The sequence below is a fragment of the Oncorhynchus gorbuscha genome, linkage group LG01 (assembly GCF_021184085.1).
Source record: "Oncorhynchus gorbuscha isolate QuinsamMale2020 ecotype Even-year linkage group LG01, OgorEven_v1.0, whole genome shotgun sequence".
NCBI classification, from domain to species: Eukaryota; Metazoa; Chordata; class Actinopteri; order Salmoniformes; family Salmonidae; genus Oncorhynchus; species Oncorhynchus gorbuscha.
In genome coordinates this window covers 67,634,875-67,706,963 of record NC_060173.1, presented here as the reverse complement: position 1 = coordinate 67,706,963, position 72,089 = coordinate 67,634,875, and the positions used below count along the sequence as shown (strand labels likewise).

The 72,089-nt window shown below is 43.2% G+C and overlaps 1 protein-coding gene across 2 annotated transcripts; it reads left to right on the top strand.

Moving 5' to 3' along the window:
• The first annotated feature begins 29,273 nt into the window (after nucleotides 1–29,273).
• Nucleotides 29,274–69,294, top strand: LOC124041402 (cell division cycle protein 16 homolog). Of its 2 annotated transcripts, XM_046358931.1 has the most exons (18): nucleotides 29,275–29,492; nucleotides 31,507–31,561; nucleotides 31,655–31,752; nucleotides 41,480–41,518; nucleotides 51,434–51,574; nucleotides 52,025–52,184; nucleotides 52,982–53,076; nucleotides 54,645–54,778; nucleotides 57,876–57,955; nucleotides 58,070–58,119; nucleotides 58,465–58,538; nucleotides 60,158–60,283; nucleotides 60,523–60,675; nucleotides 63,194–63,257; nucleotides 65,447–65,508; nucleotides 66,573–66,708; nucleotides 66,854–66,962; nucleotides 68,297–69,294. In XM_046358931.1, the coding sequence occupies exons 1-18, from the start codon at nucleotides 29,415–29,417 to the stop codon at nucleotides 68,554–68,556; spliced, it is 1,914 nt and encodes a 637-aa protein (XP_046214887.1). In that variant the 5' UTR covers nucleotides 29,275–29,414; the 3' UTR covers nucleotides 68,557–69,294. The 2 variants fall into 2 exon arrangements, with proteins under 2 accessions (XP_046214896.1, XP_046214887.1); XM_046358940.1 differs by lacking the exon at nucleotides 41,480–41,518 and having other exon boundaries at nucleotides 29,274–29,492.
• The last annotated feature ends 2,795 nt before the right edge of the window (nucleotides 69,295–72,089 follow it).

The following is a 72,089-nucleotide window of genomic DNA, read 5'->3' as shown; positions in this document are numbered from 1 at the left end:
TCTGTTTGGTTCAAGTGCCTTCCCGAGGCAACCTGCTGTTCACCTGCTGTTCAAGATCGAGTCTCCAGTTTGTCCTCGTCATTTCGAGTGAAAGTTGTGTTTTTTTGATTGTATTTACTTTACTGGATTAAAGACTCTGTTTTCGCCAAGTCGCTTTTGGGTCCTCTTTCACCTGCATGACAGGTTTGCCATTGTTTGTTACAATCTTGAGCCAGGTTGTAACAAAGGCCCAGTGACTTATACATGAATATTGCATGGCCCACAGTGACGTTCTGTGCAAGAATATTTTTGTTCAACTGTCCTTTGTTCTTAAAAAAATAAAATAATTCAAGGCCCATGTACAATCGTTCACAGTGCCCATGTTGCATAGACAATTATGCAACCATTTTTGTTCTTCAGCAATGTTGATGCAATTTGAAATATGTAATTAATTCACATTTCTGGTCTCATTTAATGTACATTTTTATATAACGTTTCCCAAGTCATAGATGACTATGTTTGTTATTGCGCTGTACCACAGCGCTGATGAAGGACGATAATCTATCCGGACCTTTGCCACCTAGGAAATTTGTGTCGCTGGACCTTTGCAAATAGTAGTTGAGTACTCCTGGGCTAGATATTGTTCGAAATGTAATATCTGTGCCTTTACACATGTGTGCATGCACAACTATTCTACCCTAATGTTGATGTTACAATAGTACAGTTCAACTGTAGTTCAAACTGTACAATAGAGTATAATTTATTATTTTGTCTTATAGACAATACTGTGTGATGCCTGGGCTTCTTCCTGAAGTGGATTCTATGCTGAATAAAAATATAAACGCAACATGCAACAATTTGAATGGTTTTACTGAGTTACAGTTCATATAAGTAAATCAGTCAATTTAAATAAACTCATTAGGCCCTAATCTAGGGGTGTCACATGACTGGGCAGGGCTCTGGAGCAGTGGAAACGAGTTCCCTAGAGTGATGAATCATGCTTCATCATCTGGCATTCCGACGGACAAATCTGGGTTTGGCGGATGCCAGGAGAACGCTACTTGCCCCAATCATAGTGCCAACTGTAAAGTTTGGTGGAGGAGGAACAATGTTCTGGAGCTGCTTTTCATAGTTTGGGCTAGGCCCCATAGTTCCAGTAAAGCAGAATCTTAACACTACAGCATACATTCTAAACGATTCTGTGCTTCCAACTTTATGGCAACAGTTTGCGGAAGGCCCTTTCCTGTTTAAGCATGCACAAAGCAAGGTATATACAGAAATGGTTTGTCAAGATCAGTGTGAAAGAACTTGAATTGCCTGCACAGAGCCCTGACCTCAACCCCATAGAACACCTTTAGGATGAATTGGAACACTGACTGCAAGCCAGGCCTAATCTCCCAACATCAGTTCCCAACCTCACAAATGCTCTTGTGGCTGAATGGAAGCAAGTCCTCTCAGCAATGTTCCAACATCTAGTAGAAAGCCTTCCCAGAAGAGTGGAAGCTGTTATAGCAGCAAAGGGGGGGACCAACTCCATATTAATGCCCACGATTTTGGAATGAAAAGTATGTGGAAACATATGACATTTGGTCATATGTTTGATGCTACGAAGCCCTGTACAACTTATATTTAATATATTCTGTGAATGCATTGTCTTGTTTAGCACGCTTTGTACAAAATAATCAAATGCAGTACTACAGGATATTTCTTAACGTAGCTCTTTATTACGTAGCTACAACTTGCAAGTTCACGTATCTCCAACCATGATCAACTGACCATGTGTCATGTTTTGTCTTATATTGTCTTGTCATTTTGCTTTTCCCTCTGTTCGTTTTCCCCCTGCTGGTCTTTTTAGGTTCGTTCCCCTTTTTCTCTCTCCCTTCCTCTCTCTCTTCTCTCTATCGTTCCGTTCCGAGTGTACTAACAATTCTATCGTTCCGAGTGTACTAACAATTATCTGAACTTTAAAGAGGAGATGATAAGGGTTTTTGATCGCTCAGTTTTTGGGAAAGAAGCTTCCTGGTCCCTGTCTTCCCTATGTCAAGGTAATCGATCCATAACGGATTACTCTATAGAGTTTCGCACTCTTGCTGCCTCCAGTAACTGGAACGAGCAGGCGTTGCTCGCTCGTTTTCTGGAGGGACTCCACGCTAAGGTTAAGGATGAGATTCTCTCTCGGGAGGTTCCATCCAGCGTGGATTATTTGATTGAACTCGCTATTCGCATTGAACGACGGGTAGATCTTCGTCACCGAGCTCATAGAAGAGAGCTCGCGTTAACTGTGTCTCCCCTCTCTCCGACACTACCATCTTTCCCCACTGACTCAGGTGTTGAGCCCATGCAGCTGGGGGTATTCGCATCTCGACTAAGGAGAGGGAACGGAGAATCACCAACCGCCTCTGTCTCTATTGCGGTTCCGCTGGTCATTTTGTCATTTCATGTCCAGTTAAAGGCCAGAGCTCATCAGTAAGCGGAGGGCGACTGATAAGCGCTACTAGACGGTCCTCTCCGTCAAGTACCTGTACTACCTTACCGGTCCATCTACGCTGGACCGGATCGGCAGCTTCCTGCAGTGCATTAATAGACTCTGGGGCGGAGGGCTGTTTTATGGACGAAGCCTGGGCTCGGGAACATGACATTCCTCTCAGACAGTTAGGGAGCCCACGGTCATGTTTGCCTTGGATAGTAGTCCTCTCCCAGTATATTATATGAAACACTACCTTTAACCCTCACTGTATCTGGTAACCATAGTGAGACCATTTCTTTTTTGATTTTTTGTTCACCTTTTACACCTGTTGTTTTGGGTCATCCCTGGCTAGTGTGTCATAATCCTTCTTTTGATTGGTCTAGTAATTCTATCCTTTCCTGGAACGTTTCTTGTCATGTGAAGTGTTTAATGTCTGCTATTTCTCCTGTTTGTTCTGTCCCCTCTTCTCAGGAGGAACCTGGTGATTTGACAGGAGTGCCGGAGGAATATCATGGTCTGCGCACGGTCTTCAGTCGGTCCAGAACCAACTCCCTTCCTCCTCACCGGTCGTATGATTGTTGTCCTGATCTCTTCAAGAAGCGTTTTGCATCCGCTCCTATCCTTGTTGCACCTGACGTCACTAAACCGTTTATTGTTGAGGTTGACGCGTCGGGGGGTGGGCGTGGGAGCCATTCTGTCCCAGCGCTCCGATACTGACGATGGGGTCCACCCTTGTGCGTATTTTTCTCATCGCCTGTCACCGTCGGAACGTAACTATGATGTGGCTAACCGCGAACTGCTCGCCATCCGTTTAGCCCTAGGCAAATGGCGACAGTGGTTGGAGGGGGCGACCGTTCCTTTGTCGTTTGGACTGACCAAAAGAACCTTGAGTACATCCGTTCTGCCAAACGACTGAATGCGCGTCATGCTCGTTGGGCGTTGTTTTTCGCTCGTTTCGAATTCGTTATTTCTTATTGCCCGGGTACTAAGAACACCAAGCCTCATGCTTTATCCCGTCTCTTTAGTTCTTCTGTGGCTTCTACCGATCCCGAGGGGATCCTTCCTGTTGGGCGTGTTGTCGGGTTGACTGTCTGGGGAATTGAGAGACAGGTTAAGCAAGCACTCACGCACACTGCGTCGCGCGCGCTTGCCATAGTAACCTTCTTTTCGTTCCTGTTTCTACTCGTCTGGCTGTTCTTCAGTGGGCTCACTCTGCCAAGTTAGCTGGCCATCCCGGCGTTCGGGTACGCTTGCTTCTATTCGCCAGCGGTTTTGGTGGCCTACTCAGGAGCGTGACACGCGCCGTTTCGTGGCTGCGTGTTCGGACTGCGCGCAGAAGAAGTCTGGTAATTTTTTTTCTGCTTCTGCTCCTGGTCTTGCTGGGTCTCAGTCTGTTCCCTGCCATCGCATCTCTCCTGTTCTTGTTCCTGCCCTTGCTGTGTCTCAGTCTGTCCCTTGTTGTTACTCTCCTGGCCTGTTTGGTCCTGTTTGCTCTAAAGCTTTCAGTTCTCTACCCGTGTCTCATTTTTTTTTTAGAGTAGTACCCTAGTTTCCCTTTTTTTCGTTTTCCGTTACGGTCCTGAGGAGAGGAGTTGGGTTCTTTCTCAGGACGTGCTGGACCGTTTGTGATCTATGATTTCCTCCGTTGCCGCCAGTGTTCCTCCTCGAGAGCGCCAGGAGGCGCTCGGTGAGTGGGGGTACTGTCATGTTTTGTCTTATATTGTCTTGTCATTTTGCTTTTCCCTCTGTTCGTTTTCCCCTGCTGGTCTTTTTAGGTTCGTTCCCCTTTTTCTCTCTCCTTCCCTCTCTCTCTTCTCTCTATCGTTCCGTTCCTGCTCCCAGCTGTTCCTATTCCCCTAATCAATCATTTAGTCTTCCCACACCTGTTCCCTATCTTTTCCCTGATTAGAGTCCCTATTTCTCCCCTTGTTTTCCGTTTCTGCCCTGTCGGATCCTTGTCTATTGTTCACCGTGCTGTGTCTGTGTATCGCCCTGTCGTGTCGTGTTTCCCTCAGATGCTGCGTGGTGAGCAGGTGTCTGAGTCTGCTACGTTCAAGTGCCTTCCCGAGGCAACCTGCAGTTCATGAACGAGTCTCCAGTCTGTTCTCGTCATTACGAGTGGAATTGTGCTTTATGATTGTATATTTACTTTACTGGATTAAAGACTCTGTTTTCGCCAAGTCGCTTTTGGGTCCTCATTCACCTGCATAACACCATGACCTAACCATCTGTGTGGTTGTTGAATTTATTATGGATTTATTATGGATAAATGAATAAACAATATCCCCATTTTAAATAGAATTGTATCTAGGTAAACTTATACTCTGTATGTTTAATAGACAATATGAGTTCATAAGAAGAAATTGTGTGACAGGACAAAGAGTAATAAAATGAGTAATAAGAGTAATAAAATGAACACCATTCCAAATGGACAGGAACAAATGGGTTGTGGACTGTGTAAACACATAAGGTCGTTAGCCTATGGTTGACCCAACCTGAAACTTAGCTCTGGGGATTTTAGATAAGGCAGTGAGGGCATTCCTAGGGTTTCTGTTAATTAAAACTGTCAGTTCAGTGGTGATCTATAATGTTGAGGGGGGGGTCAAAAGTTATCTGGGAGTGTGTTAGTAAGTTAGAATGAACTTTTCACCTTACTTTGTCCTGTCGAGAGGAGGGGGTTCGGTTAAGGCAGTGAAATGACGTCATGATCTGTATTTAAACTGATGCATGTGTTTGAGTGGTAGCGCGCTCCGAGAATAAATTCTATTACCTATTGTTTAAAGACTGGTCTGCGTCTATTTTATGCAAACAAGAAATCTTACAAATTCTCATAAAATAGTTGAAGGGCTTTCAATTAATGAAAGCACGTCGGCATAATTAAATTATACTAACAGTGGTGTTAACCAATCATAGCACAGTATGATACGGCGGTAAAATGCATCCAATTATAATTCAGTATGTTTACATGTATGAATATTACATCCCCCTTCTTTTAAAACAAAACAAATGTTTACATATTCTAAGCGTTTCTTTTGAAAACATGCTCTGCAGTTTGAACTCAAGGTAAGTAACCATTTATATTGCTTACTACACCAACTGAATCAACATAGACTCTGAACAATGATCCAACATACTGTTACTTTTTGAACAAGAGATTCTCAGCAACTCAGCTTTCACCGTAGAAATGACATCTTAACCTTTCAAACAAATACAATACCAAAGCATTTCAAGTGAACTTTCAATAACAAGTTTACAGTCTGGAACTTTTTTAGGGCAGCGATCCGCATACACCCTTTGACATTTCACAAGTCTAGGACAGCTCTGGGCTTGACCTCTCTTCCTGACCTTGTGCGATATGATGCTGAGCATGCTTCTGTGTCATTCAACAGCTGTTGTGGTGTTGCAGGTAAGTATGGTGTATGTTGTGCTGTGTGTGTGTTTAGTCCATCACGTTCTCTTTCAGGGGAACAGTTCATCTCATCAGTGTGTTGTTCTTTTGTGTTCAGTCGGTGATGACGATTGCGGCGGTACACCGCTCCTTCTGCGGTGCGGACGTGATATGAATGTTCAGTGTCAGCTGGCTGGATGACGACTGCTGGCTTTCAGAGGCCATGCTCCTGGATTCTAACGGACTCCCCGTCAATCAGTGGTGGCAGCTGACCTGTCATAGTATCGCTTTTGTTGTTGTTGTCTCTGTGCACGTTTTTCATGCGTTTCATGCATTTCCTGACGACCTCAGGTTGCAGCTGCTGGTTGGTTCTGGGAAGGCTTGAGCGAAGCCTATGGCTCATCAACAGCTGGGCTGGTGATTTGAAGTTGTCAACTGGAGTTGTGCGGTATTCAAGGAGACTGAGGTAGGGGTCTCTCTTTTCTGCTTTTGCTTTGTCCATGAGTAATTTAACAATCTGCACAGATTTTTCAGCAAGGCCATTACTTTGAGGGTAATGTGGGCTTGTGGTGACATGTGTAAACTCCCATGCTTTTGTGAAGCATGGGAGTTTGATTTGTAACAGGGCCCATTGTCAGATATTAAAGTCTATACAATGCCATGCCTGGCAAAGGCTGCTTTCAACTTGTGTATCACAGCTGCAGATGTTGTGCTGTGAAGCTTGTCGAGTTCGAAGTATCTGCTGTAGTAGTCCACTGTTATGATGTAGTCCTAGTTGTGTCAGGTGAACAAATCGGTTGCCACGACCGGCCAGGGTCCGTCTAGGATACAGTGAGGTAACATTGGCTCTTTGGTGTTTGAGGGGCGCCGTTCAAGACAGATGGCGCATTTACCAACAATGTTCTCTATTTGTTTGCACATTCCGGGCCAAAACAAAATGTCCCTGTTTGCACTTTTCCATGCCCATGTATCCAGCATGGATCTTTGTCAAGATCTCTTCTCTGAGACTGGTAGGAATAATGATTTTCCCTCCTTTGAAAATTATTCTGTTGATCTGTGATAGTTCATCACGATGGTTCCAGAACTCTGAGACGCTCTGAGGGCATTTTCTCCTCTGCTGAGGCCATCCATCCATCCTGTATGACTTTCCTCAGCTGTGTGAGTTGTGAGTCTATTTCTGTTTCTGCTTGGATCTCCTTCAGTTTTGTGTCACTAACTGGTAAGTTGCTGTACACAGTGTGCACTTGCATGTCCATGCCTTCACTGAGGCTGCTGTCCTTATAGGTAAGAGACTTCCTGGAGAGTGTGTCTGCGACTGGGAAGTCTTTGCCTGGACGGTGAGTGAATGTGAAGTCGTATTTTTTTAGTTGAAGGATAATTCTCTGTAGCCTTGGCGAGGCTGCGGCTAGTGGTTTCCTCATGATTGACTCAAGGGGCTTGTGGTCGGATTCCACAATGACTTGTCGTCCATATATGTACGGATGGGAACGTTTACATCCGAACAGAATGGCGTAGAGCTCCTTTTCAATTTGAGCGTAGTTGATTTCACAGTCTGTGAGAGAACTGGAGCATAGCCGATGGGTTTTCCTTCTTGCAGTAGCACTACACCTAGTCCATACTTCGACGCATTTACTTGGAGTCTGAGCTCTTTGTTGGGGTCGTAGTAGGCAAGGATTGGTCCTGGTTCACTTGTGATTTACATTTACATTTAAGTCATTTAGCAGACGCTCTTATCCAGAGCAACTTACAAATTGGTGCATTCACCTTATGACATCCAGTGGAACAGCCCCTTTACAATAGTGCATCTAAATCTTTTAAGAGGGCGGGGGGTAGAAGGATTACTTTATCCTATCCTAGGTATTCCTTAAAGAGGTGGGGTTTCAGGTGTCTCCGGAAGGTGGTGATTGACTCCGCTGTCCTGGCGTCGTGAGGGAGTTTGTTCTACCATTGGGGGGCCAGAGCAGCGAACAGTTTTGACTGGGCTGAGCGGGAACTGTACTTCCTCAGTGGTAGGGAGGCGAGCAGGCCAGAGGTGGATGAACGCAGTGCCCTCGAAGGCAGCCGATAGGCAGCCGATAGATCTAGAAGGATGAGAGCAGAGGAGAGAGAGTTAGCTTTAGCAGTGCGGAGCGCCTCCGTGATACAGAGGAGAGCAGTCTCAGTTGAATGACTAGTCTTGAAACCTGACTGATTTGGATCAAGAAGGTCATTCAGAGAGAGATAGCGGGAGAGCTGGCCAAGGACGGCACGTTCAAGAGTTTTGGAGAGAAAAGAAAGAAGGGATACTGGTCTGTAATTGTTGACATCGGAGGGATCGAGTGTAGGTTTTTTCAGAAGGGGTGCAACTCTCGCTCTCTTGAAGACGGAAGGGACGTAGCCAGCGGTCAGGGATGAGTTGATGAGCGAGGTGAGGTAAGGGAGAAGGTCTCCGGAAATGGTCTGGAGAAGAGAGGAGGGGATAGGGTCAAGCGGGCAGGTTGTTGGGCGGCCGGCCGTCACAAGACGCGAGATTTCATCTGGAGAGAGGGGAGAAAGAGGTCAGAGCACAGGGTAGGGCAGTGTGAGCAGAACCAGCGGTGTCGTTTGACTTAGCAAACGAGGATCGGATGTCGTCGACCTTCTTTTCAAAATGGTTGACGAAGTCATCTGCAGAGAGGGAGGAGGGGGAGGGGGAGGAGGATTCAGGAGGGAGGAGAAGGTGGCAAAGAGCTTCCTAGGGTTAGAGGCAGATGCTTGGAATTTAGCGTGGTAGAAAGTGGCTTTAGCAGAGGAGGAAAATGTAGAGAGGAGGGAGTGAAAGGATGCCAGGTCCGCAGGGAGGCGAGTTTTCCTCCATTTCCGCTCGGCTGCCCGGAGCCCTGTTCTGTGAGCTCGCAATGAGTCATCGAGCCACGGAGCGGGAGGGGAGGACCGAACCGGCATGGAGGATAGGGGACATAGAGAGTCAAAGGATGCAGAGAGGGAGGAGAGGAGGGTTGAGGAGGCAGAATCAGGAGATAGGTTGGAGAAGGTTTGAGCGGAGGGAAGAGATGATAGGATGGAAGAGGAGAGAGTAGCGGGGGAGAGAGAGCAAAGGTTGGGACAGCGCGATACCATCCGAGTAGGGGCAGTGTGGGAGGTGTTGGATGAGAGCGAGAGGGAAAAGGATACAAGGTAGTGGTCGGAGACTTGGAGGGGAGTTGCAATGAGGTTAGTGGAAGAACAGCATCTAGTAAAGATGAGGTCGAGCGTATTGCCTGCCTTGTGAGTAGGGGGGGGGAAGGTGAGAGGGTGAGGTCAAAAGAGGAGAGGACTCAATAGATAACACTGGTAATGGCCAGCTTCTGAAGTTTGTCAGATGTTATAAAGAAGCAAAGAAAGAATTCTGCGAGGAGCTGTTGGGCATAACACATCTATAGGCATGGGGAGGGGATATCCATGAGGGATAGGGATGTTGACAAAAAGGGGAATAGATCTGAAGTCAGAGGTCTCCATCACCACATATGGAGCTTCAGACAGGATAGGAAGAGGGAGGGGACACATTTGAAAGAGGACCACCCTGACCTGACATCATATCATTGCATCATCCATCAATCTGTCCTGTGTGCCAGTCTGGGAAAATAGTATTCTGAGGTCATGACAACGATGATGACACTGATTCACTTTTTGAGAGCAACATCATCCCTAAAATACCACCTGCTACGAGGCATTCTTACAGGGGCCAATACCAGTTTTGATGACTTACTATAAGGATGTACCGATGTAGAGTTTTTGGCCGATACCGATATTTTCCATGCCAAAGAACCCGATACCGATAAGCGCTATTTAAAGTTTTAGCGGCCTAGTACAGTTAAATAGTTGAAACACACATACACACACTGACCAAAAATGTATTTTGTTGGCATTTACGTATGTCCCCATTACCAGTAAAACATAATCAAAATCTATTTCTTTCACTTACTTGGGTAAGTTACTTGGGTGTTTCGTTGTTAATTTGTTCAGTCGTTTCATTCTCATTCAGGATTTCATCATACATGTCAATCAGTGAAGTTTCAGCTCTGTCTGTCCATGGCCTCTTCTGTCATGGGTCCTCTTTGTCGGTGCGCACTGACAATGTGTCCAATTCCATCCTATGTAACCCTGTTCCTTGTCTGCATCGAAGTAGGGGTCCCCTTATCTAGCATGGTGACGCAGTAAAGAGGCTCAGAGAGAATGCCACCGAATCTCTTGTTCACAGCCTCTAGTACAGTACTTTTGCAAGTGTTAACCCCACGGTATGTGTCGGCAGTTTTGTTGAGCAGGCATTTCAGTCCATGACAGAGGGTATCACAGTTGATGAGCTTATTTCTCCAGTCAGTTGTTCGAATAGAGCTTGGAGTGTGTTCATGTTTACGAGTTTCAAACATTCTCAAATGCCATTGAAATGGCAGCAGCGGTATGAGAACCAGCACATTCTTGAGCATGCAATACGACTTTCCTCCGTATGGAATCCTCGTCGACCCACTGTGCTGTCAGACACAGCATGCTCATGGGGCTGACATCGCTGGTCCAAATGTCAGTAGTGAAGCTAATAGCAGTGATGCCATATTTCTTGGCAAGTAGCTCATGGATGTGCGTTTCAACAACGGTAAGGAAACATCTGAAAAATAACGCCTACTTGGTGTACCGGGGCTCGAGGTGCTCAACCAGTCGACGAAAGCCAACATCATCCATGACAGAGAACGGTTGATTGTCAAAGGCAATCAAATCCATTATCTTGGCGTTATTGGATTTGACCTTTGAGTTGTCTCGCTGAAATGTTCTTAATCTTTCAACTGACTGCTTGACTTGAAATTGTTTCGTTGTTGGAAGTCAGCGCTTAGAATTTTTTTCTGCTTTTGTTCTAAGTAGTCGCTGAACGTCTGGGGGATAATGCACTTTCAAATGACTAATTAGGTGGTATTGAAAGATTTCACTTTCTCCCCTCCTTGGAAAATAATAGCAGCACAAACGTTGCATATGGCCTTTGTTATCTTTTGAAACTTCAAAATTGATCCACACAGCAGACATTGTGGGCAAGGATGCTGTGTTGCACGCATAGCACAGTATTTTTTTGTGGCATCATTACGTCATCTACCTATGTTATACAGGTATGCATAGGTAAGCTTTGACGGCGGTTTTGCACATCGGCATTAAAATAGACATCTGGCCGATGCTGATGTTGGCATTTTTAGCTAATATTGTCCGATTCCGATATGCTTACCGATATATCGGGCATCCCTACTAACTATTGCACAACAATGTGAGATGGCTCAGCAAAGGCGCAGGGTTTTGGAACGCTTTTGGGCCATTCAGGAGGAAATCAAATCTTTCTTATCAAAGCAAAAGAGTAAAGGCAACTCAGTTTTCTGAGTTTTTGGAAGACGAGAAGATGGAAACAGGTGCATTTTTGACAAACATTACATCACACCTTAATCAACTGAATGTTAAGCTGCAGGGACGGGACAACACAGTGTGTGATATGATAACAGCAGTCCAGGCTTTCCAGAAGAAATTTGAGCTTTTCAAGAATGATCTCCAGGGAGAACTTGTCCACATCCCCAATCTTCTGGTGCAAACACAGGGAAACAAAGATGTTCCCAACCATGTTAATTTCCTCCAGAAGTTGATGGATAACTTCAAGGCTTGCATTAATGACTTCAATGTTGGAAGAGAACTGCTGATTCTCCTCCAGACCCCCTTCTTGGTCACAAATGTGACAAAGTTGTCAGAAGAACCAAAGCAGATCTTCAGATGGGTAGATGTTGCATCACTGCAAATGTAGTTGATTGTGTTGCAAGAAACTGTGGCTTTGAAGGAGCATGCTGGTGTTTGTGACCCTGTCAATTTCTGGGGAAAGATGGTACCTTCAGCTGATGTCCCTGTTCTCAAGAAACTGGCACTATACATCCTGACCATGTTTGGCTCCACATACACCTGTGAATCAGCCTTCTCCACAATTCACTTTATTAAAAACAAATACCGCACCAGGCTCACCAATAAACACCTGCACCAGTGTTTCAGAGTGGCTCTCACACCATGTGTGCCAAAGTTCAAAGCATAGGCAGAAAGTGACATTTCTCTCATTAATGCAAGGCTGTGACGGCCCCTCCCTGGGTTTTGCTGTGCTTACTTCCTGCAGGAGATTGGTGGGCGGAGTAGGAGAGGTGGGCGGAGCTGGGAGGGTCTTCAGTGCTGATAGGGCACACCTGTTAAAGCTCAGCTTTGGGAAAAAGCCACTGTTTCCCTATTCAGTAAGAGATTCCACTCTCCATGCATACCTTTGGTTGTTTCATTGTGGCTTTGGCAGTTGACACCTAATTTACTGACCTTCATGCCCCATCTGATTATTTTTGTGAGTGTTTAATTTATTTATGGAATATATTAATTTAGTTATTCCTTTACTGTGTGTGGTTTGCCATTGTTTGTTACAATCTTGAGCCAGGTTGTAACAAAGGCCCAGTGACTTATACATGAATATTGCATGGCCCACAGTGACGTTCTGTGCAAGAATATTTTTGTTCAACTGTCCTTTGTTCTTAAAAAAATAAAATAATTCAAGGCCCATGTACAATCGTTCACAGTGCCCATGTTGCATAGACAATTATGCAACCATTTTTGTTCTTCAGCAATGTTGATGCAATTTGAAATATGTAATTAATTCACATTTCTGGTCTCATTTAATGTACATTTTTATATAATGTTTCCCAAGTCATAGATGACTATGTTTGTTATTGCGCTGTACCACAGCGCTGATGAAGGACGATAATCTATCCGGACCTTTGCCACCTAGGAAATTTGTGTCGCTGGACCTTTGCAAATAGTAGTTGAGTACTCCTGGGCTAGATATTGTTCGAAATGTAATATCTGTGCCTTTACACATGTGTGCATGCACAACTATTCTACCCTAATGTTGATGTTACAATAGTACAGTTCAACTGTAGTTCAAACTGTACAATAGAGTATAATTTATTATTTTGTCTTATAGACAATACTGTGTGATGCCTGGGCTTCTTCCTGAAGTGGATTCTATGCTGAATAAAAATATAAACGCAACATGCAACAATTTGAATGGTTTTACTGAGTTACAGTTCATATAAGTAAATCAGTCAATTTAAATAAACTCATTAGGCCCTAATCTAGGGGTGTCACATGACTGGGCAGGGGCTCTGGAGCAGTGGAAACGAGTTCCCTAGAGTGATGAATCATGCTTCATCATCTGGCATTCCGACGGACAAATCTGGGTTTGGCGGATGCCAGGAGAACGCTACTTGCCCCAATCATAGTGCCAACTGTAAAGTTTGGTGGAGGAGGAACAATGTTCTGGAGCTGCTTTTCATAGTTTGGGCTAGGCCCCATAGTTCCAGTAAAGCAGAATCTTAACACTACAGCATACATTCTAAACGATTCTGTGCTTCCAACTTTATGGCAACAGTTTGCGGAAGGCCCTTTCCTGTTTAAGCATGCACAAAGCAAGGTATATACAGAAATGATTTGTAAAGATCAGTGTGAAAGAACTTGAATTGCCTGCACAGAGCCCTGACCTCAACCCCATAGAACACCTTTAGGATGAATTGAAACACTGACTGCAAGCCAGGCCTAATCTCCCAACATCAGTTCCCAACCTCACAAATGCTCTTGTGGCTGAATGGAAGCAAGTCCTCTCAGCAATGTTCCAACATCTAGTAGAAAGCCTTCCCAGAAGAGTGGAAGTTGTTATAGCAGCAAAGGGGAGACCAACTCCATATTAATGCCCACGATTTTGGAATGAAAAGTATGTGGAAACATATGACATTTGGTCATATGTTTGATGCTACGAAGCCCTGTACAACTTATATTTAATATATTCTGTGAATGCATTGTCTTGTTTAGCACGCTTTGTACAAAATAATCAAATGCAGTACTATAGGATATTTCTTAACGTAGCTCTTTATTACGTAGCTACAACTTGCAAGTTCACGTATCTCCAACCATGATCAACTGACCATGACCTAACCATCTGTGTGGTTGTTGAATTTATTATGGATTTATTATGGATAAATGAATAAACAATATCCCCATTTTAAATAGAATTGTATCTAGGTAAACTTATACTCTGTATGTTTAATAGACAATATGAGTTCATAAGAAGAAATTGTGTGACAGGACAAAGAGTAATAAAATGAGTATTAAGAGTAATAAAATGAACACCATTCCAAATGGACAGGAACAAATGGGTTGTGGACTGTGTAAACACATAAGGTCGTTAGCCTATGGTTGACCCAACCTGAAACTTAGCTCTGGGGTTTTTAGATAAGGCAGTGAGGGCATTCCTAGGGTTTCTGTTAATTAAAACTGTCAGTTCAGTGGTGATCTATAATGTTGAGGGGGGGGTCAAAAGTTATCTGGGAGTGTGTTAGTAAGTTAGAATGAACTTTTCACCTTACTTTGTCCTGTCGAGAGGAGGGGGTTCGGTTAAGGCAGTGAAATGACGTCATGATCTGTATTTAAACTGATGCATGTGTTTGAGTGGTAGCGCGCTCCGAGAATAAATTCTATTACCTATTGTTTAAAGACTGGTCTGCGTCTATTTTATGCAAACAAGAAATCTTACAAATTCTCATAAAATAGTTGAAGGGCTTTCAATTGATGAAAGCACGTCGGCATAATTAAATTATACTAACAGTGGTGTTAACCAATCATAGCACAGTATGATACGGCGGTAAAATGCATCCAATTATAATTCAGTATGTTTACATGTATGAATATTACATCCCCCTTCTTTTAAAACAAAACAAATGTTTACATATTCTAAGCGTTTCTTTTGAAAACATGCTCTGCAGTTTGAACTCAAGGTAAGTAACCATGTATATTGCTTACTACACCAACTGAATCAACATAGACTCTGAACAATGATCCAACATACTGTTACTTTTCGAACAAGAGATTCTCAGCAACTCAGCTTTCACCGTAGAAATGACATCTTAACCTTTCAAACAAATACAATACCAAAGCATTTCAAGTGAACTTTCAATAACAAGTTTACAGTCTGGAACTTTTTTAGGGCAGCGATCCGCATACACCCTTTGACATTTCACAAGTCTAGGACAGCTCTGGGCTTGACCTCTCTTCCTGACCTTGTGCGATATGATGCTGAGCATGCTTCTGTGTCATTCAACAGCTGTTGTGGTGTTGCAGGTAAGTATGGTGTATGTTGTGCTGTGTGTGTGTTTAGTCCATCACGTTCTCTTTCAGGGGAACAGTTCATCTCATCAGTGTGTTGTTCTTTTGTGTTACAGTCGGTGATGACGATTGCGGCGGTACACCGCTCCTTCTGCGGTGCGGACGTGATATGAATGTTCAGTGTCAGCTGGCTGGATGACGACTGCTGGCTTTCAGAGGCCATGCTCCTGGATTCTAACTGACTCTCCGTCAATCAGTGGTGGCAGCTGACCTGTCATAGTATCGCTTTTGTTGTTGTTGTCTCTGTGCACGTTTTTCATGCGTTTCATGCATTTCCTGACGACCTCAGGTTGCAGCTGCTGGTTGGTTCTGGGAAGGCTTCAGCGAAGCCTATGGCTCATCAACAGCTGGGCTGGTGATTTGAAGTTGTCAACTGGAGTTGTGCGGTATTCAAGGAGACTGAGGTAGGGGTCTCTCTTTTCTGCTTTTGCTTTGTCCATGAGTAATTTAACAATCTGCACAGATTTTTCAGCAAGGCCATTACTTTGAGGGTAATGTGGGCTTGTGGTGACATGTGTAAACTCCCATGCTTTTGTGAAGCATGGGAGTTTGATTTGTAACAGGGCCCATTGTCAGATATTAAAGTCTATACAATGCCATGCCTGGCAAAGGCTGCTTTCAACTTGTGTATCACAGCTGCAGATGTTGTGCTGTGAAGCTTGTCGAGTTCGAAGTATCTGCTGTAGTAGTCCACTGTTACGATGTAGTCCTCCTTGTGTCAGGTGAACAAATCGGTTGCCACTACCGGCCAGGGTCCGTCTAGAATACAGTGAGGTAACATTGGCTCTTTGGTGTTTGAGGGGCACCGTTCAAGACAGATGGCGCATTTACCAACAATGTTCTCTATTTGTTTGCACATTCCGGGCCAAAACAAAATGTCCCTGTTTGCACTTTTCCATGCCCATGTGTCCAGCATGGATCTTTGTCAAAATCTCTTCTCTGAGACTGGTAGGAATAATGATTTTCTCTCCTTTGAAAATTATTCTGTTGATCTGTGATAGTTCATCACGATGGTTCCAGAATTCTGAGACGCTCTGAGGGCATTTTCTCCTCTGCTGAGGCCATCCATCCATCCTGTATGACTTTCCTCAGCTGTGTGAGTTGTGAGTCTTTTTCTGTTTCTGCTTGGATCTCCTTCAGTTTTGTGTCACTAACTGGTAAGTTGCTGTACACAGTGTGCACTTGCATGTCCATGCCTTCACTGAGGCTGCTGTCCTTATAGGTAAGAGACTTCCTGGAGAGTGTGTCTGCGACTGGGAAGTCTTTGCCTGGACGGTGAGTGAATGTGAAGTCGTATTTTTTTAGTTGAAGGATAATTCTCTGTAGCCTTGGCGAGGCTGCGGCTAATGGTTTCCTCATGATTGACTCAAGGGGCTTGTGGTCGGATTCCACAATGACTTGTCGTCCATATATGTACGGATGGGAACATTTACATCCGAACAGAATGGCGTAGAGCTCCTTTTCAATTTGAGCGTAGTTGATTTCACAGTCTGTGAGAGAACTGGAGCATAGCCGATGGGTTTTCCTTCTTGCAGTAGCACTACACCTAGTCCATACTTCGACGCATTTACTTGGAGTCTGAGCTCTTTGTTGGGGTCGTAGTAGGCAAGGATTGGTCCTGGTTCACTTGTGATTTACATTTACATTTACATTTAAGTCATTTAGCAGACGCTCTTATCCAGAGCCACTTACAAATTGGTGCATTCACCTTATGACATCCAGTGGAACAGCCACTTTACAATAGTGCATCTAAATCTTTTAAGGGGGCGGGGGGTAGAAGGATTACTTTATCCTATCCTAGGTATTCCTTAAAGAGGTGGGGTTTCAGGTGTCTCCGGAAGGTGGTGATTGACTCCGCTGTCCTGGCGTCGTGAGGGAGTTTGTTCCACCATTGGGGGGCCAGAGCAGCGAACAGTTTTGACTGGGCTGAGCGGGAACTGTACTTCCTCAGTGGTAGGGAGGCGAGCAGGCCAGAGGTGGATGAACGCAGTGCCCTTGTTTGGGTGTAGGGCCTGATCAGAGCCTGGAGGTACTGAGGTGCCGTTCCCCTCACAGCTCCGTAGGCAAGCACCATGGTCTTGTAGCGGATGCGAGCTTCAACTGGAAGCCAGTGGAGATAGAGCGGAGGAGCGGGGTGACGTGAGAGAACTTGGGAAGGTTGAACACCAGACGGGCTGCGGCGTTCTGGATGAGTTGTAGGGGTTTAATGGCACAGGCAGGGAGCCCAGCCAACAGCGAGTTGCAGTAATCCAGACGGGAGATGACAAGTGCCTGGATTAGGACCTGCGCCGCTTCCTGTGTGAGGAGGGTCGTACTCTGCGGATGTTGTAGAGCATGAACCTACAGGAACGGGCCACCGCCTTTATGTTAGTTGAGAACGACAGGGTGTTGTCCAGGATCACGCCAAGGTTCTTAGCGCTCTGGGAGGAGGACACAATGGAGTTGTCAACTGTGATGGCGAGATCATGGAACGGGCAGTCCTTCCCCGGGAGGAAGAGCAGCTCCGTCTTGCCGAGGTTCAGCTTGAGGTGGTGATCCGTCATCCACACTGATATGTCTGCCAGACATGCAGAGATGCGATTCGCCACCTGGTCATCAGAAGGGGGAAAGGAGAAGATTAATTGTGTGTCGTCTGCATAACAATGATAGGAGAGACCATGTGAGGTTATGACAGAGCCAAGTGACTTGGTGTATAGCGAGAATAGGAGAGGGCCTAGAACAGAGCCCTGGGGGACACCAGTGGTGAGAGCGCGTGGTGAGGAGACAGATTCTCGCCACGCCACCTGGTAGGAGCGACCTGTCAGGTAGGATGCAATCCAAGCGTGGGCCGCGCCGGAGATGCCCAACTCGGAGAGGGTGGAGAGGAGGATCTGATGGTTCACAGTATCGAAGGCAGCCGATAGGTCTAGAAGGATGAGAGCAGAGGAGAGAGAGTTAGCTTTAGCAGTGCGGAGCGCCTCCGTGATACAGAGAAGAGCAGTCTCAGTTGAATGACTAGTCTTGAAACCTGACTGATTTGGATCAAGAAGGTCATTCAGAGAGAGATAGCGGGAGAGCTGGCCAAGGACGGCACGTTCAAGAGTTTTGGAGAGAAAAGAAAGAAGGGATACTGGTCTGTAGTTGTTGACGTTGGAGGGATCGAGTGTAGGTTTTTTCAGAAGGGGTGCAACTCTCGCTCTCTTGAAGACGGAAGGGACGTAGCCAGCGGTCAGGGATGAGTTGATGAGCGAGGTGAGGTAAGGGAGAAGGTCTCCGGAAATGGTCTGGAGAAGAGAGGAGGGGATGGGGTCAAGCGGGCAGGTTGTTGGGCGGCCGGCCGTCACAAGACGCGAGATTTCATCTGGAGAGAGAGGGGAGAAAGAGGTCAGAGCACAGGGTAGGGCAGTGTGAGCAGAACCAGCGGTGTCATTTGACTTAGCAAACGAGGATCGGATGTCGTCGACCTTCTTTTCAAAATGGTTGACGAAGTCATCTGCAGAGAGGGAGGAGGTGGGGGGGATTCAGGAGGGAGGAGATGGTGGCAAAGAGCTTCCTAGGGTTAGAGGCAGATGCTTGGAATTTAGAGTGGTAGAAAGTGGCTTTAGCAGCAGAGACAGAAGAAGAAAATGTAGAGAGGAGGGAGTGAAAGGATGCCAGGTCCGCAGGGAGGCGAGTTTTCCTTCATTTCCGCTCGGCTGCCCGGAGCCCTGTTCTGTGAGCTCGCAATGAGTCGTCGAGCCACGGAGCGGGAGGGGAGGACCGAGCCGGCCTGGAGGATAGGGGGCATAGAGAGTCAAAGGATGCAGAAAGGGAGGAGAGGAGGGTTGAGGAGGCAGAATCAGGAGATAGGTTGGAGAAGGTTTAAGCAGAGGGAAGAGATGATAGGATGGAAGAGGAGAGAGTAGCGGGGGAGAGAGAGCGAAGGTTGGGACGGCGCGATACCATCCGAGTAGGGGCAGTGTGGGAAGTGTTGGATGAGAGCGAGAGGGAAAAGGATACAAGGTAGTGGTCGGAAACTTTAAGGGGAGTTGCAATGAGGTTAGTGGAAGAACAGCATCTAGTAAAGATGAGGTTGAGCGTATTGCCTGCCTTGTGAGTAGGGGGGGAAGGTGAGAGGGTGAGGTCAAAAGAGGAGAGGAGTGGAAAGAAGGAGGCAGAGAGGAATGAGTCAAAGGTAGACGTGGGGAGGTTAAAGTCGCCCAGAACTGTGAGAGGTGAGCCGTCCTCAGGAAAGGAGCTTATTAAGGCATCAAGCTCATTGATGAACTCTCCGAGGGAACCTGGAGGGCGATAAATGATAAGGATGTTAAGCTTGAAAGGGCTGGTAACTGTGATAGCATGGAATTCAAAGGAGGCGATAGACAGATGGGTAAGGGCAGAAAGAGAGAATGACCACTTGGGAGAGATGAGGATCCCGGTGCCACCACCCCGCTGACCAGAAGCTCTCGGGGTGTGCGAGAACACGTGGGCGGACGAAGAGAGAGCAGTGGGAGTAGCAGTGTTATCTGTGGTGATCCATGTTTCCGTCAGTGCCAAGAAGTTGAGGGACTGGAGGGAGGCATAGGCTGAGATGAACTCTGCCTTGTTGGCCGCAGATCGGCAGTTCCAGAGGCTACCGGAGACCTGGAACTCCACGTGGGTCGTGCGCGCTGGGACCACCAGATTAGGGTGGCCGCGGCCACGCGGTGTGGAGCGTTTGTATGGTCTGTGCAGAGAGGAGAGAACAGGGATAGACAGACACATAGTTGACAGGCTACAGAAGAGGCTACGCTAATGCAAAGGAGATTGGAATGACAAGTGGACTACACGTCTCGAATGTTCAGAAAGTTAAGCTCCATGCTCTCCAACTATTTCTTCAGACGGGCACGGAGAGCAAAGGGAATCTTTCTCAGTGGGTAGACCACAGAGGTTGTGTCTGGGTCAAGGTGAACGGTACATTCTCCTGGGAATAATCCTATTCCTGTAAAAACATTAGCAAACTTCTCTAGTACATTTTCGGTGATCAAGTCTTTCACGTTCTTGAAAGCAATGTCATGTTGTTTGTCCCAGAGAAACTCACTGGACTGCTTTAGCAGTTGACGCAGGGGTGCATTAGCATTGGAGAGACTGGGTTCGAACTTGGCTAAGTAGTTGACCATGCCAAGCACTGTTTCCAGCTCTGCACAGTTCTTTGGTGGCTCCATTTATTTTATGGCTGAGATCTTCTGTGGATCTGGCTTGCATCCAGTCGCTGTGAGAAGATGTCCGAAGTAGCTGACTGCTGTAGCGCCTACTGTGCTCTTCTCGGGGTTGAGCCGGACTCCTCTCTCGCAGGACCTTTGCAACATCATGCGGAGGTTTCGGTCATGCTCCTCTTTGGTTTGACCATAGACAAGGATGACGTCCACAATTGCCACAACTCCGTCGAGGCCTTTGTACACTTCGTCACTCTTTCGCTGAAACTTGTCTTGGGCTGAGATGATCCCAAAAGGCAGGCGATGGAACCTGTAGCGTCCAAACGGTGTGTTGAATGTTGTGAGCTTAGATGACTCTTCTGTGAGGTTGAGAGCCCAATAACCTGATCTAGCGTCCATGACACTGAAGTAGTGTGCTCCCGCTAGCTTGTGTGTGATGCCATCTAGCGTCGGTAAAGGATAATGGGGGCATTTGATAGGCTTGTTCAAGTCTCTTGGGTCGAGGCATACTCAGAGCTTGCCTGTGCGTGGTTTCTCCACCACCACTAACGCGTTTACCCAGTCAGTCGGTTCTGTAACCTTGGTGACTATGTCAGATTGCTCCATGCTCTCCAACTATTTCTTCAGACGGGCACGGAGAGCAAAGGGAATCTTTCTCAGTGGGTAGACCACAGAGGTTGTGTCTGGGTCAAGGTGAACGGTACATTCTCCTGGGAATAATCCTATTCCTGTAAAAACATTAGCAAACTTCTCTAGTACATTTTTGGTCTCTACTGGTGCTGTCACTAATACAACTAGCTTGATGAGGTCCATGTCTAAACATGCTTTAAACTCTCTAGGGTATATGGGATGCTAGCGTCCCACCTGGCCAACATCCAGTGAGATTGCAGAGAATCAAATTCAAATACAGAAATACTCATTATAAAAATTCAGCAAAGATACAACTAGTTTAAAGGTTAACTTCTACTGAATCCAACCACGGTGTCAGATTTCAAAAATGCTTTACGGCGAAAGCATACCTTACAATTATTTGAGAACATAGCCCCGCAGGCAAATCATTACAAACAGTAACCAGCCAAGTAGAAGTTACACAAGTCCAGAATGAGATCAAATTAATCACTTACCTTTGATGATCTTCATATGTTTGCACTCAGAAGACATTCATTTATTCCATAAATGTTCCTTTTGTTCGATAAAGTCTCTCTTTATATCTGAAAACCTCTGTTTTGTTTGCTCGTTTTCTTCACTAATCCAGGCTCAAACGCAGTCACAACAGGTAGACAAAAAAATCAAAATTGTATCCATAAAGTTCATAGAAACATGTCAAACAATGTTTATATTCAATCCTCAGATTGTTTTTTAGCCTAATTAATCGATAATATTTCAACCAGACAATAACGTCATCAAAACAAAAGTTAAACAAGAAAGGCAGTCTCTCGGTCATGTGCATGAAAAAGCTCTGTGACACGGCAGAGTCCACTCATTCCGACTGCTCTTACTCCCTTATTTTTCAGAATATAAGCTTGAAACAATTTCTAAAGACTTGACATCTAGTGGAAGGCATAGGAACTGCAATTTGAGTCCTAAGTCAATGGATACTGTAATGGCATTGAATAGAAAACTACAACAACAAGAGAAATCCTACTTCCTGATTGGATTTTTCTCATGTTTTCGCCTGCGAAATCAGTTCTGTTATATTCACAGTCATTATTTTAACAGTTTTGGAAACTTTAGAGTGTTTCTATCCAACTCTGCAACTCTGGCAGTTTAATTTGGGCACGCTTTTGATCCAAAATTCCAAATACTGCCCCCTACCCTAGAGAAGTTAAGACCTAGCACTGCAGGTGCTCTAGTGTCAACAATGTAAAAGTCCAACGTGTCACTTTCCTTGTATTTGCATTTGAAAGTGCATGTGTCTTTTACTGGGAGCTGTTCACCACCATAACTAGTCAGTCTGTGCGTGGTGGGCTGTAGCTCGCACTCAGATGTCAAGCTGCCGTACTTATTCAGAGGAATAATGTTTACTTGTGCACCAGTGTCTAGTTTGAACTTTAGCTCTGTGCCTTGTGTTCCTATCTCAATGTTAGCAAAGGCTTGCTCTGTCTCTGGTATTTGACTTTTATGTGTCACTGAATCAATAAACATTTCATCAGCGTTTGACTCTTTGATTGACATTTCATCTTCACTCACTGTGTGTACTGTTTTTCCACAGTAAGCTCTGCACACTTTTGCGAAGTGATTCCATGTACCACATTTAGTACACTGTTTACCTTCAGCTGGGCAATTTCCCTGTTTGCCATGCACTTTGTATCCACAATATCCACATGTTTTGAGTCTGTGTCGCTCTGTTTTGGAGTTATGTCTCTCTCCGTTCTAAAACTGCTCTCTGTGCACCGGAGGTGTGCTTTGATGTCTTGCCTGACTGCTGCACTGCTTGTTCGTGTTATGCTGTGCGAAATGGTTTCCATCTGAGCCTGTGCTTGCTCGTGAGATCTGGCTATGTCGATAGCTTTGTCCAGCATTAGCTCAGACCCAACATTCAAAAGTTTCTCTCTCACTCGCGGTGAGTGTATTCTAAATACAATACGGTCCCTGACCATCTCATCCTTGTTTGCATAATCACAGTCTTTCACAAGCAGACGCAGCTCTGTCACAAACTGTTCAAAAGACTTGCGAGCTCCCTGTACTTTGTCATGGAATTTGAACCTAGCGAATATCATATTGGTCTTCGGCACAACATATGCTTCAAAATGTGAGGATTCTGTGTTATGCACTATAGCCCGTTACCATATATGTGATTGAATATTATCTGCTGTTGGCTTGTGTGGATGTATGTGTTATGCAACATAGGTGACTTGAGACATTGCCAACAGTTTCAGGGCCATGGTCCTTTCTCTGATGAAAAAATACAGAATAACATAAAAACGGACACATACAGAACGTAGTGTAGGGAACAAACAGTCTTTTGTTAGATAACAGGAGCCAGGTGTGAGAGAACTGTATTGAGTGTGAGTGCATAGATATTCTACACAACTACAACGACTGACCACTGAAGCGCCTGGAGGCTGGGACAAGCTCATGCACCATCAATCAACGATAGGCTGGGTGAGTTTAAACCACGCCCAGTCTCTACTCTGTGACAGGCTGGCTCGGAAGCAGGAACTACTTCTGTCAGAGTATATTATAATAACTTTGTCAGGAACAAGTCAGTTCTCTGTTTGCCCTGCGAGGTGTGACAGAGAGCATGTATATACGAAAATTGCATTTACCATTTATTGCTTAGCTAATAAAAAATATATTGTATACAATCGGTGACTCAGTGTCATACTTGTTCTGATACCAGATTCGAATTGAAGCAACCCTAACAAAAACGATCGTACTATGTTTTCAGTACCTTTGATTCAGCCTCGGTAAGTGTCCATGTGTTGTAAAGATCTCCCTTTTTCACCGATCCAGAGGAGCAGGTAGCTGCATTTTTCCTCTTCTCCTGTGTCCTTCAGAGGACCCGTGAACATTAGCTCCACATGCTGTTTGTACTTACGCCATGCATCAAGTAAGTTTGTAGACTCCCAGTCCATTCGAGGTGAAGGAATTCCCGGAAAAATTCATCTTTTAAGACCTTTTACTCTGACACCATGTCTTGTTTTGCACACTTTGTACAAATTCATCAAATGCAGTACTACAGGTTATTTGTTAACGTAGCTCTTTATTAGATCAATACAACTTGCATGTTCACCTATCGCCAACCAGGATCAACTGACCATGACCTAACCATCTGGGTGGTCTTAACCAATCATAGCACAGTATGATACGGCGGTAAAATGCATCCAATTATAATTCAGTATGTTTACACATATGAATATTACATTCATAAAGTTGGACAACTTTCGAGGAGTACCATGGCATAAGTAATTGATTGACATTGTGAATCAAAAAGATATCCAGCTAGCTATATGATTTAGATGATGTCTTTCAGAGTTCAATACAGGACTGTACCGTTAGCTAGCTAGCTACCTTGCCTAGTCCAACTAGGCTAGCTAATGTTACGTTACCTGCAATGAAAAATCTTAGTGTCTCATCACTTCTCAGCTGTTGTCGAAATGGATGCCCCGTCAGTTCAGCCTGAAATCCCTCGGATTATTTTTTTGTCGGCTTAAGCATCATTCTTGATAGCTGCTACCCACTGACAGCATCGGAGTAAATATCTGGTAGGAAGAACGGTGAACGAAAATCTCTTTTGTGAAAAACAAACGTACATTTTTTTATTTGCCTACATTTTTAGAGCTGTGTGAGAACTGTGTGTTGGTCGTTCAAAGTTAACTACCTAGCGGGGCAGTATCAGCATTCGCTATGAACGCTGGACTGTGTGGGTCACTATGAGCAGCCGAATACACAGCAAGTCGAAATAATAGCCAACTTGACAGAGCTTGAAGAATAAAAAAAAAATCCAGGTGTGCAAAACGCTAAGAGACTCAGCTGTAATCGCTGCCAAAAGGGATTATAACATGCGTTGATTCAGGGGTGTGAATACTTATGTATATGAGATATTTCTGTATTTAATTTTCAATAAATTAGCAAAAACCTATAAAAACATGTTTTCACTTTTTCATGATAGGTATTGTGTGTAGTAAATGGGTGAAAAAATAAATATATTTAATCTATTTTGTATTTAGACTGTTACACAACATTGGAATAAGTCAGGGGGTATGAATACTTTCTGAAGGCACTGTTAAGCCCTGTCTTTCGGTTAGGTTAATTTCTGGATTTATTACAGTCATTTAGCATTCTTATTTTCGGACTGAACGTTTTTTTGCAGAGTTCAAACTGCTACACTTGTGAGAAACAAGTTTTGGTTTATTTCATAACCATTATTTATGAGTTTGTCATATGTTTGGAGTGCTCCATGTGAGCAATCAGCAAGTGTTTCATTGTCCTGTTAATTTTGAGGGAGTGTGCATGCACACTTTAAAAGTAGGCCTATCTGGCTTTAGGAAAGTGCCTATTTGAGGATGTCTGATTTCCAGTGGCGACCCATCATATCAGTTTGCAAACCATATAAAAAATATATATACTGTGGCTTGCGAAAGTATTCACCCCCTTGGCATTTTTTCTATTTTGTTGCCTTACAACCTGGAATTAAACTAGATTTTTGGGAGGGTTGTATCATGTGATTTTCACAACATGGCTACCACTTTAAAGATGCAAAATATTTTTTATTGTGAAGTAAACAAGAAATAAGATTTAAAAAACAACTTGAACGTGCATAACTATTCACCGCCCCACCCACCCCCCAAGTCAATACTTTGTAGAGCCACCTTTTGCAGCAATTACAGCTGTAAGTCTCTTGGGGTATACCTCTATAAGCATGGCATATCTAGTCACTGGGATTTTTGCCCATTCTTTAAGATAAAACTGCTCCAGCTCCTTCAAGTTTTATGGCTAAACAGGTCAGGGACAAAGTTGTGGAGACGTAGAGATCAGGGTTGGGTTACAAAAAATATCAGAAACTTTGAACATCCCACAGAGCACCATTAAATCCATCATTTAAAAAAATGGAACGAATATGGCACCACAACAAACCTGCCAAGAGAGGGCCGCCCACCAAAACTCACGGACCAGGCAAGGAGGGCATTAATCAGAGGCAACAATGAGACCAAAGTTAACCCTGAAGGAGCTGTAAAGCTCCACAGCGGAGATTTGAGTATCTGTCCATAGGACCACTTTAAGCTGTACACTCCAGAGCTGTGCTTTACGAGTGGCCAGAAAAGTGTCCAGAAAAAAACCCCATTGCTTAAAGAATAAAATAAGCAAACACGTTTGGTGTTCTCCAAAAGGCATGTGGGAGACTCCTCAAACATGTGGAAGATGGTACTCGGGTCAGACGAGGCTAAAATGTAGCTTTTTGGCCATCAATGAAAACGCTGTCTGGCGCAAACCTAACACATCTCATCACCCCGAGAACCCAATCCCCACAGTGAAGCATGGTGGTGGCAGCATCATGCTGTGGAGATTTTTTTAATTGGCCCAGGTACGTCTGGATTTGGCCAGTGTAGGCTGTCTTTGTAGATAAGAATTTGTTTTTAACTGACTTGCCTAGTTAAATAAAGATCTACATCTTACTTTCACAATCTTAGCTAACAGTCATCATTGTGAATCAAGTCCACTGGCACATAATTTTTAATCCTTGTCATATCTCAACCCCATAGAAAATCTTTGGAGGGAGTTGAAAGTCCATGTTCCCAGCAACAGCCCCAAAACATCACTGCTATAGAGGAGATCTGCATGGAGGAATGGGCCCAAATACCAGCAACAGTGTGTGAAAACCTTGTGAAGACTTACAGAAAACATTTGACCTCTTTCATTGCCAACAAATGGTATATAACAAAGTATTGAGATAAACTTTTGTTATTGACCAAATACTTATTTTCCACCAAAATTTGCAAATAAATTAATTAAAAATCCTACAATGTGATTTTCTGTTTTTTCCCCCCCCCCATTTTGTCTGTCATAGTTGAAGTGTACCTATGATGAAAATTACAGGCCTCATCTTTTTAAGTGGGAGAACTTGCACAATTGGTGGCTGACTAAATACTTTTTTTGCCCCACTGTACATGCTAAAATTACCACAGGGCCTATCGATTTTACTTAGGTGATGATGGGAGTTATAGGCCTACTGTTGCATTGGCCTATAGGCTGAGTTCCAGGCGCTCATTTCTTTAACCGCCAATGGATCACAGTGTATGGCGGAGGCTGGTGCTCTTGCATAAGTTGAATTTTAGCATTTTATGAATTTTTATCATTTGATAAAAATGCCTAATAAAAATTTATAAAAAACAGTGCCTTCGGGAAAGTATTCAGACCCCAGCCTTATTCTGGAATTGATTATATAGATGTTTTTCCTCAACCATCTACACACAATACGCCGTAATGGCAAAATAAAAACAAGTTTTTACAAATGTTTGTTAAAATTAAATTTAATTTTAAATGGCATCACATTTACATAAGTATTCAGACCCTTTACTCTGTAGTTTGTTGAAGCACCTTTGGCAGCGATTACAGCATTGAGTGTTCTTGGGTATGACTCTACAAGCTTGGCACACCTGTATTTGGGGAGTTTCTCCCATTCTACTCTATAGATCCTCTCAAGATCTGTCAGATTGGATGGGAGTGTTGATGCACAGCTATTTTCAGGTCTCTCCAGTGATGTTCGATCGGGCTTAGGTCCAGTCTCTGGCTGGGTCATTCAAGGAAATTGAGACTTGACCCGAAGCCACTCTTGCGTTGTCTTGGCTGTGTGCTTAGGGTTATTGTCCTGTTGGAAGATTAACCTTCACCCCTGTCTGAGGTCCTGAGTGCTCTGGAGGAGGTTTTCATCAAGGATCTCTCTGAACTTCGCTCCTCTCTGTACTTCGCTTTGCCTCGATTTGGACTAGTCTCCCAGTCCCTGCCGCTGAGAAACATCCCCACAGCATGATGCTGCCACCACCATGCTTCACCGTAGGGATGGTGCCAGATTTCCTCCATACGTAACGCTTGGCAGTCAGCCCAAAGAGTTCAATCTTGGTTTCATCAGGCCATAGAATCTTGTTTCTCATGGTCTGAGAGTCTTTAGGTGCATTTTGGCAAACTCCAAGTGAGCTGTCATGTGCCTTTTACTGAGGAGTGTCTTCCGTCTGGCCACTCTACCATAAAGGCCTGATTGGTGGAGTGTTGCAGAGATGGTTGTCTCCACAAAGGAACTCTAGACCTCTTTCAGAGTGACCATCGGGTTCTTGGTCACCTCCCTGACCAAGGCCCTTCTCCCTCGATTGCTCAGTTTGGCCGGGCGGCTAGCTCTAGGAAGAGTCTTGGTGGTTCCAAACTTCTTCCATTTAAGAATGATGGCGGTCACTGTGTTTTTGGGGACCTTCAATGCTGCAGACATTGTTTGGTACCCTTCCCCAGATCTGTGCCTCGTTACAATCCTGTTCTGGAGTTCGGAATTCCTTCAACCTTATGGCTTCTTTTTTTTCTCTGTCAACTGTGGGACCTTACATAGACTGGTGTGTGATTTTTCAAATCATGTCCAACAATTTGAATTTACCACAGGTGGACTCCAATCAAGTTGTCAAAGATCTCAAGGATGATCAATGGAAACCGGATGCATCTGAGCTAAATTTTTATTTATTTATATACATTTGCAAACATTTCTCAACTTGTTTTTCGATTTGTCATTATGGGTTATTGTGTGTAGATTGCTGTTAATTTGTATTTTTAAAATCCATTTTAGAATAAGGCTGCAATGTAACAAAATGTGGAAAAAGCCAAGGGGTCTGAATACTTTCTGAAGGTACTGTACATAGCGACCTCAATTACCTTGTACCCCTGCACATCAACTTGGTACTGGTGCTGTATGTAGCCATGTTTTTTTAACTTGTTATTGTTATTCGTTATTCACTGTAGCCATGTTATTTTTACTCATTCTTATATGTTATTCACTGTATTTATTCCATGTGTCACTATTTCAATGTTTTATTTATCTTTAACTCTGCATTTTTGGAAAAGTCTACAGCTGTTGTTTACAAAGTATGCCACCAATATAATTTGATCAGCGATATTAAAAAATAATATATATTAAAAGGTGTGTAATAATTTAACATTTCATAGGGTTGTTCCCACATGACCATATCTCCATGATGCATTCATTTTCTAACACATTTATTTTATGGAAGACATGCTCCTAACACCTGTGTGTAAGCATAACTGGGGCGGAAGTGTAGTTTGTCAACTGGAGGCACACACAGCATATGAATCTGTGTTGAATGGCTAGTGTGTCGTTTTTATTTCAAAGATTAATTCTCGTTGATATGAAAGATAAGGGGCATATCAGCATATGTTTCAAAAACAGTTTCGCAAGCAATGATTATTGACTTTTCTAAACGTGTACACACACCGTTTGAATTGTGGTACACGCAAAGCTAAACGCTGAAATGTTCTTTGCTGTAATAAAATAAAATATTGTGAGATTTTTTTTTCTCTCTGAAATGACCGGAACCCTGATCAAAGGGTCGAGTTCCTTGCGGAGTATTTTAAGTGACGCTCCCGCTGCAAGAAGACCGCGGACTTTTTTTTGGTTTCCTGGCGTAGCTAGTTTACGCGTTACTACTAAGCGATCTTATTTTCACACGATACAGTTTTGTTTGTCGCTGAATGAAAATGTTACGCTTTGATGTATAAAGGGAGCATTAGGACAATCACAATGAATCTCGACAGACTTCGACAACGTGTACGACACTACATTGATCAGGTAAGAAACGTAGACTAGATAGGCTAAATTGGTAGTTGGCTAGCTTGCCGCTGTCTGATTGCCGTAATTTATTGTACCGGCTAGCTAGCTAAGTGAAATGTTCATGACAAGTCTACAGTTTCCAGATGTGTAACACACTTGCGTTATAGGTAGCTCCTTAGATATCAACATGCTAACCTTAGTACCTAGTTAGCTTCCCTGCTACCTAAGTCAGTGACCTGAGCTAGTTAACGTTGTTGGCTACTACTGTAATGTTATGTACTTGGACTCCCATTCATAGCTCTTAAACTCTAGGCGGCATTTTGCCTTCTCCCTACAGTCCGTTAACTTCGCCCACGACTGCCTTATCTGAACTACAATCCCGACGCTTTGTGTTAACGTTTAGACGCGTCAACCATCGCCTGCGTTATGGATTTAAAAACATATGGCCCTTAATTCATTATTGAGGGAGAATCATTCAATTAAGTTACACTTGTAGCAGTTTTGCACAGATCCATACAGCTATGGCTAGCCTCCATCCGACGAAACTACACTTCCTGAGTTACGCTTACTCTAGATGGATCGTTAGCGCAGGTGGTCGCCTCTTGTTTTCCGTAAACAAGTACTGTAACACGGATATAATGATATAATTTGGGAAAACTAACCCTATTAAGTTGTGTAGGACTTTGTGACATCTGTTGCTGTAAAAAGGGCTTTAAATGCATTTGATGTATTGTATCAATTTAATTTGTAAAATTATTTCTCGCTAATATGAAAGATGAGATCTTTATGCATACGAAACCATTCAACTTGCCATTCATCAGCTTTTCAAGCTTAAAGTCAAAATGCGATTGGAACATACCAATAATGGAGTTTTGCTCATCGACTTTAGTCATTATTTGCGCCATGGCTGGTATGTACTTCCAAAAAAGGCTTAAATAAAATGTTATATGCAACTGAAAAAAGGCATTGGTATTGTTTTTCACCAGGTGTGTATGCATCAAATCCACCTCTTCTGAACCACCTAAAAAATCTGTAATTAATGCCATGCACAGGTCAGCTGATCCAACAGCAGGGAAGATTTATTTTATCCAGAGAGGAAGAGGTGAAACGAGAGGTTTCACTTTGGTGAAAATCTGTCAAAAATAAGCACACCATGTTTCTATGGGCTTATTTTGGACCGAAGCTTGTCGCCTACCTTCGCATCTGGGACAATGACTCTCATTGTTGGGGCAGAGATTTGAGCATCTCGTCGTTAGATACAGGTCTGTTTTTATCACCTACAACAGTGGATGAATGTCATATCAATCTGTGTCACATGTACTACACAGAATGCAATATTATTTCATACAAGTGGATTAAGTAGATAATATATGGTATGTTTACAGTGATTGTATATTTAAGCAATAAGGGACGAGGAGGTGTGTTATATGACCAATATACCACGGCTAAGGGGTGTTCTTAGGCACAACGCATAATATCCTTATTGCTATTATAAACTGGTTACCAACGTAATTAGAGCAGTAAAATAAATGTTTTATACCATATGTACTGTCAGCCAATCAGCATTCAGTGCTCGAACCACCCAGTTTATAATTCTATTTTCTATATTTTAATTTCACTCCTAATATTGCAGGTGCTGAAGAGGTGGATTTGGTACATGCGTACTAAGTCAAACAATACTTAGATTATTTCCAGACAATGCATTTTTTTGGTTGCATGGAACTTTTTATTTTGACATTTTTTTGGAAGTACATATCGGTGTGACTGCAGTAATGACAATAGTTGCTTGAAAAGCTGGTGAATGGCAAGTTGAATGGCTGCTTCCTTGGCTTAAAGGAGAATTGCAATATTCAACGTCTCCTGTAAACCCATATTCTGGTTAAATTTTTGGGCAACATGGAGGGTGGCTAGATAACTGTTAACTTGTATCAGTGAGTGTTGACAGCTCCTGACAGTATCAGTTTCATACTTCTAGTTAATACATTCAGAATGTTTGCTTTCATGCTGCCTTTCCTGTCTGTTTTGTTTGCAGCAACAGTATCAAAGCGCTTTATTTTGGGCAGATAAGATTGCATCCCTGTCTCATGGTGAGTAATCTTCTTGATTTGATGAGATCGTCTGGCTAGTTACTATAGAAGTTAAGTTAGTAGTCTATTTAACTGATGTTGTACCTTTCACAGAAGACCCCCAGGATATCTACTGGCTAGCACAGTGCCTTTACCTCACCTCCCAGTACCACAGAGCCTCCCATGCCCTCCGCTCACGGAAACTAGATCAGGTAAGACCACCTGGTTGGCTCCCTGGGTACCTGCATATTTCTGTATGTCAGCAACTCACTGTGGGGCACTCAGGCTTGCATGCAACGTGACTAATGACATGTTAATGAGTCTACACATCGCATTCTTCTCTGTCGCTTTCAAAACTATGTACTATCCAGATTGTGCCCTTGTTCTTCAAAACAAATAAAATACTATTGTACCTGGTTAGCTCTCAAGAATCGAAGGGGGTATACAGCGATCCCTAGGGTTGTCAGTTGAACGTATGGACCACAGCTTGCTCAATGTGGACTTACAATCCCCACACTCCATTTTAAAGGTTAGATACTTGAATAATTATCACTTGCGATATGATTTTGAAAACCTTTTGGAACTTACATTTGTACAAAAAAAAAATGTACTAACTATTTGCAGTTTTAGCACTGTGTTTTGAATAACGCATGCATTCAGCCAGTGTACGGAAGTTCCTTCTGCTGCACTCAAATGTCGTACTTCGGCTGGAAGCATGAATTGTGTTATTCAAAACACAGCCGCGTGCAACTTAAACTGTGTACAGTAAGTGTCTTTTTTGTATTTTAAAATATTTCTTGCATATATGAAAGTAAAGTTTTAAATGTTTCCGAAACCGCATTGCAAGCGATGCGTATGAAGGTTTACACCAGGGGTATTCAACTGGGACTGCAGGTGTTCGGCGAAAATATTAAGTCACTTTAATGTTTTTATGAATATTGCAACAGAATACAAGAAATTTGAATGATAACTTCTAGGGGTCTGACAAATGGAGAGAATAAAAATAAAATGTAAACTGCCAATAGTTTTGTTAAAAATTTTTTTTTATACAATTCCACATCAAATCATCTTGTGCGGTATGGCCTCTAGGGGGCAATGAAGTTCTACCGCAGTCATACTGGATTCTGCTTTGGGCAGGTGACATTTTTAGTGTTTTTATTATTACACTTTTTTTTTTTGTCAGGCAGTACCATACAGCACTGAATGAGAGCAAATTTGCAAATTTGTAAAGTTGTCTGTTGACCAGCTACCTAAAAGTGATTTTACATTCATCATAAATAATAAGTTGATATTTCTACCTTTTGTATGTCTGTTAACAGGTCTATATTGTCAGCGCTTTAAATATTGGGTTACTTGAGTTCACTCCCCTTCCAGTGGTCCCTGCGCCTAAACGTCAATGTAACCTGTCTAAATGACCACCCGTAACACTTCCGTCTTTACCCATGAAATGCTTTGGGGCGGCAGGTAGCCTAGTGGTTAGAGCGTTAGGCGTTGGGCCAGTAACCGAAAGGTTGCAAGATCGAATCCCCGAGCTGACAAGATAAAAATCTGTCGTTCTGCTCCTGAACAAGGCAGTTAACCCACTGTTCCTAGGCTGTCATTGCAAATAAGGATTTGTTCTTAACTGACTTGCCTAGTTAAATAAAGGTTACAAAAATAAGCTGGTCATGACTCACATCATCCCAGAAACCCTGGACCCACACCAATTTGCATACAACCCCAACAGATCCACAGATGACGCAATCTCTATTGCACTCCACACTGCTGTTTCCCACCTGGACAAGAGGAACACTTACGTCTGGATGCTGTTCATTGACTACAGCTCATTGTTCAACACCTTAGTGTCCTCCAAGCTCATCACTAAGCTAAGGACATGGACTAAACACCGCCCTCTGCAACTGATCCTGAACTTCCTGACGGCCAGCTCCCAGGTGGTAAGAGTAGGTAACAACACATCTGCCACACTGACCCTCAACACGGCGGCCCCCCAGGGGTGCGTGCTCAGTCCCCTCCCGTACTCCCTGTTCACGCACGACTGCGCACTACTTCAACACCATCATTAAGTTTGCAGAAGATATGACGGTGGTTGGCCTGATCACCAACGGTGAGACTGCCTATAGGGAGGAGGTCAGAGACATGGTAATGTGGTGGCAGGACATCAACCTCTCCCTCAATGTGAGCAATAAAAAATAATCTTGTTTTGGACTAGAGGAAACTAAGGGCCAAACGTGCCCCAATTCACAGTGACTAGGCTGTAGTATAGCGGGCCATGGTCCAAACACACCAACACAGGTGTTGTTGTGCCCTCTTCACGACTATTTCCCTTCAGGAGGCAGAAAATATTTGTCATGGGCTCTCAGATCCTCAATGTTGTACAGATTGAGAGCAATGGCTGCATCACTGCTTGGTATGGAAACTGCTCGGCATCCGACTGCAAGGCGCTGCAGAGGGTAGTGCTTAACTTCTTGCGTCAAGCCATCCCGGATCCGGTATCGTGACTACAGCCTCAAGCTCATTACCATAACGCAACGTTAACTATTCATGAAAATCGCAAATGAAATGAAATTAATCTATTTGCTCTCAAGCTTAGCCTTTTTAACAACACTGTCATCTCAGATTTTCAAAATATGCTTCTCAACCATTGCAAAACAAGCATTTGTGTAACAGTATTGATGGCTAACGTACCATTTAGCATTAGCATTCAGCATGCAACATTTTCCACCAAAACCATAAAAGCATTCAAATAAAATAATTTACCTTTGAAGAACTTCAGATGTTTTCAATGAGGAGACTCTGTTAGATAGCAAATGTTCCGTTTTTACAAAAAAATATTATTTGTGTCAACTAATCGCTCCGCTTTGTTCATCGCGTTTGGGTAAGGAAAAAAAAAGTCATTAAAACGCAATTTTTTTCTCCAAATTAACTCCATAATATCGACAGAAACATGGCAAACCGATGTTTAGAATCAATCCTCAAGGTGTTTTTCACATATCTATCGACGATAAAATCCATCATGGCAGTTTACTTTCAATTCTGAAGAAATGGAACGTGCATGGACTTACTGATTACGCACACAGGACACCGGGCGGGACACCAGGTAAATGTAGTCTCTTATGGTCACTCTTCCAATGATATGCCTACAAACACGTCACAATGCTGCAGACACCTCGGGGAATATGCAGAAAGTGCAGGCTCATTCTTGGCGCATTCACAGCCATATAAGGAGACATTGGAACACAGTGCCTTTAGAATCCGGGGCATTTCCTGTATGAAACGCAATCTTGGTTTTGCCTGTTGCATTAGTTCTGGGGCACGCACAGATAATATCTTTGCAGTTTTGGAGACGTCAGAGTTGTGTCTTTCCAAGGCTGTCAATTCCATGTATAGTCGAGCATCTTTTCGTGACAAAATATTGCGCTTAAAACGGGCATGTCTTTTTATCCAATAATGACACAGCGCCCCCATAGGTTCAAGAGGTTAAGGCCCTGTACATTACTGGGGCCGAACTCCTTACCACCATCCAGGACCTCTATGCCAGGTGGTGTCAGAGGAAGGCCCTAAAAATTATCATGCTCCATTCACCCAAGCCATAGACTGTTCTCTCTGCTGCCGCGTGACAAGCGGTACCACAGCGCCATGTCTGTGACCAAAAGACACCTGAACAGCTTCGACCCCCAAGCCATAAGATATGGTTAATCAAATGGCTACCTGGACAATTAACATTGCCCCCCCCCTACATGCGGTCACACACGCATATTGACACCACTCGCAGTGCTGCTGCTACTCTATTATATAGTGCATTCTGGAAAGTATTCAGACCGTGACTTTTTCCACATCTTGTTACGTTACAGCTAGTGATGCACTGATATGGCATTTTTGGCTGATTCCGATATTTCCCTTGCCAAAAAAACCCCAACGAAAAACGATATTTAAAATATTTGCTGCCTTAAGCATTTAGTAAAGTTAAGTAGCTAACACATGGACACAGCGGTCTAAGGCACTGCATCTCAGTGCAAGTGGCTTCACTACAGTCCCTGGTTCAAATCCAGGCTGTATCACATCCGGCTGTGATTGGTAGTCCCATAGTGCGACGCACAATTGGCCCAGGTAGGCTGTCATTGTAAATAAAAATGTGTTAACTGACTTGCCTAGTTAAATAAAGGTTACACACACCACACTGACAAAAATATTTTGTTTGCATTTACATGTCCCCATTACTCGTCAAACATAAACAAAAACCTATTTCTTTCACTTACTAGCTGTGCTGTTTCGTTGTTCATTCGTTTTATTCTCAACCAGGATTTCATCATGCATGTCAAGCAGTGAAGTTTCAGCTCTCTGTCTGTGACCTCTCTTCCTTGGTGCGCACTTTCACTGTCTGTTTCCATCTTGTCCAGCTGTGTCTAACATTTCACGTAAATCCTGTTTCTTATCTGCATCAAAGTAGTGGTCCTTGTACATAGCATTGATCATGGTGGCGACACAGTAAAGAGAGAATGCCACCGAATCGCTTGTTCACAGCCTTTGTCCACAGCCTTTGTCAGCAGTTTTGTTGAGCAGGCGTTTCAATGCCATGACAGAGGGTATCACGTCTGCTGCAGACGCAGTTGATGATCTTATTTCTCCAGACATATTTACGAGTTTCAAATGTTCTCAAATGCCATTGAAATGGCAGCAGCGGTATGACAACCAGCATATTCATGAGCATGCAATATGACTGTCCTCAATTCTAAATCCTTGATGACCCACTGTGCTGTCAGACTCCGAATGCTCATGGGGCTGATATCGCTGGTCCAAATGTCACTCGTGAAGCTTTTTAGCAGTGACGCTATTATTGTGTAACTCCGGTAGGGCAACATCTGAAAAGTAGCGCACTTCGTAGTGTGTACCTGTGCTCGACCAGTCGGCGACGCCAACATCACCCAGAACAGAGAATGGTTGATTGTCAAGGGCAATGAATTCCATTATCTTGGCGTTATTGGATTTTGCCTTTAAGAAATTTTCAGCGAGACAACAGTCTTTCAAATGACTGCTCGACTTGTTGACTGCTCGATCCACACGGCAGACATGGGCTAGGTTATGAATGCTGTGTTGCATGTGCAGCGCAAAATTGTATGTGGCATCATTACACTATGTACCTACGTTATATAGGTATGCACGTCAGCTTTGACATCGGTTTTGCACATCGCCGTTAAAATAGACATAGGGCCATGTTGGCATTTTTAGCTAATATAGTCGGATTCCGATATACTTACTGATATTGTGCATCCCTAGTTACAGCCTTATTCTAAAATGGATTAAATTGCCCCCCCCCTCAATCTACACACAAATCCCCATAAATAACAAAACAAAAGGGTTTAGAATTTTTTTCAAATGTATTTAAAAATAAAAAACAGAACATTTCCATTACTATTCAGATCCTTTACTCAGTACTTTGTTGATGCACCTTTGGCAGTGATTACAGCCTTGAGTCTTCTTGGGTATGACGCTACAAGCGTGGCACACCTGTATTTGGAGTTTCTCTCATTGTTCTCTGCAGATCCTCTCAAGCTCTTTCAGGTTGGATGGGGACCGTCGCTGCACAGCTATTTTCAGGTCTTTCCAAAGATGTTCCATCGGGTTCAAGTCCGGGCTCTGGCTTTGCCACTCAAGGACATTAAGACTTGTTCAGAAGCCACTGCTGCGTTGTCTTCGCTATGTGCTTTGGGTTGTTGTCCTGTTGGAAGGTAAACCTTCGCCCAAGTCGGAGGTCCTGAGCGCTCTGTAGCAGGCTTTCATCAAGGATCTCTCTTCTTTAACGCCGCAAACGTTTTTCTTTGATCCTGACTAGTCTCCCAGTCTCTGTCGCGTAAAAACATCCGCCCAGCATGATGCTGCCACCATGCTTCACCGTAGAGATGGTGCCAGGTTTCCTCCAGATGTGACGCTTGGCATTCAGGCCAAAGAGTTCAATCTTGGTTTCATCAGACCAGAGAATCCTGTTTCTCATGATCTGAGAGCCTTTTGCCAAAAGGCACCCAATCTCCAAGTGGGCTGTCGTTCCTTTCACTGAGGAGTGGCTTCCGTCCGGCCACTCTACCATAAAGGCCTGATTGGTGGAGTGCTGCAGAGATGGTTGTCCTTCTGGAAGGTTCTCCCATCTTCACAGAGGAACTCTAGAGCTCTGTCAGAGTGACCATCGGGTTCTTGGTCACCTCCCTGACCAAGGCCCTTTTTCCCCCGATTGCTCACTTTAGCCGGGTGGCCAGCACTAGGAAGAGTCTTGGTGGTTCCAAACTTCTTCCATTTAAGAATGATGGAGGCGACTGTGTTCCTGGGGACCTTCAATGCTGCAGAAATGTTTTGGTGCTCTTCCCCAGATCTGTGCCTCGACACAATCTTGTCTCAGAGTTCTACGGACAATTCCTTCGACCTCATGGCTTGCTTTTTGCTCTGAGATGCACTGTCAACTGTGGGGCCTTATATAGACCTGTGCGTGCCTTACCAAATCATGTCCAATCTATTGAATTTACCACAGGTGGACTCCAAGTTGTAAATCTCCAGGATAGGGCTGGGCGATATGGCAAATGTCATATCCCGATAACGATACATATCACGATATACACTTTCTGTAAATTCAATGAATAAATGGTTTATATAAAAGGACCACACGTAAAGGCCTAATTCTTATTACATTTTTGAATTACACTCAACAAATAAAAGATATTGGGTCGAGTGTTATTACCAACTCACTTAACCCCCGTTTCTCGACCTTGTAAATTGGGGACATGTCTGCAGATGTAAGTTGTAATGACAGCTGTTATCTTCATGATTCTTTGCCATATGGTGTGCCGTGGGCAAAAGCCTCTTGCGACGTCTGAGTCGGGTTTGTTTTGAGCACTCAACCCTACTTTTTTGGGTTTCATCCGTAGACTCTCTCCGTACTTTTTCACATGATTCTTGCGTAGGTGGGAAGAGTTTATTGGTGTTTGAGCCTTTTGACGGGACCGGCCTGCGGCGTATTTTGCGGAGATTGATTTTCTAGTCAGATTTTTCATACTCAAACCACGTCCATGCTTTTGAAGTAACCCCTCTTTTAGGTACGGTCTTCGTGCTCTGTGTCGCATTCACACTCCATGTTTTTTTGTGGCAAATTTCCTTCCACGCGGAACGCAAAGCGAAGTCCAATTTGACAAATAATATTGCCTTAAACACCATATTGTTAATCAAATTAATTAAGCAACATTTATTAAAATAAAAAATCTGTCCCATTTACTATGTTCCTACAAAAAAAGGTTTGAAATTCTCTAGTACAGCCACTATTGAAGGCTATCAAATGCTTAAGATTCTATTTCACATTATAAGTATAACTGTTGCGTCGAGCAATCCCGTATCCGGGAGCGTAATTGTAGCCTCAAGCTCATTAACTCCATAATATCGACAGAAACATGGCAAACGTTGTTTAGAATCAATCCTCAAGGTGTTTTTCACATATCTATTTGATGATAAGTCATTCGTGGCAGTTTGGTTTCTCCTCTGAAGTAAATGGTAAAATACATGCAGCTGGAGATTACGCAATAATTGCAACGGAGGACACCAACCGGAGCACCTGGTAAATGTAGTCTGTTATGGTCAATCTTCCAATGACATGCCTACAAATACGTCACAATGCTGCAGACACCTTGGGGAAACGACAGAAAATGTAGGCTCATTCCTTGCGCATTCAGACTTATAAGGAGACATTGGAACAAAGCGCATTAAAAATCTGGGGCATTTCCTGTTTGAAGTTTCATCTTGGTTTCGCCTGTTGCATCAGTTCTGTAATATCTTTGCAGATTTGGAAACGTCAGTGTTTTCTTTCCAAAGCTGTCAATTATATGCATAGTCGAGCATCTTTTCGTGACAGAATATCTTGTTTAAAACTGAAACGTTTTTTATCCATAAATTAAAAGAGCGCCCCTTATATCCAAGAAGTTAATGCTGGTTATAGTGCTAGTTTGACCACCAGAGGGCATCTTTGAAGCATTTGATAGCCTTCAATAGTGGCTGTACTAGAGAATTTAACTTTTTTTTTTGTAGGAACACACTATATTGGACTGACTTATTATTTTTTTTAAGAAATGTTGCTTAATTAATTTGGGTAATATTATGGTGTTTAAGGCAATATTATTTATTTCTATTCTATGAAAAAACTAAAACCCCTGGGTTTCCTTTAGGATGGAATGGCAAATATGGCACTGTACAATGTGACGGTCGGGAGTAGGCTACACAGTACTAAGTTATTTAGCTAAAGAATCACTGTGTCATACGTGGGAGACCCAAGGTTAAATTCCTCGACGGATAGGAAGGAGTATATATATATATATATATTGTTTTGCTAATAACAGGGTTAATAATATCTGTGAATATCCAAGTGTTTCTTATATAATTCTAAATTAATAATTGCTTTGTTTAAAAACCGTCATTCTTGAACATGGGGTGAGCCATTGTTACTAATTTGTAAATCAAGCTAGTTTATTATTTTAGAATTAGTTATGTTCTTAGAAGGAGAAAAACCAATAGTCATCTCATGGGTCTCCCAGTCGTGGCCAGCACAGGTATTGAACCAGCATCTGTAGCAACACGGCTATGCAGTGTTTTAGACCGTTGCTCCGCTTTGGCGCTGTACAATGTGACCAGTTGGGAGTGTACTTCAATAAGAGCAAAACAAAATAATAATCTTTAGTCTAACAACCAGTTTTAGTAAATTATACTGAAGTCCATGTGAAATTACCAGTTTCTATTTCGGTTTATGTCGCCCATTCATTGTCAGAGACAGTAGGACCCAAAAGCATAATTAGTGCTCTAACTCCCCATGCACTGTTCTGGAGCAATGAAGTGTTGACGCAGGGTATCGTACTAAACCACAAATTACCTATTAAGTACCGCAGCATAATCGCAAAACTTTTAGTGGAGCAACCACTATGTGAAAAATTGTGTATTTCTGTTTTTGTAGTCAAATATAGAGGAATAAGTGTTTCCAATGACTCCTCTGTGTGCATCGTGTTATTTTTGACCAATTGTGAGTAGTCATTGCCTACTAAATCTCGAATAATTGGTTAACATCATTGGAAACCATTGTTTTGACCTCAAAACAGAAATATGCCGTTTTTGTGAAGCCGAAACGTCAAGGAGCAACAACTGCTCAGCCGGCCATGTGGTAGGCTACACAATCTCACAAAGAGACTGCCCAGTGCTGAAGCCCGTAAAAATCACCTGTCCTCACTACCGAGTTCCAAACTGCCTCTGGAAGCAATGTCAGCACAATAGCTGTTCGTCGGGAACTTCATGAAATAGATTTCCATGGCTGAGCAGCCGCATAACAAGCCCAAGATCACCATGCGCAATGCCAAGTGTCGGCTGAAGTGGTGTAAAGCTCGCTGCCATTAGACACTGGAGCAGTGGAAACGCGTTCTCTTGAGTGCTGATCATGCTTCACCATCTGGCAGTCCGATGGATGAATCTGGGCTTAGCAGATGCCAGGAAAACGCATTGCCCGACCTCATTAATGCTCTTGGCTGAATGGAAGCATATCCCTGCAGGAATGTTCCAATATCTAGTGGAAAGCCTTCTCAGACGAGTGAAGGTTGTTATAGCAGCAAAGGGGGACCAAATCCATATTGATGCCCATGATTTTGAATTGAGATGTTGGATGAGCTGGTGTCCACATACCTTTTTGGTCATGTAGTGCATGTTGATGTTGGGGCGGTGTAGGAGATTATGAAGTTTAACATTTAACTGTCCCTTTTAACGTTTAGACTGTCGGCATTTCCCTCATAAATGCCAGATATTTGTAAATAGACACTAACGTGCTTGTGTTACTGTCTGAATGGTCAAATGCTGGTGCCATTGTTGTGAAAAGTTGTCTGTCAGCTTGTGCTTTGGTTTTCATTTTCCCAATATGTATCTTTCATTTCACAGTTGTATGGCGCGTGTCAATATCTCGCTGCTAGATGCCACGTGAGTATAAACATTAAGCAGCTACTTGTGATGAAATCTACCTGTTCAAACTCTCCATCCTCCTATTAGTCCATGGTCCTTCTGGAAAATGTGTTCACTTTTATAGTCATTTATATATATTGATTGTATGGGAAATTATGCAAAATAATATTTTGAAGGCTGTTAAAGGACATTTGAGACAAGGTGGAATGTTCACATGCTCATTGAAAATTATGATTTAACAACAGTTGAACATTGTTTTTGGTTGCAGCTCATCTTAAAAACCATGGGGTTTGGGAAATGTTCTAATGATTACCTAGACTGACTCATCTTATGAAACAGCCAATGTTAGATGTAGCAGAAATAAATATTTGTTTAAGGAAAATTGGTCATTGGCCTAGTGGGTAATAATACCAAGAGATTCAAATCTGGTATCATGTTGGTTTTATATTTGTCACCTGCAATGCTGACCTGAAATGTGTGCCATGTCATTTGTTGAGTTCACAGATTTAGGTAAACACATTCTCTAAAAAAGAATAGTGGTAATTTTTTATCTAACCTTGAACTAACTTCTGTCCTTGACCATCATGATTTAAAACTTATGCTCTCTAACCTTCAACCTTAAGTTATTTAGTGATGTGTTACCTAATTTGGAAGCCATTAGTTCAGCAGCTGGTTGACAAATGTTATAGAAATGATGCCATTGGTGATTAGAAAAACCTTAGCCTATCTGACATATTGGTGCGGCTGGCTTCCTGGTTAAGCGAGCAGTGTCAAAAAAAACAGTGTGGCTTGGCAGGGTTGTGTTTCTGAGGACTCATTGCTCTCGACCTTTGCCTCTCCTGAGTCCGTACAGGAGTTGCAGCGATGGGACAAGTCTGTAACTACCAATTTGGATTTTGGGGGGTGGGATTACTAAAATAAACAAATAACCAGCCTTTGTGCATTTAGACCATTGCTGACGCCCTCGACAACCCTCACCGGTCTCTAACCCAGGGCTCTCCATCCCTGTTCATGGAGAGCTACCCTCCTGTAGGTTTTCACTCCAACTCCAGTTGCAACTAAGCTGATTTATAAGCTTATCGACCAGCTAATTATTAGAATCAGGTGTGCTAGAATAGGGTAGGAGTGAAGCAACAGACTGTAGTGCATCAGGTACAGGGATGTAGAACCCTGCTCTAACCAGTACATATTTCAGTAGGACTTACACTACAATGTATTTTCCCATAGATAGGTAAGCTAGACACCATCTATAAGGCTTCAATACACCAACTGTGTAAGTTTGTCCCCTAATTATCAGGTGGTTTGTTAGAAAGTTAATGTTGGAATGTAGTGTGTGTACTTATGACAGCATACAAGACAGCTTTTACTTTTCACAATATGGCATATCATTATCAATTTCAAAAAATGATTTTTGTCCCATTCCTCCTGACAGAGCTGGTGTAACTGAGTCAGGTTTGTAGGCCTCCTTGTTCGCACACTTTTTTTTTTTAGTTCTGCCCACAAATTTTATATAAGCTTGAGGTCAGGGCTTTACCACTCCAATAGCTTTACTTTATCGTCCTTAAGCCATTTGCCACAACTTTGGAAGTATGCTTGGGGTCATTGTCCATTGGGAAGTCTCATTTGCGACAACGCTTGAACCTCTCTGGGATTTGTGGGATGCTAGCGTCAACAGCCATTGAAATTGCAGGGTGCCGAATTCAAACAGAAATCTCATAATTAAAATTCCTCAAACATACAAGTATTATATACCATTTTAAAGATACACTTCTTGTTAATCCAACCACAGTGTCCCATTTCAAAAAGGCTTTACGGCAAAAGCACACCATGCGATTATGTTAGGACAGCGCCTAGCCACAAAAACCATAGACATTTTCCAGCCAAGGAGAGGGCTCACAAAAGTCAGAAATAGCGACTCAATTAATCACTAACCTTTTGAACTTCACCTGGTCTTCCAGGATGCCATGTTATACAATAAATGTTTGTTTTGTTCAGTAAAGTGTCCCTTTATGTTCAAAAACCTCCGTTTAAATTGCCGCGTTATGTTCTGTAATGCATTGTCTCAAATAACCGGTGAAATTGCAGAGAGCCAAATCAAATGACAGAAGTACTCATCATAAACATTGATGAAAGATACAAGTGTTATATATAGGTTTAAAGATAAACTTCTTGTTAATCCAGCTGCTGTGTCAGATTTCTGAGGATAGCACCCCATCAAACAAACACAGACCAACAGACAACTTTGCTAATACAACGTTAGGTATTTTTAACGTAAATAATTGATAAAATTTAAGACCGGATAAACGGCGTTCAATAGCGGATAAAAACAAAGTGGAGCAAGCTTTCGGGTCACGCGCCCCAACCACAACCGTACACTTCACTCGACCCTTGTTCTGAACAGGGCTACTTCTTCATTTCTCAATGGAAAAACATCAACCAATTTCTAAAGAATGGTGATATCCAGTGGAAGCGATAGGAACTGCAAGCACCTGCCTTAGAATTCTAGATTCCCATTGAAATCCCATTTGAAAAGAGTGACCTAAAAAAAAAAAAAAAAATCTTTCTGGTTTGTCCTCGGGATTTTGCCTGCCAAATAAGTTATTTTATACTCTCAGACATCATTCAAACAGTTTTAGAAACTTCAGTGTTTTCTATCCAAATCTACTAATAATGTGTTTTGATTCCGTGGATTCTGCTCAATGACTTCTCCCGCGCAAGTCTTTGGTAGTCCTCACGATGTCAGTGTCCTTTTGGCTTAGGAGTTTGTTCCTTCGCCCTTGCTCTGGAAGGGCTCTTCTGAGGACAGACCGCTCTGTAGCTCAGAGCTCACAGCGTAGGAATGAAACAGTGTAGATGCCACGATTCGATGGGGAGTGGAGGCTAGGTGGTTCGACTTGAATTCGCCCGCTTAGACACAGCTACTCATCCGTAGCTTGGATAGAAAAATATTTAGTTGAAGACAAACTTGTTGCGTTTTGGGTTCGTTGACTTTTTAGACCTTGGCTGCAGCTTGGGGTCACTTAGTCTGATCTGTAAATTCTTCACTCACAGGTTTTGATACCCTAGGGTCAGAAGTGGGCATCACCCCCTTTAGGGCAATTCTCTGGGCGTACCAAGTTAATGAGGGCAAGGTCTAGATTTTACTCAAATCCAATTTTAGACAACTAACTTCACATTTCCTCTTTACCAAAACATGCTTTTTGATTTTTCCATACAACGTACAATGTATAAACATCAAACATATACTAGGTAAACTGTTGACGTTACAATGTTTTCGTAATAAGGTCCTCTATTAACCTTTAATAACAAAACAAATGACATACATTTTCATAATTCAGCTATCGTCATGACCACCGTGGCTGATGGAAACCATTGTCCCAAAGTCCCTTTATTTCATGTTTAATGTTCTGAGGCTGGTTCTCCATAGTAACAGAACAAAAGGAATTTGTCTGTGGCCTAAGATTGACCATGGGCGTGAGGGGTCATAAAACCCCCACGTCATCAGACTCCTAGATCTCTCCTCTGTTGGGGTTGAGAGATAATCTGTAGGGTTGTGGTCTCCTGTAACCTGATCAGGACAGTCATGATATATGCATATCCTAGCTTCTGGGCCTGAGTAGCAGGTAGTGTACTTTGGCCACCCTTTTCTTCCGTACGTGAAAATACCACCCCCCTAGCCTAGAGGTTAACTTTACTACCTCATGATGCCATCTAGTTTGAAGTGCACAAGTCCCTCCGGCAGCAAATTACCCCCACAACATGATCGTGCTTCACGGTTGGGATGGTGTTCTTCAGCTTGCAAGCCTCCCCTTTTCCCTCCAAAACATAACGATGGTCATTATGGCCAAACAGTTCTATTTTTGTTTCATCAGACCATAGTACAATCTTTATCCCCATGTGCAGTTGCAAACCATAGTCTGGCTTTTTATATGGTGGTTTTGGAGCTGTGGCTTCTTCCTTGCTGAGCGGCCTTTCAGGTTTTGTCGATGTAGGACTCATTTTACTGTGGATATAGATACTTTTGTACCTGTTTCTTCCAGCATCTTCACAAGGTCCTTTGCTGCTGTTCTGCGATTGATTTGTACTTTTCGCAACAAAGTACGTTAGTCTCTAGGAGACAGAACGCATCTCCTTCTCCTCCATCTCCATCTCCTGAGCGGTATGACGGCTGCGTGGTCCCATGGTGTTTATTTTTGCGTACTATTGTTTGTTCAGAATACGTGGTACCTTCAGGCGTTTGGAAATTGCTCCCAATAATGAAACAGACTTGTGGAGGTCTACAATGTTTATTCAGAGGTCTTGGCTGATTTCTTTTGATTTTCCCATGATGTCAAGCAAAGAAGCACGGAGTTTGAAGGTAAGCCTTGAAATACATCCACAGGTACACCTCCAATTGACTCAAATTATGTCAATTAGCCAATTAGCCTATCAGAAGCTTCTTAAGCCATGACATTTTCTGTAATTGTCCAAGCTGTTTAAATCCACAGTCAATTTAGTGTATGTAAACTTCTGACCCACTAGAATTGTGAGACCGTGAATTTTAAGTGAAATAATCACTGTAAACAATTTTTGAAAAAATTACTTGTCATGCACAAAGTAATGACCTAACCGACTTGCCAAAACTATAGTTTGTTAACAAGACATTTTAATGACTCCAACTTAAGTGTATGTAAACTTCCGACTTCAACTGTTGCTAAAAAAACAACTTCCCCAATGGGTCTCCTTGTCCTGTATCTATTTGGTGTAGTTATCATCTTGGGCAGCCAGAGTCAACTGGCAGACTGCAGTCCAGATCCGGACTGAGAATGGGGTCAGACAGACAGTGTTACATTTTGAAATTTGGTATTGCATGGGCAGTTTTCCTCATGTCATTCACTGACAAACAATATCTATTTTTAACCTGTCAAATGTTCTGTTGATCAACTACTTGCCATGTTAGCAAGATTGTAGTTATGGCCAGATGATGTGCTCTGGGGCCTCGACTGATTTTTATGAGTCAGTCGATTATCATAACACGACATGGTAAAATTTGCAATCGGAAATCACATTGAATTGCAGGAAATTAACTTTAAAATTGACTTTCTTTTCACCCCATGTCAAAATATGTAGACTTGAGGGGAATGAGCTTAAAAATGACTATGTTCCTGCCGCCAACAAGTAGTGTGGCTGGTTTGGGGTTGCACGAGGTGGGGGTTTGTTACGAAGACAATAATTTAAAATATCCATCTGGACCTTTGCTATCTAGGAAATTTGTGACCGGACCTTCTCAAATAGTAGTTGAGTACCCCTGATCCAGGGTACCTTGTGGTAATAGAGCACATCCCAATATTGTCCACTCTGGTTCGATATAGCCCAAAATGCATATGTGTATTACCTTTGATGCCCCAAAGGTGAGCCAGTAGAGATGTCATTACCATTACAATTGTTTCATATCTTAATGTGATGTTTTATGAATGTAACATATCAAATTGCCTTAGTTTTTGAAGACTATTCCCTGATAATACAAAATTACGTTTCATACCCTGATTCTGTTGGCTCAACTAATTGGACGGGGGGTCATAAATGTAATCACATCAAATTGTAGGTGTAGACCTGAAATGCTTAGATACAAGTCCTTCACCAACAATGCAGGCGTTTTTGTAAAGTGTTTGCTAATAAACAAAATAATGAACGAAGGTAAGAAAAAAGTAACATAAAAATATAACTTTGACACCATTTCCAGTGTGTACCGAGTCAATGTGGTACAGGTTAGTCGAGGTAATCTGTACATGTAGGTAGGGGTCAAGTGACTTTGCATAGACAATAAAAAGCAGGAAGCAGCAGTGTGTAAAAATAAATAAAAGCCATTTGATGAACTGTTTAGCAGTCATATGGCTTTGGGGTAGAAGCTTTTAAAGAGGATTTTGGACCTAGACTTTGTACTTCGGTACCGATTGCCGTGTGGTAGCAGAGAGAACAGTCTACGACTAGGGTGGCCTCCCTCTGATACTGCCTGTTATGGAGTTCCTGGATGGCAGGAAGCTTGGCCCCAGTGATGTACTGGGCCATACACACTACTCTCTGTAGCGCCTTGCGGTCAGTTCCAAATCAAATTTTATTTGTCACATATACATGTTTAGCAGATGTTAATGCGAGTGTAGCGAAATGCTTGTGTTTCTAGTTCCGACAATGCAGTAATAACCAACAAGTAATCTAACTAACAATTCCAAAACTACTGTCTTATACACAGTGTAAGGGGATAAATAATATGTACATAAGGATATATGAATGAGTGATGGTACAGAGCAGCATAGGCAAGATACAGTAGATAATAATAATAATAATAATAATGTTATCGAGTACAGTATATAAATATGAGATGAGTATGTAAACAAAGTGGCATAGTTAAAGTGGCTAGTGATACATGTGTTACATAAGGATGCTGTAGATGATATAGAGTACAGTATATATGTATGCATATGAGATGAATAATGTAGGGTATGTAACATTTATATTAGGTAGCATTGTTTAAAGTGGCTAGTGATATATTTTACATTTCCCATCAATTCCCATTATTAAAGTGGCTGGAGTTGAGTCAGTGTCAGTGTGTTGGCAGATGCGTCAGATGCGTTGTGCAGACCTCACTTCCCTCTGGAGAGCCTTACGGTTGTGGGCGGAGCAGTTGCCGTACCAGGCGGTGATACAGCCCGCCAGGATGCTCTCGATTGTGCATCTGTAGAAGTTTGAGTGCTTTTGGTGACAAGCCGAATTTCTTCAGCCTCCTGAGGTTGAAGAGGCGCTGCTGCGCCTTCACGATGCTGTCTGTGTGAGTGGACCAATTCAGTTTGTCTGTGATGTGTATGCCGAGGAACTTAAAACTTACTACCCTCTCCACTACTGTTCCATCGATGTGGATAGGGGGGGTTTCCCTCTGCTGTTTCCTGAAGTCCACAATCATCTTAGTTTTGTTGACGTTAAGTGTGAGGTTATTTTCCTGACACCACACTCCGAGGGCCCTCACCTCCTCCCTGTAGGCCGTCTCGTCGTTGTTTGTAATCAAGCCTACCACTGTTGTGTCGTCCGCATACTTGATGATTGAGTTGGAGGCGCGCGTGGCCACGCAGTTGTGGGTGAACAGGGAGTACAGGAGAGGGCTCAGAACACACCCTTGTGGGGACCCAGTGTTGAGGATCAGCGGGGTGGAGATGTTGTTGCCTACCCTCACCACCTGGGGGCGGCCCGTCAGGAAGTCCAGTACCCAGTTGCACAGGGCGAGGTCGAGACCCAGAGTCTCGAGCTTGATGACTAGCTTGGAGGGTACTATGTTGTTGAATGCCGAGCTGTAGTCGATGAACAGCATTCTCACATAGGTATTCCTCTTGTCCAGATGGGTTAGTGCAGTGTGGTTGAGATTGCATCGTCTGTGGACCTATTTGGGCGGTAAGCAAATTGGAGTGGGTCTAGGGTGTCAGGTAGGGTGGAGGTGATATGGTCCTTGACCTGTCTCTCAAAGCACTTCATGATGACGGAAGTGAGTGCTACGGGGCGGTAGTCGTTTAGCTCAGTTACCTTAGCTTTCTTGGGAACAGGAACAATGGTGGCCCTCTTGAAGCATGTGGGAACAGCAGACTGGTATAGGGATTGATTGAATATGTCCGTAAACACACCGGCCAGCTGGTCTGCGCACGCTCTGAGGGCGCGGCTGGGGATGCCGTCTGGGCCTGCAGCCTTGCGAGGGTTAACACGTTTAAATGTCTTACGCACCTCGGCTGCAGTGAAAGAGTCCGCATGTTTTTGTTGCAGGCCGTGTCAGTGGCACTGTATTGTCCTCAAAGCGGGCAAAAAAGTTATTTAGTCTGCCTGGGAGCAAGACATCCTGGTCCGTGACTGGGCTGGTTTTCTTCTTGTCGTCCGTGATTGACTGTAGACCCTGCCACATGCCTCTTGTGTCTGAGCCGTTGAATTGAGATTCTACTTTGTCTCTGTACTGACGCTTAGCTTGTTTGATAGCCTTGCGGAGGGAATAGCTGCACTGTTTGTATTCAGTGGTTCGCGCTTTCAGTTTCACGCGAATGCTGCCATCAATCCACGGTTTCTGGTTAGGGAATGTTTTAATTGTTTCTATGGGAACGACATCTTCAACGCACGTTCTAATGAACTCGCACACCGAATCAGCGTATCCGCCAATGTTGTTATCTGACGCAATACGAAACATCTCCCAGTCCACGTGATGGAAGCAGTCTTGGAGTGTAGAGTCAGCTTGGTCGGACCAGCGTTGGACAGACCTCAGCGTGGGAGCTTCTTTTTTTTAGTTTCTGTCTGTAGGCAGGGATCAACAAAATGGAGTCGTGGTCAGCTTTTCGGAAAGGAGGGCGGGGCAGGGCCTTATATGCGTCGCGGAAGTTAGAGTAACAATGATCCAAGGTTTTTTCCACCCCTGGTTGCGCAATCGATATGCTGATAAAATTTAGGGAGTCTTGTTTTCAGATTAGCGTTGTTAAAATCCCCAGCTACAATGAATGCAGCCTCTGGATAAATGGATTCCAGTTTGCAAAGAGTCAAATAAAGTTTGTTCAGAGCCATCGATGTGTCTGCTTGGGGGGGGGGGGGTATATACGGCTGTGATTATAATCGAAGAGAATTCTCTTGGTAGATAATGCGGTCTACATTTGATTGTGAGGAATTCTAAATCAGGTGAACAGAAGGATTTGAGTTCCTGTATGTTTCTTTCATCACACCATGTCTCGTTAGCCATAAGGCATACGCCCCCGCCCCTCTTCTTACCAGAAAGATGTTTGTTTCTGTCGGCGCGATGCGTGGAGAAACCCGCTGGCTGCACCGCCTCCGATAGCGTCTCTCCAGTGAGCCATGTTTCCGTGAAGCGAAGAACGTTAGTCTCTGATGTCCCTCTGGAATGCTACCCTTGCTCGGATTTCATCAACCTTGTTGTCAAGAGACTGGACATTGGCAAGAAGAATGCTAGGGAGTGGTGCACGATGTGCCGGTCTCCGGAGTCTCGTTTCCCTCTTTTACGGAGGTCGCCGCATGGGATCCATTCCGTTGTCCTGGTTGAAAGGCAGAACACAGCATCCGCGTCGCGAAAATCATATTCTTGTTCGTACCGATGGTGAGTTGACGCTGATCTTATATTCAGTAGTTCTTCTCGACTGTATGTAATGAAACCTAAGATGACCTGGGGTACTAATGTAAGAAATAACACGTAAAAAAACAAAACTGCATAGTTTCCTAGGAACGTGAAGCGAGGCGGCCATCTCTGTCGGCGCCAGCCAGCAAGATTCCGAGCAGTTGCCATACCAATCGGTGATGCCCAGTCAGGATGCTCTCGCTGGTGCAGTTGTAGAACTATAATTGGTTAGGAGCCTGTAAACCGGCAGCCAATGCCCTCTGGCGCCATTATTCCTTGCGAACATATCATTCATATAATGCAGTGATGGCCATGTATCGGAGGTAGCTAAATGTGTCTATCATACCAAAATATAATCCAGACATGACCGTTAATGAAAATCATCATTAGACTTTGATTCCACAAAGAGTCCTTGGGCCAGAGGGTCAATGTGACCGATGTCATGTCTATTAGACACTTTCTTTTAAATTCTCTTTTTTATTTTTTAATGGGACAAAAGCTGTAGGCTCACCTCCCCTTCACTTGTATTTTAGCTATACCTTAATGTGTTCTTTTGAACATGTTTTCTCTCACTATTTGTTTACTTTCCACTAGACTAGAGACAAGTACAAGTTCATCGTATTTGTGCTGTTATTCTCCAATATGGTCATTTAGCAGCGTCTTCCTAGCCAAATGGTCTTACAGAACTGCCAGCATATTAATTATGTGGCCTATGCAGGAATCAAACCTACAACCCTGAGTTTACCAACACCATGCTCCTAACTTACCTGACCCATTGGAAGCACTAACCTATTGTTTGTTTTGTGCAGTATGCTGCCAAAGAGTTCCAGCAGGCCTTAGACATCCTGGACATGGAGGAGCCAGCCAGCAAGAAGCTGCTGGACCAGCATGTCAAAGAGGACCATGGGATACAACAGTCGCCCAAGGACTGGGAGATGAGCCCTGCCTCTGTGAGTCTCAGCTCTGACACAATAGGGTCCATTTTGTTTTTGTGGCCCTGTAATTCCAGGTTTGTTTTCAAGCCTCTTAGTGTGATTTAATAACATTATATAAATCCCCAGTTCCTTCACATTTATGGTGTTGTGGTTACAGGTTAACTATAGTATTTGCATACTGTATTGTGGGTGACTAATATGGCAACACTGTATTCAAAGACCCCATGGCTGCATTTTCATGAATTATTCCTTTTGAAAGTGATACATTTTCATTTTTGTAGTAGTCATTGTCATATTTATTAAAGGGGTCTGTCCGCCCAGTAGCCACATTCATACAAAATTAATGTGTAGGTCTTTATGTCAGTGTCCCCTGGAGGCCTCCCCGACTGATGCTGCTTCAGTGGTCCTGACCCCTGTGGTCTCATCTTCCTCTCTCTTCCTCACTTCCCACTCACCCCCTCTCAGATCGACAGTTCTATTTGTCTGTTGCGGGGGAAGATCTATGATGCTATGGACAACCGGCCTCTGGCCACGTCCAGCTACAAAGAGGCCTTGAAACTGGACGTGTACTGCTTTGAAGCCTTCGACCTTCTAACGTCCCATCACATGCTGACCGCTCAGGAAGGTGACGTGTGTAGCAGGACTAATATAGATTATTTTGTGCCATTTGTTTTTAATAACGATACTGTACTTACTGATGTATCTGTAGGGTAAATGTAGTTGTACCATGTATGCTATGTAGGCAGATGAGTGTGTATAGTGCATTCGGAAAGTATTCAGACCCCTCGACTTTTTACACATTTTGTTACTTTACAGCCTTATTCTAAAATTGATTGAATAGTTTTTTTCCCCTCAATCTACACACAATACACCAAGAACTATTTTTTGTATATATTTTTTTATTTTTTACATTTTAGCAAATGTATAAAATAAATGAAATATAGTGATGCACTAATATGACATTTTTGGCCGATATCTGATATTTTCCTTGCCAAAAAATAAATGATACCGATAACCAACCTTTTGGTTACTGGCCCAACACTCTAACCACTAGGCTACCTGCCGCCCCAAAATCTGCAGAGCAGAATGGGAGAAACTCCCCAAGTACAGGTGTGCCAAGATTCTAGCGTCATACACAAGAAGACTCGAGGCTGTAGTCGCTGTTTAAAGTGCTTTAACAAAGTACTGCATAAAGGGTCTGAATACTTACGTGATATTTCCATTTTTTTTTTAAACCCCATTTTGCTTTGTCATTATTGGGTGTTGTGTGTAGATTGAAAGGGGGAAAAAAATATTTTAGTCAATTTTAGAATAAGGCTGTAATGGAACAATGTCAAAGGGTCTGAATACTTTCCGAATGCACTGTATATATTTTTTACCTAAGCCCCCCATTTGAAGACCGGTCGTTTTTGTGTGTAATAGAAAAGGACTTCCTGGACTCACTTCCTCTGAGCCAACAGTGCACTGAGGAGGAAGATGAATTACTTCACTTCCTGTTTGAGAATAAATTGAAGAAGGTACGTCCACTGTTATCCTCCATGTCAGGACATCAATTCTGTTCAGATTCCGATGTTACTTTTCCGTTTTTACACAGTCGATGTTGATCACAATGTTGTTTCTGTACTTGAATACCCAGGTCATCATAGGGCTGTGGTAGAATTATACAGTAAAATTATACGTGACCATTGAGTCACGGTCATCTCCTCTTATGCACTCCGGACAAGCTTTGGTAGTACCCAACCACTCTGCAAAAGCAATTGGAAATCACATCCAACACAGAATCCTGCTTTTAAAACTCACTTAAACTGTGATGATCAATTTGAAGAAAGAAGTTCAACGGCAGGTTGAAACTGAGTGCAAAACATGGTTGTGGATTCTGTTTCAAAGCCTAACACACAAAAAAAAATGGAAAACGCCTTCTAAGGTGATGATCAGTTCAAAACACCCATACACATATTAGAGCTTATGCATAGGGTTATTGGGCCAAGACAGAAAACAAACCTGAATTAAAATGATGATTAAGCCGTTCTACAATACAATCATAATCAAACAGATTTTGGGACATAATTGGTCTTGCTCCAATTAAACACATTCGAGTAATCTCATTTGAGTGTGGATTATTATAATTATTTCATTTTAATATTGACTATGTTATGCTCAAATGTATGTCCATGTCTGGGAGAGAACGTATAGCCCTTGGCGATGCTGTTGGTTCATTGCTTTTGCAGGGCGGCTCGGTTAGCCTGTTATTATACGGAATTTGTATTTGATTTTGAATAGCCTAGTAAAAGGAATTTAAATGTGTTTTCAAAAATAATTGGGCAAGCATTTTTTTGCAATTTGTTAAATCATCAGTAGCCTATAGTCGCATCATGCAACCCATGTTTTGATTTTCTAAGACATTCTTATCATTCACAACTGAAGTTGCCAAATAACTAAATATAGGACCTGTTTCAAATCACTCAACGTAGCCACGTATGTGCATTCTCTCCAGAATGGGGAAATATCCATTTCATTCATGTTAAGTTGAGTATCATTGTTCTTACTATAATATTAAATAATGGAACGGGACTTCTAATCAAAGCTTGTCTGCCAAATGAACAAGCCAGATAACATACAGTAGGCAAACTCGTATTCTGTTCTACTGAAATGCATTTTCTTGTATCATGTTTCTTTAGACCTGACTAAAATAAATCATGGTTTTATTGTGATGGTGTATATTAAATTGATAAATCAGACTTTTTAAATTGTAGATATTCCAAAGGCACGCATCAGCCACTTGGTATGCGTGGAGGCCTAGAGGCTTAACTTGCTTATGTTAACGGTCATTTACTGTGAGACGAACAGTCTTTTGCATGACAATAACCGACAAAGAATCTCACAACCGCCGCAGTAGGTCATCGTATATCACTTTGGATTTTGCCCTATAGTTCAGAATGAACCATAGTACAATTACTCCTATTGTCGTATTGGTCATCTACAGCTGCCCTTGTCAGTCAACCAGTAACCATGACAGCATGACCCTAGAATGTTCTCCCCGCCCTTTTTGTCCCTCCATCCATCCATTCCTCTTTCCTTCCCTCAGTATAACAAACCCAGTGATATGGTGGTCCCAGAGATTGTCAACGGTCTCCAGGACAACTTGGATGTGGTGGTCTCCATCGCAGAGAGGCATTACTACAACTGCGACTTCAAAATGTGCTACAAACTCACATCCATGTAAGTTTGATAACTAATCGCTGGCCCACCTTAACCTTTTAACTAGAAATACATAGACCGGTTCCTCTTGAGATTTATTGGCAGTCTGCTGGTGTTAATCTGCGAAACTAACCATTTTTTTTGTTTGTTTATAACCTCAGTCTAATTCCCCCTTCCCCAACAGCTAACCTAACATATCAAACCAAATCAAATGTATTTATATAGCCCTTCGTACATCAGCTGATATCTCAAAGTGCTGTACAGAAACCCAGCCTAAAACCCCAAACAGCAAACAATGCAGGTGTAAAAACACGGTGGCTAGGAAAAACTCCCTAGAAAGGCCAAAACCTAGGAAGAAACCTAGAGAGGAACCGGGCTATGTGGGGTGGCCAGTCCTCTTCTGGCTGTGCCGGGTAGAGATTATAACAGAACATGACCAAGATGTTCAAATGTTCATAAATGACCAGCATGGTCGAATAATAATAATAAGGCAGAACAGTTGAAACTGGAGCAGCAGCATAGTCAGGTGGACTGGGGACAGCAAGGAGCCATCATGTCAGGTAGTCCTGGGGCACGGTCCTAGGGCTCAGGTCCTCCGAGAGAGAGAAAGAAAGAGAATTAGAGAGAGCATATGTGGGGTGGCCAGTCCTCTTCTGGCTGTGCCGGGTGGAGACTATAACAGAACGTGGCCAAGATGTTCAAATGTTCATAAATGACCAGCATGGTCGAATAATAATAATAAGGCAGAACAGTTGAAACTGGAGCAGCAGCACAGTCAGGTGGACTGGGGACAGCAAGGAGCCATCATGTCAGGTAGTCCTGGGGCACGGTCCTAGGGCTCAGGTCCTCCGAGAGAGAGAAAGAAAGAGAGAATTAGAGAGAGCATATGTGGGGTGGCCAGTCCTCTTCTGGCTGTGCCGGGTGGAGACTATAACAGAACGTGGCCAAGATGTTCAAATGTTCATAAATGACCAGCATGGTCGAATAATAATAATAAGGCAGAACAGTTGAAACTGGAGCAGCAGCACAGTCAGGTGGACTGGGGACAGCAAGGAGCCATCATGTCAGGTAGTCCTGGGGCACGGTCCTAGGGCTCAGGTCCTCCGAGAGAGAGAAAGAAAGAGAGAATTAGAGAGAGCATATGTGGGGTGGCCAGTCCTCTTCTGGCTGTGCCGGGTGGAGATTATAACAGAACGTGGCCAAGATGTTCAAATGTTCATAAATGACCAGCATGGTCGAATAATAATAATAAGGCAGAACAGTTGAAACTGGAGCAGCAGCATGGCCAGGTGGACTGGGGACAGCAAGGAGTCATCATGTCAGGTAGTCCTGGGGCATGGTCCTAGGGCTCAGGTCCTCCGAGAGAGAGAAAGAAAGAGAGAAGGAGAGAATTAGAGAACGCACACTTAGATTCACACAGGACACCGAATAGGACAGGAGAAGTACTCCAGATATAACAAACTGACCCTAGCCCCCCCCGACACATAAACTACTGCAGCATAAATACTGGAGGCTGAGACAGGAGGGGTCAGGAGACACTGTGGTCCCATCCGAGGACACCCCCGGACAGGGCCAAACGGGAAGGATATAACCCCACCCACTTTGCCAAAGCACAGCCCCCACACCACTAGAGGGATATCTTCAACCACCAACTTACCATCCTGAGACAAGGCCGAGTATAGCCCACAAAGATCTCCGCCACGGTACAACCCAAGGCGGGGGGGGCGCCAACCCAGACAGGCTGACCACAACAGTGAATCAACCCACCCAGGTGACGCACCCCCCCCAGGGACGGCATGAGAGAGCCCCAGCAAGCCAGTGACTCAGCCCCCGTAACAGGGTTAGAGGCAGAGAATTCCAGTGGAAAGAGGGGAACCGGCCAGGCAGAGACAGCAAGGGCGGTTCGTTGCTCCAGAGCCTTTCCGTTCACCTTCCCACTCCTGGGCCAGACTACACTCAATCATATGACCCACTGAAGAGATGAGTCTTCAGTAAAGACAAAGGTTGAGACTGAGTTTGCGTCTCTGACATGGGTAGGCAGACCGTTCCATAAAAATGGAGCTCTATAGGAGAAAGCCCTGCCTCCAGCTGTTTGCTTAGAAATTCTAGGGACAATTAGGAGGCCTGTGTCTTGTGACCGTAGCGTACGTGTAGGTATGTACGGCAGGACCAAATCAGAGAGGTAGGTAAGGAGCATATGGAATGGTTTAAAGATGGTCATACCAAGGATCATTTCGCAATTTGATTTTGAATTTTAAGTACCCTTCAGGTATAAAAACAAATATATTATTTGATGAAATATTGAATTTGGCCTAACTACTATAGCCCGTAGAAGCATTGAAAAATCATAAGGTTTTGTAATGTCTGTCCTATATTTAGGAGATATGACATTGGGGGACACATATTTAACGAATTGTTGGCACAAAACTACTTCAGTTCGTTTGTACGGGTTACTTTAAGATGAGTCTGCAGGTGTTAAAACGGCCAAACCTTTTTTTGTTCATAAGATCTTATGATCTACACTTGAGTGTACAAAACATGAGGAACACCTTCCTAATATTAAGCTGCACCCCCTTTTGCCTTAGAACGTCCTCAATTAATTGGCCATGGACTCTACAAGGTGTTGAAAGTCTTCCACTGTGATGCTGGCCCATGTTGACTCCATTGTTTCCCACAGTTGTCAAATTGGGTGGTGGACCCATCTTGATACACACGGAAACTGTTTAGTGTGGAAAAACCCAGCAGCGTTGCAGTTCTTGACACAAACGGTGCCCCTGCAACTAATCCCCCAGTTCAAAGGCACTTAAATATTTTGTCTTGCCCATTCACCCTCTGAAATGCACACACACAATCCATGTCTCAATTTTCTTAAGGCTTAAAATTCCTTCTTTAACTTGTCTCCTCCCCTTCATCTACACTGATTGAAGTGGATTTAACAAGTGACCTGAATAAGAGATCCTAGCTTTCACCTGGTCAGTCTGTCATGGAAAGAACAGGAGTTCTTAATGTTTTGTACACTCTGGAGTATTATTCTCTCCAGTTCTGTGAATAGGGTATAAATTGCATACTTATAATTTGGCCCCGTCTACATATCACCTGAATGTTTTGTTTCTTCAAGGGTGATGGTGAAAGACCCATTCCATGCCAACTGCTTACCTGTTCATATAGGAACACTGGTGGAGCTCAGCAAAGCAAATGGTAATACAGCTGATGCTATCCTTTTTAAGTGTGTTTATTCATACATACTCAGGAAAATTGTTTGGAGAGAGAAAATATATGTACCATGATTCTCTGCTCTTTATTCCCCCACAGAACTGTTTTACCTTTCACACAAGCTTGTGGACTTGTATCCCAACAACCCAGTAAGTATAACCCCTGCTTTGTTTCCCACTACTTTCCTCTGCTATGAGTATACCCGCCACAGGAGGCTGCTGAGGGGAATACTGCTCATAATAATGGCTGGAGAAAATGGAATGGCATCAAACACCTACAAACCACGTGTTTGATACCGTTCATCCTGCTACCAGCCATTACCCTCCTCCCCAATTAAGCTGCCACCAACCTCCTGTGATACCCCTCTATACTTGCATCTTGACAGGGCATATGTCCAAGCTCTGATTGGTACAGTATGTTTAAAAAAAAATTTTTTTTTAAAATGGATTTAATATTTGACCACTAACCAAATGGTAAGCGTTGTTTTCATCTAGGTCTCTTGGTTTGCTGTGGGATGCTACTATCTAATGGTCGGTCACAAAAATGAACACGCTCGTAGATATCTCAGGTACCAGATGTCATGTTCTTATTGCCAGGCCTATTCAGCAGTCAGATGTTGATATCCAAATATTTTGATTAATTCACTTGCTGATGAATCACAAGTTTGGAGACACCTACTCATTCAAGTGTTTTTTACTTTACTTTATTTTTTACTATTTTCTACATTGTACAATAATAGTGAAGACGTTAAAATATGACATGACACATGGAATCATGTCGTAACCAAAAAAGTGTTAAACAAGTCATATATTTTATATTTGAGATTATTCGAAGTAGCCACCCTTTGCCTTGATGACAGCTTTGCAAAGCTTTCTGTCAACCAGCTTCACCTGGAATGCTTTTCCAACAGTCTTGAAGGAGTTACCACATGCTGAGCACTTGTTGGATGCTTTTCCTTCACTCTGCAGTCCAACTCATCCCAAACCATCTTAATTGGGTTGAGGTTGGGTGATTTTGGAGGCCAGGTCATCTGATGTAGCAATCCATCATTATCCTTCTTGTTCAAATAGCCCTTACACAGCCTGGAGGTTTGTTGGGTCATTGTCCTGTTGAAAAATAAATCATAGTCCCACTGAGTGTAAACCAGATGGGATGGCGTAGGCTGGTTAAGTGTGATTTGAATTCTAGATAAATCAGTGTCACCAGCAAGGCACCATCACACTACCTCCATGCTACACGGTGGGAACCTCACATACAGGGATCATCTGTTCACCTATTCTGCATCCCACAAAGACATGGCTGTTTCAACCAAAAATCTCAAATTTGGACTCCTCAGACCAAAGGACAGATTTCCACTGGTCTAATGTCCATTGCTCGTGTTTCTTGGCCCAAGCAAGTCTTTTCCTCTTTAGTAGGGGATTCTTTGCAGCAATTTCACCATGAAGGCCTGATTTCATGCAGTCTTCTCTGAACAGTTGATGATGTTTGTTACTTGAACTCTGTGAAGCATTTATTTGGGCTGCAATTTCTGAGGCTGGTATCTAATGAACTTACCCTCCGCAGCAGAGGTAACTCTGGGTCTTCTTTCCTGTGTCGGTCCTCATGAGAGCCAGTTCCATAATAGAGCTTGGTTTTTGTGACTTCACTTGAAGAAACTTTCAGTTCTTGAAACGTTCTGTATTGACTGACCTTCATGTCATAAAGTAATGCTGGACTGTCATTTCTCTTTGCTTATTTGAGCTGTTCTTGCCATCAAATGGACTTAGTCCTATTTGGTAAAAGACCATCTTCTGTATACCCCCCTTACCTTGTCACAGCACAACTGATTGGCTCAAACTTATTAAGAAGGAAATAAACTCCACAAATTAACTTTTGACAAGGCACACCTGTTATTTCAAATGCATTCCAGGTGACTGACTACCTTAAGCTGGTTGATAGAATGCCAAGTGTGCAAAGCTGTCATAAAGGTGGTTACTTTTTTGGTTACTACATGATTCCATAGTTGTAATGTCATCACTATTCTTCTACAATGTACACAATTAAGAAAAACCCTGGCGTGAGTAAGTGTCAACTTTTGACTGGTACTGTATTACTTGCATACTAATAATAATATTTACTCTGCATTTGTTCCGTGACTGAGTAGAATATCTCTTATTTACACGAACATCCTAATTCTGTCTCCCGCAGCAAGGCAACAACTCTGGAGCGGACGTACGGTCCGGCATGGATCGCCTACGGTCACTCGTTTGCGGTGGAGAGTGAACACGACCAGGCCATGGCTGCTTACTTCACCGCTGCCCAACTGATGAAGGGGTATGTACTGTTATTGAACCCAGACTCTCCTTCCGCACACGCACATGGACACCCAGATACCCCCACAGAACAGGATGTGTGTGAAAGTTATTTTCAATGACGGCCTAGGAACAGTGGGTTAACTGCCTGTTCAGTGGCAGAACGACAGATTTGTACCTTGTCAGCTCTGGGATCTAACCACTAGGCTACCCTGCCGCCCCAATTGACCCCTAACCTTTGCTCTCATCTCTCCTGTCCAGGTGTCATCTCCCTCTGTTGTACATAGGGCTGGAGTATGGCCTTACTAACAACTCTAAACTGGCCGAGCGCTTCTTCAGCCAGGCCTTGAGCATCGCACCAGAAGACCCCTTTGTCATGCACGAGGTGGCCGTGGTGGCCTTCCAGAACGGAGAGTGAGTAACACGCAGAATATTATTTTTGCATGGTCTCTATGCACACACACAGGTCCCTGCACACTCAGGCACACTGACACTCCAACTCAAACACTCACTCCATCATTTGCTCACAGTCATAATATGCACATACATTTATACTGACTCTACACACATGCATACCCACTGACATCCAATCAGTATATATGCTGCTACTTTGTTTATCATAGAGTTGAAGTCGGAAGTTTACATACACTTAGGTTGGAGTCATTAACTTGTTTTTCAACCACTCCACAAATTTCTTGTTAACAAACTATAGTTTTGGCAAGTCAGTTAGGACAACTTCTTTGTGCATGACACAATTAATTTTTCCAACAATTGTTTACAGTCAGATTATTTCACTTATCATTCACTGTATCACAATTCCAGTGGGTCAGAAGTTTACATACACTAAATTGACTGTGGATTTAAACAGCTTGGACAATTACAGAAAATTATGTCATGCCTTTAGAAGCTTCTGTTAGGCTAATTGACATCATTGAGTCAATTGGAGGTGTACCTGTGGATGTATTTCAAGGCCTACCGTCAATCTCAGTGCCTCTTTACTTGATGTCATGGGAAGATCAAAAGAAATCAGCCAAGACCTCATAAAAAAATTGTAGACCTCCACAAGTCTGGTTTGTCCTTGGGAGCAATTTCCAAACGCCTGAAGGAACCACGTTCATCTGTACAAACAATAGTACGCAAGTATAATCACCATAGGACCACGCAGCCGTCATACCGCTCAGGAAGGTGACTCGTTCTGTCTCCTAGAGATGAACGTACTTTGGTGTGAAAAGTGCAACTCAATCCCAGAACAACAGCAAAGGACCTTGTGAAGATACTTTTGTATCTATATCCACAGTAAAACGAGCCCTATATCGGCATAACCTGAAAGGCTGCTCAGCAACTTTTTGGAGAAATGTCCTCTGGTTTGATGAAACAAAAATGGAACTGTTTGGCCACAATGACCATCATTCTATTTGGAGGAAAAAGGGGGAGGCTTGCAAGCTGAAGAACACCATCCCAACCGTGAAGCACAGGGGTGGCGGCATCATGTTGTGGGGGTGCTTTGCTGCAGGAGGGACTGGTGCACATCACAAAATAGATGGCATCATGAGGTAGGGAAATCAAGTGGATATTTTCAAACAACATCTGAAGGCATCAGTCAGGAAGTTAAAGCTTTGTTGCAAATGGGTCTTCCAAATGGACAATGACCACAAGCATACTTCCAATGTTGTGGCAAAATGGCTTAAGGACAACAAAGTGAAGGTATTGGAGTGGCCATCACAAAGCCCTGACCTAGAAAATGTGTGAGCAGAACTGAAAAAGCATGTGCAAGCAAGGAGGCCTACAAACCTGACTCTGTTACACCAGCTCTGTCAGGAGGAATGGGCCAGAATTCACCCAACTTATTCTGGGAAGCTTGTGGAAGGCTATCCAAAACGTTTGACCCAAGTTCAACAATTTCAAGGCAATGCTACCAAATACTAATTGAGTGTATGTAAACTTCTGACCCGTGATGTGATGAAAGAAATAAAAGCTGAAATAAATCATACTCTCTACTATTATTCTGACATTTCACATTATTCAAATAAAGTGGTGATCCTAACTGACCTAAGGCAGAGTTTTTACTAGGATTAAATGTCAGGAATTGTGAAACTGAGTTTAAATGTATTTGGCTAAGGTGTATTTGGCTAAGGTGTATGTGAACTTCCGACTTCAACTGTTTATCCTGATGCCTTATGTTTATCCTGATGCCTTATGTTTACACATCTACCACTATCAATCCAATATCCCTTCACATTGTAAATATGGTACTGGAACCGACTGACTGTGATGCTTGCTTTCTCATGTGTTTTTGTTGTTTTTAGAATTTGCAATATTTTTTCCACGTCAAAAATGAAAACACAAAGCAGACTAATGTCTTTAGTCCTTTAAAACCCTGCTGTATGTGTAACAATGGGCTGTTTTCCTGAAGTAGAATTTGCTTCTTGTTTTTCCTTGTCACGATACTAACGAGTGTCTCGATACCCGCATCATCTTGGCCCTAACACATACTGGGATAATGTGTATTTCTACTCACACACAGACACGCACGTGCACCCGAATATGATGTAGAATACCTTCACATTTGGATGAGTACTTTTCCTTTTGTGAGGGTCGCGACATCTTTGCCGGAAATCTGAACTTTGAACTCTTAGACGCAGCTGACCAAATTACGTAAGATTTTACTTCTGGGTTAATAGAGATTAGGTTGTGACTAAAAACACGGGTTCTGTCTATTTAGTCGGGAAAAGATTATCCAACAGCTGTGCCTGGCAACGTGTCCACCATAGTTGCTGGAACTGTGCTGGAAAGGACCATTTGAAAAGACAATTTGAACGAGCACAGTACTGTTCAGGCTGACACGATGTGTGAAAGGTACTATTGCCTTAATTTTTATTTATTTATTCATGTGTGGATTTTGCTGAAATGTCTTGGGTTCTTCCCTTTTCAGCTGGAAAACAGCTGAGAAGTTGTTCCTGGATGCCATGGACAAGATCAAAGCCATTGGGAACGAGGTAGCTGCTCATTTCAATCGAGTGCCACGTATCATGTTCGAATCTTTAAGTTTTGGGACTTCTTAATCATACGACCAACATCTTTTCCATGCATGGATTATCAACTGGGTTTACTTTGACCCCAATAAGAAACTGTTGCTTTTTCCCCCAATAGGCATAGCAAAATTGTTATTAAAACAGTATAAGACATGTAGTAATGTTATCTGGAGAATCAAAATTACCAGAACTTTTAGCACAGTTAATTTGCATATTCTGTAAAACAAAAATATACATTTTCCCCATTTAAGTTTTAATGTCCCATGTACAAGTATGGTGAAATGCCCAATAACAATGTAATACTAAAAACAAGAAAAACACATTAGAAATAAAATTAACACGAGAAAGCAAGAATACCACACACACACACCCACACACACACAGTCAGTCAGTTCCAGTAATGTGAAGGGATATTGGAGTGATAGAGGTAGATATGTATAAGCATAAGGTGACTAGGCATCAGGATATATGATAAACAGAGTAGCAGGTATTTGCTGATTGGGTATGTGTGTGTAGTCAGTATATTTGTGTGTGAGTGATTGTGTTGTAGTGTCTGTGTGCAGGGCCCTGTGAGTGTGCATAGACCATGCAAAAATAATAATACGCGTGTTACTCACTCTCCGTTCTGGAAGGCCACCACGGCCACCTCGTGCATGACAAAGGGTTCTTCTGGTGCGATGCTCAAGGCCTGGCTGAAGAAGCGCTCGGCCAGTTTAGAGTTGTTAGTAAGGCCATACTCCAGCCCTATGTACAACAGAGGGAGATGGCACCTGGACAGGAGAGATGAGAGCAAAAGTTAGGGGTCAATTCTAATGGGTAAGGAAGGTTGGCAAGTACAAGTTATATGCTCATAAAGATATATTATTTTGTAGCTCCCGCGTTGCGCAGCGCTCTTAAGGCCCTGCATTTCAGTGCTAGAGGCATCAATACAGACCCTGGTTTCAATCCCGGGCTGTATCACAACCGGCCATGATCGGGAATCCCATAGGGCGGCGCACAATTGGCCCAGCGTCGTCTGGGTTAGGGGAGGGTTTGGCCGTGGTAGGCCGTCAGGTAAATAATAATTTGTTCTTAACTGACTTGCCTAGTTACAATAAGACATGTTTTAAAACATGTACTTACCCTACGGGCAGTGTTGGCATCTCTGCTAGTTAGACGTTGGGAGTGGTAGGGCCTACTGTAGGACGTTTCAAAAAGCATGCCAAACTCCTCAGTCACTTCAAACCAAATGTACAGTACCCCAAATACCATAACAAGTCTCAAACACAGAATATTATAGGAATTCTGGTATTTATAACATTTCCTGTAAAATAGCTTTTTTTGAGAATACACATGACTAGAGCACTGTTCATATAGAGGGTAGCTGGTTTCTGTATTAGTTCTACCAGGTATTCTTAGTACTGACACTTTTTTAATTTCAAGGTAAAATTTTGTTCACGGTTATACTTATAACCATAGGCGTACATTTGTATTAATTTTTTACAAATATTTATTTAACTAGGCACGTCAATTCTTATTTTCAATGACTGCCTAAGAACAGTGGGTTGACTGCCTTTAGGGGCAGAACGACAGATTCAATCTTGCAACCTTTCGGTTACTATTCCAACACTCTAACCACTAGGCAACATAAGGTGCATCATCACTGCAGGTGTTCTGTCTATCTAGTCAAAATCAATTCTACAGGTCCCCCTTCACCCTCTTGTGGTGGTATGGATAACTTATTAGGTCTCCAGAGAATCCTGGATTCAACTAAAGATATTTTTAGATTTGTGCTAGAATGACTTGCCTTCTTAGACAATACACACATGGGGTGATATCTTATGTCTCCAGAGAAACCTAGATTCAAATAATATCTGTGAAATTACTATAGTCAGATTATTATATATACTTTTTGGGGGGGGGGGGTGACAGGTCAACAGGACCCCAAAGGTCTTGAATATTTAAGTCCATATTGATACAGAAACACATTATTTAGATTTGTTAATTACCTGGTCAATTTTAAGAATTTAATAAACCGCCTTTGGGTTACCAGTCGATAGTATGAGGGTTAAGAACTGGCAGCCAGTATCGTTGAGTTGTAAGATTCAGTTTCAGAGTTCTGTTCAATGCAAACAGTCCTCTTTTGCCATGATTTCAGTTTTTTTATTTGTCAGGTGACCGTGGACAAGTGGGAGCCTCTCCTGAACAACCTGGGTCACGTTTGTCGAAAACTGAAGTGAGTATGAATCATCCTGGGTTGTCCATGTGCAACATGTGGAAGGTGTTGGTTAGATATCCACCTTTGTGATATGGATGAATCCTGAGCTGAAATGTGGAGCAAACTGAAGCTAACTAGCTTTAGCTCATCCAGAATATTTATAGCTGGCTTTGTGACACATCTTTTGAGGGGATGGAACTGAACAGAAAGGAAGTTCTGACTGGCATATCTCTGTATCTGTAGCTCTCCTATGATGCCATCGTTGTAATTTCCATGTTCTCATCACACTTATGGGATGGGTAGGCAGGCATTTATCTACTGTCTTCCATGTACTACGTTAAAGTACAGGGATCCAAAATTAACCTGAGCGGTATTTCAGGTGGAAAGCCTGAGGTGATGATAGGACCTCTCTCTCCTCTGACTATTTTCAGAGAGACACACTTGCTCTCCTCAGTCCTTCTGTATAAGTAGGTCTCTAATTGAGTATTCATGCACAGATCTGTTCATGAATAATGCGTAAGAGCCACTCAGCAGATCTAGAGAGAGGCTTTGCGGTACAAGTGGAGGTTTTGAAAAGGTTTGGGTACTTTATGGAAAGGGCAATCTTTGGTAATCTGCACCTTGCAGTTAATGTTTTGTTTTTATTTCAATAAAGGCTTCTTAACTGAACTGCAGTGTGTACTGACCAATTGATTGATTCAGTTTAAGTCAAACTCCTGTGAATGACATACACATGGTTCAGTATTTGATTTGTACAAAACATGATGGGCTGTTTTCCTATGTGGTGAATTTGAAAACTACTACTATTTGGACACCGGTCTGAGAGAGGAAGATGTAAACACATCTTATTTTGGATCTCTGAACACACCGCAGGGGGCTGCTGAGGGGAGGAACGGCTCATAATAATGTCTGGAACGCTATCAAACACATGGTTCCACCTATACTGCTCCAGCCATTACCAGGAGCCCATCCTCTACAATTAAGGTGCCACCAACCTCCTGTGGAACACACCCAGACCAGGCAGATCTAGATTGGCTCTGGGAGAACTGTCTGATTGGTTATTTTGTTCTGTCCTCCAATAGGAAGTATGACCAGGCGTTGGAGTACCACCGCCAGGCCCTGGTTCTCATCCCTCAGCACGCCTCAACCTACTCGGTCATCGGATATGTGCACAGCCTCATGGGAGACTTCGAGAGCGCCATCGACTACTTTCACACGGTACTGGTTATTCAGTTTTTGGGTGTTTTTGTTCCTTTATTTAAAATGTTAAATCCATTGACATGACCATGTATAGCAATATTTATTCAACATATCACATTTTTGTATGTTATTACAACAACTGAGTTTTGCTTCTTTTTGACAGGCACTCGGTCTTAAAAGAGATGACACGTTTTCTGTGACTATGCTCGGCCACTGCATTGAGATGTACATTGGAGACACGGATGCCTACATAGGTCAAACTTCCTACATGGGTAAAACTACTTTGCAACCCATGTTAGAACACCTATACAAACAAAAGAACACCTATACAAACAAAACAAAAAATAACGATTTGTATTTTTAACAATGAACATCAGACTTGATACAAGGCAACTGTTGATTTTAAGTTTTCGGTTTTACTTTTTCCTAGTCTAGTTGCTAGCGTGTGCCTTGTGGGTGAATTACATGTGTGCAACAACGGCTCAGCTGCGAAGTGGTAGGCCACACAAGCTCACAGAACATGACCACCGAGTGCATAGCGTATAAAATCAAACAAGTCTGTCATTGTTACAATACTCACTACTGAGTTCCAAACTCCCTCTGGAAGCAATGTCCGCACAATAACTGTTCGTTGGGAGCTTTATGGAATGGGTTTGCATGGCTGAGCAACCGCACACAAGCCTAAGATAACTATGCGCAATTCCAAGCATCGGCTGGAGTGGCGTAAAGCTTGCCACCATTGGACACCGGAGCAGTGGAAACTCGTTGTCTGGAGTGATTAATCATGCTTCACCATCTAGCAGTCCAATGGACGAATCTGGGTTTGGTGGATGCCCCAATGCATAGTGCCAACTGAAGTTTTGTGGGTGAGGAATAATGATTTGGGGAGGTTTTTCATGGTTCGGGCTAGGCCCCTTAGTTCCTGTGACGGGAAATCTTAACGCTACAGCATACAGACATTTATATACGGTTCTGTGCTTCCAACTTTGTGGCAACAGTTTTAGCATGACAATGCCCCCGTGCACAAGGCGAGGTCCGTACAGAAATGGGTTGTCGAGATCGGTGTGGAAATACTTGACTGGCCTGCACAGAGCCCTGGAGGCTGTTATAGCAGCAAAGGGGGTGACCAACTCCATACCAATACACATTATTTTGGATTGAGATGTTCGACAAGCAGTTGTCTATATACTTTTGATCATATAGTGTAGCTAGAATATGGCTGACAATTATAAATGATCAAGGCAAGCTAGCACATGATGGAAGGTTGCAGGGAGTTATAACTGGCGATCTATACAACCACCAAAATACGGTCCGATATTATGACATATAGAAGAAATACTCGTGTTTTCATAAACGCACACAACTTCAAAATATAGGGAAAGAACACTGGATAATGTTTGAAAGGTGCTGTAGTGTAGCTTGGCTGGAAACTGAAGGATTGAGAGCCGTGTGTGTGTGTGTGTGTGCGCAGACTTTCACCGATGTGATGCCACAGCTCATGACTGAGGGCTCAAGGAGTTCTTCACAGACTGACTATAAGAATAAGGTAGTTCAGACTTGAACACTGATGGTACATTCAGCATTTTAATGGTAATGTGTCTTTCAGGGACGGACATAAAGGACAAAGTCCGCGGAACGCTGAGCACGCCAGTGTTGATGAAGATGCTGAACATGTCAACGGAACCAAGTGACGTTCGAGCCACGCCACTTCTGGAGGAGAGCGACATCATGGTCCTAGAGACGTTGCCGTCCAATCAGGACAAGGCCTCGTTGGACACGCCCCTTCGGCGCTCGCTGCCCCTGGAGTGTGACATGTACGAGAGCGACATGATGCTTGAGACCTCGATGTCAGACACCAGCACGTAATGTCACTGATGACATGATCGTCGTAGTGACCAGTTGTGGGACCAATTCTAAACCAGACATTTGGCACTTATCTTTAGGTTTCTTGTCGACTTCCCCTCTTTGGGATTTGAAATTATTGGATTGGTGTAGCTTAAGCGGTGGGGAACAACCTGGGGCTCGCTTAATTGAATGTAAGGCAGAGTTTTAGCATAAATTTGAGCTCTAGTCCCAACTGGTTTTCTACCGTATAGTAAAATATTTTTTTTTTACGGCTGAATTAATATTGCTCCCAGTAATCCAGTCCTTTCAGATTCCCAAGGGCCCAGGGATGTGGGGTGAGTGAGTGAGTGATTGGTTTGGAATAGGGCCTCAGGTAGGTAGTTTGTTGAAGAAGTGGGGAAAGCAGAGACATTGTCCTCGGATGCTTGACTGAACGGAATTAATGCAGCCGCAACACCCTTTGAGCTCCAACTGACTGCCCCGTATCCCTGCCTCCTAGCAGGAACATGTGGCAGCCGCAACACCCTTTGAGCTCCAACTGACTGCCCAGTATCCCTGCCTCCTAGCAGGAACATGTGGCAGCCGCAACACCCTTTGAGCTCCAACTGACTGTGCCCCGTATCCCTGCCTCCTAGCAGGAACATGTGGGATGCTTACCTGTGGATTTTTACTTTGAATAAACAAAACTGTCTGAATGCCAGAACTTTGATGAAAATATTGTTGGTAATTCCTACAATAAACCATGCATTTATCTTTTTATATTTATTTCTGTGATCATTGTAATCCTGGCAAGCTTTGTCTCTTGATAGTAATACTCGAAAGCATTGACAGGGAGATGATCTCATGTTATCAATTGTCCCTTGAGTTTAAATTCCTAAACAGAAATGCTTGTAATAACACTCAGGTATGTCAGTCATGAAAATACAAAGCATTGAGCGGTGAAGTTTGTCAACAGACCCCAGTATTTTAATCTTCCCCTAGTGTTATTGATATGGTAATTATACAGTACATTGTGTCAACCTATTTGCGTTAACAATATTGTGTAATTATGCAACACCTACATGCCTTCATCAATTTGATGGTAGAAACTCTATCTCATTTTAAGTCAACGCACTACACATTATGCACAGCCCCCTTGAACTTCAGTTTCATAAATAATGGTTGATGGGAGTTCTGCAGAGATGCACAAACAACAGAAGTTAGGACCGAGACAAATGCATAATGGAATCGAATGGAAACTAAATCCATGGTTCCTGTTCCAAGTAATGATCTTTGTCGATCAACCAAGTGGGCAGTCAGCTTTCCATTCATTTCAAGCAGCCAAGCCCAATGATTGTCACGAAGCGTACACCATGCCCTTATTCGGTCCCTACTTAACCACTTCCTCACCATCGTCGAAAGTAATGCTCAGTGTGTTTTGTTTTACATCTCAAGAGCTGTCAGGATATAGTGCTCAAGTCTACTCACACAGCCATGTAATAGAGAAAAGCACGTTTTGGGGGGTCTTTGTGACGCCGTCTTTTTGGAGAACCATTTAAAGGTCAGATGGAAGGGAGGAGTGATGTTTAATTTCTGATATTTCTTGTGCTGCTTTCAAATGAGGGCTGGTTACTACTCTCGATCGCCTTCCTGACAACTAAAGCAAGGATTCCAGCTGCGCCCCTGACAACCACCAGAGTTCTCACTCCACTATTCCACTTATCCCCCTCATACACACAACACTCACCCACTGCACTCTACTAGCCTCCCTCTCTCTCTCTTTCACCCTCTCTCCTCAGTCTCTCAGCAGAACACGTGCAGTAGAGTGCTCCTTTCCTCATGGAGTAGAGCAGCAGCAAGCAGAAGGGGTAGTGATGGGCTGCACTCCGTCTAAGTCCTCCATCAACTACACCCAGGACAGGGTGTGTCGGGACTTGGACACCTGCTCCACCTTTGTCCCCAGTCTCAAGAGTTCCGTGTCTACCCCGAAGAGACCCTCGCCTCAGCTCTGTCTGGAGACCAGCAGCGGCAAGCAGACCTTCCTCAGTGGTGAGAGGATTGTCACTCAATGACTTTATCGGAAGGTTTGGGGAAATAAAGTATATATAACGGGGCAATATTCTATAAGTAGCCACCAATAACATGTTGACTCTTCTCATGGTATCTCAAAGTACTTACAGAGCATTGTAAAAGGGATAATGTAGCCTATTTTGTATTGCAGCATTGTTAATTGTAATTTATTGGTGGCTTAAAATATATAGTGCTTAGGCTGATGTGTTAAGGTATTAGTAGCTCAAATAAAATCCAGTTAAAAGGCTCGGACACATGAATGGCAATTAATTGCCAGTGCAGACACCTGTGAGTGGTCACTTTGTTATAGTCATTACTGTTAATCTCCTCTATATGCAGTTCCGTACCATGACAGCTATGGGCGATCTTTAAGCCAGCCTTCTAGCCCGGACGCGTGGAGCACTTTCACCACTGCAACCACTGCCAGCCCGCTCTGCCTGCCACACTCTATCCTCAAGCCAAGCTGCAGCGAGAGAGACAGCGACTCTGACGGGGATGAGACTCCCACATGCGGCTAGAGGTGACGGACAATCTGCGGAGACAGATTTGCGTCTATACTGTCTAAACTACGGGACTCTGCAAGCAAAATGAAGTGCGTGGTTGGCGCACCGAGGTCCAGATCTCAAGAAAAGTAGTTTCTGAAGAACTTTGATAATGTTGATTTCCCTTATGAATGTCACTGATGTTATCCTTCATGGCCAAGAATGTCCCGGGAAAGGACACAGCATTTCTTAAAACAATTTATTAAAGGCCCCATGTAGCCGTTTTTACTTCTCTGTCAAAACTATCAAAATGGTCTAAAATAAACAAATAGCTTCTTAGCAAAAGCAATGTATCAAGCAATAATTTTGCTAGGACTGTCTGGAAGAGGGAAACCTGAAAACGATCCGTTATTGGCAAATAGGTTTGGAACTCTCTTATTGGTCTATTCACTAATTTTACTGCCTGGTGAGGTCATGACCGTAAACTACTGGGAGGTCAAAGCTCCATCCCCAACCTGCACTCGAGTAAATGTAATATGATATGTTTCGTATTGTAATTATACATTAGTTTATATCCATCCTTTTCATAAGATATGTAACGAATTACAATGGGTTGTGTCTAATGTTAGCTAGGTGGATAATGATAACGTTAGCTAGGTGGCTAATGTTAGCTAGGTTAGGGGAAGGGTTAGCTAACATGCTAAATAGTTGGAAAATAGCTAAAAAGTAGTAAGTAGTTGCTAATTAGCTAAAAGTTTTCCGTGATGAGATTTGACCACGCAACATTTGGGTTGCTAGACGTTTGTGTTATACACTCACCCAGACCAACGACCCTACTTTCGTGTTTGCCTTAAGTAATCGGTTTTATGTTACATTTGGTATGGTTACATATCATATTAATTTGTGTGTCCCGGATTTACATTTACTATGTTAGGTCTAGTCTATGAAACCAGGCTGCCGACCCACCAAAACAGGCTGAACATTTCAGGTGGTCTTTTCAAATAGCTCGTACACTAAAATGGC

Coding starts and splice junctions, on each gene's coding strand:
- LOC124041402 (XM_046358931.1), top strand. CDS start 29,415: ATGTATAAAGGGAGCATTAGGACAATCACAATGAATCTCGACAGACTT. Junction 29,493..31,506: donor TACGACACTACATTGATCAG/GTAAGAAACGTA, acceptor TTTTGTTTGCAG/CAACAGTATCAAAGCGCTTT. Junction 54,779..57,875: donor TGCTACAAACTCACATCCAT/GTAAGTTTGATA, acceptor TGTTTCTTCAAG/GGTGATGGTGAAAGACCCAT.